Source organism: Schistocerca cancellata, chromosome 1, assembly GCF_023864275.1.
Source record: "Schistocerca cancellata isolate TAMUIC-IGC-003103 chromosome 1, iqSchCanc2.1, whole genome shotgun sequence".
NCBI lineage: Eukaryota > Metazoa > Arthropoda > Insecta > Orthoptera > Acrididae > Schistocerca > Schistocerca cancellata.
Genome location: NC_064626.1, coordinates 220,289,053 through 220,361,141, shown reverse-complemented (window position 1 = coordinate 220,361,141; position 72,089 = coordinate 220,289,053).

The following is a 72,089-nucleotide window of genomic DNA, read 5'->3' as shown; positions in this document are numbered from 1 at the left end:
CGCTGCAAGAAGGGGGGCAAGTTCCTTCGCGTACTCTGTGTAAAATCGAACTGGTATCCCATCAGGTCCAGCGGCCTTTCCTCTTTTGAGTAATTTTAATTGTTTCTCTATCCCTCTGTCCTCTATTTCAATATCTACCATTTTGTCATCTGTGCAACAATCTAGAGAAGGAACTACAGTGTAGTCTTCCTCTGTGAAACAGCTTTGGAAAAAGACATTTAGTATTTTGGCCTTTAGTCTGTCATCCTCTGTTTCAGTACCATTTTGGTCACAGAGTATCTGGACATTTTGTTTTTATCCACCTACCGCTTTGACATAAGACCAAAATTTCTTAGGATTTTCTGCCAAGTCAGTTCATAGAACTTTACTTTCGAATTCATTGAACGCCTCTCATATAGCCCTCCTCACACTACATTTCGCTTCGCGTAATTTTTGTTTGTCTGCAAGGCTTTCACTATGTTTATGTTTGCTGTGAAGTTCCCTTTGCTTCCGCAGCAGTTTTCTAACTCGGTTGTTGTACCACGGTGGCTCTTTTCCATCTCTTATGATCTTGCTTGGCACATATTCATCTAACACATATTGTACGATGGGTTTGAACTTTGTCCACTGATCCTCAACACTATCTGTACTTGAGACAAAACTTTTGTGTTGGGCCATCAGGTACTCTGTAATCTGCTTTTTGTCACTTTTGCTACACAGAAAAATCTTCCTACCTTTTTTTAATATTTCTATTTACGTCTGAAATCATTGATGCGGTAACCGCTTTATGATCGCTGATTCCCTGTTCTGCGTTAACTGTTTCAAATAGTTCGGGTCTGTTTGTCACCAGAAGGTCTAATATTGTTATCGCCAGGAGTCGGTTCTCTGTTTAACTGCTCAAGGTGGTTTTCAGATAAAGCACTTGAGTGTTCTTTCTAATATATTCCAGTTTTATTCAGTTCCCTAAATAGTACCCTCATTCCAAAATGTCAAAATTCTCCTCAGTGGATGCACCATACATTTTCCTGTTCATCTCAATTCTTGTTTGAGAGTTAATTGGAATATTGTTATAGCTTCCCTGGTTCCTTTTCCAGGCAACAGCTTTAAAATTTCTGTGCAATTGGCGACCCCAGTCCTAATAATGGCCTACGTACAGGTATGGTTCATTCTACACATTGGAAAATCCAGGAAGGAATGTAACAATATTATGAAAAATATATTTGCTACTGACCATATAGTGGAGATGCTGAGTCACAGATAGGCACAATAAAAAGACTGTCACAATATAAGCTTTCAGCTGAAATGGCCTTTGTCGAAAACACACACACACACACACACACACACACAACTGCAGTCTCTGGCAGCTGTAGCCACACTGCGAGCAGTAGCAGCAGTGCGTGATGGGAGAGGTAACTGGGTGGGGGTAAGGAGGAGGTTGGTGCAGGTAGGGGGAGGGATAGCAGGGTAGGGGTGGGGGGATGGTGAAGTGCTGCTGGGGAGTATGCAAGGATGATGTGGAGAGAGGGTGGGGCAGCTGGGTGCTGCAGTTGGATGCTGTCAATGGGCAACAGAGGGGGGGGGGGGGGGGCTTAGCAGTAAAGGAGATAAGTAAAAAAGAATGGATGTATTGGTGGAATAGAGAGCTGTGTAGTACAGGAATGGAAACAGGGAAGGGGCTGGATGGGCGAGGATAATGACTAACGAAGGTTGAGGCCAGGATGCTTCCAGGAATGTAGGATATATTGCAGGGAGAGTTCCCACCTGCGCACTTCAGAAAAGCTGGTTTGGTGGGAAGGATCCATATGGCACAGGCTGTGAAGCAGTCATTGAAATGAAGAATGTTGCCTTGGGTGGGGTACTCAGCAACAGGGTGGTCCACTTGTTTATTGACCACAGTTTGTCGGTGGCCATTCATGTAGACAGGCAGCTTGTTGGTTGTCATGCCCGCATAGAATGCAGCTCAGGTGTTCCAGCTTAGTTTGTAGAGCACAAGACTGGTTTCACAGGTAGCCCTGCCTTTGATGAGATAGGTGATGTTTGTGACTGGACTGGAGTAGTTGGTCTCTTTAATTTTCCTGTAGGCTGTATCTATCTTACCCCTAGTGAGATAAGCCTCTACATCCTTACATTTGTCCTCTAGCCATCCCTGCTTAGCCATTTTGCACTTCCTGTCGATCTCATTTTTGAGACGTTTGTATTCCTTTTTGCCTGCTTCATTTACTGCATTTTTATATTTTCCCCTTTGATCAATCAAAATTCAATATTTTTTCTGTTACCCAAGGATTTCTACTAGCCCTCGTCTTTTTACCTATTTGATCCTCTGCTGCCTTCACTACTTCATCCCTCAAAGCTACCCATTCTCCTTCTACTGTATTTCTTTCCCCCATTCTTGTCAATTGTTCCCTTATGTTCTCCCTGAAACTCTGTACAACCGCAGGTACTTTCAGTTTATCCAAGTCCCATCTCCTTAAATTCCCACCTTTTTGCAGTTTCTTCAGTTTTAATCTACAGTTCATAACCAATAGATTGTAGTCAGAGTCCACATCTCCTCCTGGAAATGTCTTATAGTTTAAAACCTGGTTCCTAAATCTCTGTCTTACCATTATATAATCTATCTGAAACCTGTCAGTATCTCCAGGCTTCTTCCATGTATACAATCATCTTTTATGATTCTTGAACCAAGTGTTAGCTATGATTAAGTTGTGCTCTGTACAAAATTCTACCAGGCGGCTTCCTCTTTCGTTTCTTACCCCCAATCCATATTCACCTACTACGTTTCCTTCTCTCCCTTTTCCTACTGACAAATTCCAGTCACTCATGACTATTAAATTTTCATCTCCCTTCACTATCTGAATAATTTCTTTTATTTCTTCATACATTTCTTCAATTTCTTCATCATCTGCAAAGCTAGTAGGCATATAAACTTGTACTACTGTGGTAGGCGTGGGCTTCGTATCTATCTTGGCCATAATAATGCATTCACTATGCTGTTTGTAGTAGCTTACCCGCATTCCTAGTTTCCTATTCATTATTAAACCTACTCCTGCATTACCCCTATTTGATTTTGTGTTTATAACCCTGTAGTCACCTGACCAGAAGTCTTGTTCCTCCTGACACCGAACTTCACTAATTCCCACTATATCTAACATTAACCTATCCATTTCCGTTTTTAAATTTTCTAATCTACCTGCCCGATTAAGGGATCTGACATTCCACGCTCCGATTCGTAGAACTTCAGTTTTCTTTCTCCTGATAACGACATCCTCTTGAGTAGTCCCCGCCCGGAGATCCGAATGGGGGACTATTTTACCTCCGGAATGTTTTACCCAAGAGGATGTCATCATCATTTAACCATACAGTAAAGCTGCATGCCCTCCGGAAAAATTATGACCGTAGTTTCCCCTTGCTTTCAGCTGTTCGCAGTACCAGCACAACAAGGCCATTTTGGTTACTGTTACAAGGCCAGATCAGTCAATCATCCAGACTGTTGCCCCTTCAACTACTGAAAAGGCTGCTGCCCCTCTTCAGGAACCACACGTTTGTCTGGCCTCTCAACAGATACCCCTCCGTTGTGGTTGCACCTACAGTACAGTTATCTGTATTTCTGAGGCACGCAAGCCTCCCCACCAACGGCAAGGTCCATGTTCATGGGGGGACCGCAGGGATAAGGAAGTTAAATGTCAGGGATTGGAGAATAACATAATTTTTGTGTAGAGTCAACATGAAAAGAGGAGGAGTTGCAACATATGTAAAAGTTGAACACAAAGTCAAAAATAAGTAGGTATTGTGTAGATTCTACCCCCATGAAAATTTGGAGTAGGTATTAAAGTCCATGGAGAAGAAAAAAAAACTTTGAGATTTGCCGATGACATTGTAATTCTGTCAGAGACAGAAAAGGACTTGGAAGAGCAGTTGAACGGAATGGACAGTGTCTTGAAAGGAGGATATAAGATGAACATCAACAAAAGCAAAATGAGGATAATGGAATGTAGTCGAATTAAGTCGGGTGATGCTGAGGGAATTAGATTAGGGAATGACACACTTAAAGTAGTAAAGGAGTTTTGCTATAACTGATGATGGTCGAAGTAGAGAGGATATAAAATGTAGACTAGCAGTGGCAAGGAAAGCGTTTCTGAAGAAGAGAAATTTGTTAACATTGAGTACAGATTTAAGTGTCAGGAAGTCGTTTCTGAAAGATTTTGTATGGAGTGTAGCCATGTATGGAAGTGAAACATGGACGATAAATAGTTTGGACAAGAAGGGAATAGAAGCTTTCGAAATGTGGTGCTACAGAAGAATGCTGAAGATTATATGGGTAGATCACATAACTAAAAAGGAGGTATTGAATAGAATTGGGGAGAAGAGGAGTTTGTTGCACAACTTGACAAGAAGAAGGGTCCGGTTGGTAGGACATATTCTGAGGCATCAAGGGATCACAAATTTAGCATTGGAGGGCAGTGTGGAGGGTAAAAATCATAGAGGGAGACCAAGAGATGAATACACTAAGCAGATTCAGAAGGATGTAGGTTGCAGTAAGTACTGGGAGATGAAGAAGCTTGCACAGGATAGAGTAGCATGGAGAGCTGCATCAAACCAGTCTCAGGACTGAAGACAACAACATTGTGTAGATTAGAACCTAGAATCATGTACTTGTGAGCTGTTACTACAGAATATTTGTCTTGTAGTTATAACGGACTATATGTCCCCTCCAGAAAACTTTCAGCAATTTATGAGAAATATAAATTTATTATTATTGAGCTACATGTCAGGCAACAAGAAACAGCAGTTTCTGGAGATTTCAGCATAGATTTCTTAGATGACTCTGACAGAAAAAGTGAATTGGAATCATTATTTGGCTGTTTCAATCTAATTTCAATAGTCAAATTTCCAAATTGTGTGTGCAGCAGTATAGCAGGAACCTGATTATATAAAAAAAAAATTATCAGGCAGTGCTCATACTGAAACAATTAAAGTGTACTTGGTTGTTAATGGACTATCTGACCATGATACACAATAATGAGTAAACAGCGTAGTACTTTACAGTTCTGAGGCATGTTCATACAAAGCAATGAGGCTTATCAAATATACTGCAAAAATAAACAACTATCCTGAAGATTGCATGTAAGTAACATTTACAATAAAAGTGCAAAGACAAAGGAACAGGAAATAATAAAATTTGGGACTAATAAAGTTAATGACAGCAACAAGAAGTTTGTTATGCTGCACTATCATGGCACTATTAGTACAGTGATAGACTGTACTTAAACTACTATTTTCAACTGAAAGTAAACTCTGTCATTTGTTGGCTAATAATATACATAAAACTAATTTTCTTCATGAATCAGGAGTATAAAAATTACAGTACCAATTGCAATGACTGTTATGTGGGACAAACTGGGAGAATGCTTGAGGTGAAATTTTGTGTGCATGTGATGTTAGAAAGGAGGGATACAGTTGAATAACCAAATTTTGTTTGCCCATCTTGTTGACACTGGGAATGCCCCTCTTGATCTGACCTTGCAACTAAAGCTCCTGCATAGAGGTGATACAGGCATATTTTTCGGTTTCCTTGAGGAGATGGAGATATTTTATTATCAGAGATCTCTTCATACCACTTTGCTCAGTGAGCAGCTGGCAATAAGAAGTGCCCAGTTTTAGAAGCTTTTCGAAAACCACCTCATTAATAAAAAGAAAGGGATTTTAAATGTCTACAGAGGGACACACACTACTTCATAAATGTAGTGCTAAGTAACAGCTCATGGCCTACAAAATTCATAATAGCTCATGAACCAAACCATTTTCCCAGTAACCACTGACAGTGTATGGTATTACTGTTAACATCAAACCAGGTTACATATGTTTCTATACATACACAGACATATAAAAAAGGGGGATAAGAGTTTATAAGTAATTTTGTAATTGCATTTTCCATGAAATCATAACAATGGTTTATATTTGTAACCATATACAGTATGTTACTTTCATAATGTAAGCCAATTTGGACAAGATAATTATGTACTCATTGTGTGACATATACTCATAACATGTATCTTGTTTTTTAATATCACAAATGATTTTAGTTTTCATAAAAGAAAATTTAGTAGTACTTTAATTTGAGACACCTGCAAGTGGATTCTTCCTCGTGTTTTAAAATAACTACTGGATGTATTTTAATAGTTAAAGAGTCTGTTGCAATTTTATGTATTTTTATTGTATTTTACCTTTTAAATAATTTTAAAAGTATGTAGAACAACTGTCAGTAATAAAGAGGGCCCTAGTTACAGCTGAAATCACATTCCAAGGTTATCTGCATGGGAATGAAGGCAGCAAGCCCAGTTTAATTGATGTTCGTTACCTGTAATGTCATGTGGTATGGTGTGCTATTATTGTTGTGACTCGCCGATTATTCAAAGTGCCGCCGCGCAATTACGCACGTCCTCTACGTGCGGCGCTGTCTGTCAGCCAGGCAGCAGCTGCGCCACCTAAGCGGCCAGCCAAGCAGCGGCCGCTAGACGGAGACTCAGTGTTTAATCGAATGCCGACTTGTACACAGGTCAACTTACTCAGTGACTTATATGTGTGTTGTGTTGTCCGAAAAATGTGTTAAATTTGAAGATATAAAAATTATATTTTTGATAACTCATCAGGACTTGGATAAAAAGGTATGGTACGTAAATTTACACTGTACAAGTTGATATAGTTGTGATATAGTTTTCATTTATATTTTCATGCCTGAATATCATTATGTTCTTGTATTCATGTAGTAATGGAGATAGCTACACAGTAGCTGAAATTTATCTGCAATAAACAGATTAAAAACTTATGACTAATGCTGTCCTTTCTCTCATCATGGATTTCAGTTTCTTGTCTACTGTGACAAATACACCACCTCCATTTCCCATTAGCTTGTCCTTTATATACACTTAAATTTTCTCCACAAATCTCACTGTTATCAACTTTGGAGTTTAACCAGCTTTCTATACTTGGTAATATGTAAGCTTCACTGCTTTTCTGAAGTGTTTTGAACTCTGACACTTTGCTGCAAGTGCTTCAATAATAACAGCTGTAGGGCAGCTGTAGTCATCTGGAATGAATTGAGAGTTGCCTAATCTAAAAAACCCTTGCGTGCACACCACACACAGTCAGCTACCAGGTAGCTGCCTCTGATGTGTAATGTACACCTGGCCCATTTACTATATGGGGATTAAAACAAAATTTGCCACTAGGTTGAGCATTTCTTGGAAGGGAGGATGTAGCATGTCATCTTGGATGAAGAGTCATTGACAAAAGTAACTTCTAGTGTATGCCAGGGAAATTTGTTGGGACCATTGCTGTTTAGTGTATAGTAATGACCTGGCAGATAGTATTAATATAAAGATTTGAAGTGGAATGATTGCATAGGGTCAGTTGGTCATTCGTACTATACTTGGAAAATGTAATCAGTTTACGAAGGACATTACTTACAAACTACTTGTGCATGCCACCTTATAATATTCTTCAAGTGTGTGGGGCCCATGCCAAATAACACGTAACAGGGTATACAAAGGAGGGCAGCATGAATGGTCACTGCTTTGTTTGACACACAGGAGAGTACCACGAAAACGTTCAGAAACATGAATTGGCAGACTTGTCAAGACACAATTATCATGTAAGTGCCTACAAAAAAAAAATACTTACTGAATTTCAAGGACCAGTTCTCACTGAAGAATCTAGAGATATTCTTTAGCTCCATATATTATGTGTCAGTAGGGACCATAAAGACAAGATCATACTAACTATACAGAAGCATTTTAATAGTCCTTCTTTCCACACTCCAGACTTGATGGATAGGTAGAAACCAAATTTCTATATTTTATTTTATTCTTTGTTTGTTAATCAGATTCCATGCAACAATATGAGCCAAAGCTACTTGGTCGTGGAACAAGCCAATACTTAGTTTACAGAATGCTGATTACAAAATTTATAAATAAAGTATTAAAGATTTAATAAAACACAAAAAATTGAGAATATATGAATAAATATTACATTACAGAGAAAAGTTCTCAGCTATTGCATGGAACTCATGTACAGAATAGAAGGAGTGTGCCACAAGGAAACATTTCAGTTTCAATCTGAATAGTTGCGGTTTGTCACCCAACTATTTCAACTGAGCTGGAAGCCTACTGAAAATGAAATCTGCTGGACAGTGCACACCTGTATGTACAATGTTTAAGGATGTTTCATCCAAGAGTATATCATTTTCCCATCTAGTATTCACTGAATGAATGTTATGGTATCCTCTGAAGAAGTCAACGTTGGCAACAGCAAATCCCATGATGGAAATAAAACACCATACAAAGACAATAGTGTGAAAGTAAGCAAAGTAAATAAGGTTTCATGTTCCAATGTCAGAGACAGTGGAGATCATTTTCGTAGTCAAAATAGCAGCATTCAGTTCCTTCGCAATATCTTGAATGTGACAGCTGCCTCCCAGAAAGCCTTCCATATATCCTCAGACCTAAGAATTTAAAATGGTTGACTTTACTGACTGTTTGACCACCTTTGGACAATGAAATGTCACTTTTACGAGAATTCTGTGTCATAAACTGTATGACTGCATTTTGTTCTGTAAAACCTATGTGTTAATGTTATTGATTAGCTACATGATTTCTATTACATTCTACATACCTCATAATAATACTTGTGTCATTTGCAAACAGAACAAATTTTCTGTCATCTATCAAGCATAGTAGCAGATTGAGTGTGAAGAAGGTGGATGGTATTAGTAGCAGATTGTTGATATACATAATTAAAAGCAATGGACCAGAACGGAACCCTATGGCACTCCCCACTTTACTTGACCTTACTCAGATACAAACCTCTTTCTTGTTCTTTAACACTGGAAGACAAGCTTCTGCCTCCTATTTTCCAGATAGGAAGTGAACAATTGTCAAGCTTTTTCCTTAATCCCATAATCTTCCAATTTATGTAAAAGTATTGAATGGTCCACAGAATCAAATGCTTGTGTTAAACAATAATAATAAAAATAAAGATACTTACTGTTATCAACCTATTGTTTAGTCCTGCTAGTGCCTCCACACACAAGAAGAAATAGCATTTTCTACAGATACTCTCTTGTTTCCTGTAGTTGCATGTGATGTAGTTGTCATGGATACCAGCTTTCCTGAGTTCTACATATTTACCTGTACCATACAGTTTTGATTGAATTTACTGCCTATTCACAAGATGTTATTATTAAATATTTTGGACAACTCTGGTGGTTCACTAACAGTTTCAGCCTCACACAAGAGAAGTGTAGTGTGTTCAACTCCACATTCTGCCCCAATACCTCTTTTACAATTGACAGTATAGTTCTGAATTTGTTCTGAGAGCTTTCTCTTAGTGTGATGAATTGTCTTAGCATGTCTGATAATATTCCTCAGCATTTTGCAATATTGTCTGTAGTGAAAATCAGTTTCCTTCATATTGTGATATGGTCCCACTTCCTCCTGAATGATATTCTAATGTCATTAGTTATCCAAATCGGCTACTTATTAGTACTGCATATCTGGCTGCACATATTTGAAGAAAGTGATGCAGGTTTGAAAAATGTATTATATCTGTCATTCAAGTTGTCTGTATTGTACACTTCTCGCCAAGTTAGTCCTATGATCATCATTGGGTTGTCTGCCTTGCAGCAGGTTTTGCCTGCATAGACGTCCATGCTTCTCTGTCTTCTAGTCCTATGATGCTGGCTTTAAATGTTTAATTTGCAAGTGGGCTCATATCTTTAAGTCCTTTATTTATTTCTTTAGGACATGACTCTGCGTTGATTCCTTTCAGCATTAGTATCTCTGCATCATGGTCTGGCAGGCTCTTTACTAATTTTCTCACATTGTTCCCATCACCGAGAAAAAAATGTGGTACCACAGTATATATCACCTGCTATGTACTTCACAGTGATTTGCCAAGTACATAAGCAGCTGCAGATATCTAAATGTGTTTTTTTTTATTCTCTGACAGCTTTCAGTTGTGAATACTGAACACATCATACATTTTAAGCATGACAAATTTGGTTAATATGTTACACTCTTGTCCTGCATAAATTTGTATCAAATTTGTGACTTTACAGCACATAGAGATATAATATTAATGAATACAAGATACATTTAGGCCTGGTTTCCATAGGCATGAATTACTTATAGGTGCTTGCCCCCACCATACTCTCCTAATTTAACTTACATGTGGAAACACCTTACCTACACAGTGTCATGGCAACTTGCATGTAAGTTATGAAAGTCACTTCCCCTACTACCACCAGTGATCTTCAGTAACCACCACTGTGTAGGTCTGCTCTCATTCATTGGACAGTACACATCTCAAGTCATTTGTTTATGCATATGAATAGTTAGCATCCTGACCAAATAATGGGCTTAGCCTTCAACTAAATAAATAAATCCTTTGTAAAGCAGCAAAATGTTCTTACCCTGTACAACAGGTATCTCATTCTAGCACTTGTCAATTTGTTACAGTCATTTATTTGTAATTAAGCAGGACACCATTATTTGAAGTGATGTATGGATTAAAAAAACGTTCTAATTGAGAGCATGGACTTCCTGAGGTTCATATTATTTATTGGTGCAATCACTGAGTAACGACTGTTCTGCACAGTAGTACAAAGCTGGGTTACAAAATTAAGTACCTACCATACCAGTAAAGATCTTTGACTTAGACTTGGATATGGTGGCAAAAGAAATCTGGAATGCTTTCTTCAGGGAACCACTTAGGTATTTTCATGACACAGTTCCAAGAACGCTGAAATTGGCTTCTAAACCCCACTTCTCTGGAATACAAGTCCTATATCCTGTGACAGTCAAAAAAATAACAAAAACATTGGATTTGGAACAAGCTTATCATGCTGTACCTTGGGAGAGCACATTAGAGTTGATGGTTCACAGCCATTTGGAAGGGAGTTTCTTCACTTTACATATTCATAAGAAATTGGAGAAAAAGAAAAGTTTTTGAGGGAGTATCTTCTCTTCATATATTCATTACGAATAGAGGGAAAAATGTTTGGCAAACTTCAAGGACGCCACAGTTACTCTAAATAAAGCCACTGTTATGACAATTATAACAAATGTTTCAATACTGTGCAATGTATTTAGATGCCATGGTCATAGAGCAAAGATACCACTTAATGAACTTGTACTTTAAATATGTACACAAAATATACCCCTGGGTGGATCAATTGAACTATGATGGGAACAAGAAACACATTTTTATGCTAACAAGATATGTATCAGAGTGTCTGAAAAGATCTGGGAGCAGCACAGCTGTGTGACACTGTTGTAGAACTGAATTTTCAACAGGATGGCTCATGTAGCAACTTATCATGAAAGGAGAAATAAACCACTATGAATAAATCACAATACACTGAATGGCTCCTAGAAAAAGGAGCAGAAATACACAAGGTGAACAATACTGAACATGGCAAAAATGCTGACACAGGCGCGTAACGAACAGTCATTGAACAATAACCAGAACTGTAAGCAGTATCAGACAGGTAAATTCATCAGAAGTAATAAGCACAGAGGTTAGTTTGAATGAATGCATCTCTAATGCAATTTTGGAAAATATGAGCCATCACGTCAGCTGCTGTAACTGTCCACAACTCAGAGTCATGAGATATTATTTCCAATTGGCTGTGCAGACCTAGTTACTGTCTTGCTGTCTAAGTCTGAGGGGGATGCATCAATGAGAACATTGTGTCTTTAGAGACTCTCACAGATTTCACAAGAGATAAGTCAGATCATATTAACTTTCTGTTCCATAAATCCATAGTGAGGAGGTCCTAAAAGGATATAGAACACATAAAAAAGAATACTTAAAACATTTTTTAACAAACAACAAAGAGATATGTTAATGTTTCCTCCATGGATCCTAAATGAGATGGTTGCTTGGATTTAGAACAAGTCAACAAATTTTTATAATCTTTTCATTTAAAAGGTAATACCAAAACTTACCACAAACATATAAATGTATATGGCTGAGGTGCACAAGATAACTCTTAGGCTATTGTAATAACACAGCATTCAAATAGAAAGCAGTTTACATAAATTATTTACATGGATCGCATTACTCTACTGAAGAGGGGCATGAGACTTCCTCCAAAATGACATATCAACTATAATGAATGAGTCCTGTGCAAAGAATTTTCATTAAGATTCTTAAACTTGACTATCAACAGACTGCTGGTTATAAAAATTCCATTAACTATACGAAATTCTTAGCTACTAGGAAAAGCTTTGGATAAACCTGAACATTGTAAAGGAAAAGACTGGGCCATAAACAAAAACTGACACTTAAAAAGTGAAGTATCAAACAACACTAAATGTACAGCACTACTAATCCTGCTTAGTGTATGCAAAGAACCTCCAGCAAGGGTGAACTTTACACAATAATGAACAATGTTTCTATTAGGTTCAAATTGGGTATGCAATTGAAAAATTAAAATGGACATGTTTGATAAGTGTAGAAAGCTTGAATGAGCAAATATATACTCTATGTGTCACAAATGAATGAACTGCAAATATTTGTGCACTTCATGCAACAAAGGCAGAGATCTCTGAGAATGAACTTTGTAACACTGATTTAATGTGAGCAATGACAAATTATCATCATGAAGAAAAACAATCATTTTTGACAATTGCAAAACAATGTTATTTGTTTTGCTCCTATTTAAAAAACATAAAAAGGTTGTTTGTGTTCTTATGTAAGAACCAACTATTTCAGCAAGTAGGGCCTATTTGAAATTCTCATATCCACATCTTACCTTGTCATCATCCCCATTGGCATGCTATTGTTCTGGTGTTGATATATTAAAAACTTCAGTTAATCATTCATACAGATGAACAAATCACGATTGTAGAACATGGCAGTGATAAGTACACCAGAGGCATAATGGAAAACGTCACTAGACAGTTGGACACACTGTTAATTACCTTGATCACAAGAATTAGGGATCAGGCATTACTGTGATATCCGAACAGGTGCTTCAGATACCTGAAGCAGTTTACCCACATGGCACATTTATGGGCACCAGGGTTTCCGCAGCTGCACTGCGAACTTTTTCCTGTGAAAATAACTCGTTAATAGTTTTGAACTGAAAATAATAGCAGTTATTTGTCCATTACTGTGCAGTATTTTTAAAGCCTTGGAAATAATATATCACTGACGTAAAATTGTGTGTACTTTGCAACATTTGAAGAATTCATTCATCGTAATTCTGCTTTATTAAAACACGTCATATGTATTACACACTGGCAAGAGTTTCATGTATATGTTCTATACTGCCCTGGTCTACTACGTATTTTACGTATGTTTCATACACACTGTAGTCTGTAGCTCACACAAAACCCAGGAACATTTTATTTTGCGTAATTTTGCCTTTGGCATATAAAGGAAAATTGCAACAACTACAGCCTAAGAAGTCAGTACACCAACATAATACTTTTCAGACATTAAAAATAGATATAGCTAAACCTACACATAATAAATACGGTGTAGGTATGAATATTTACCATTACATGCACATAATGTATTACTAAATGTATCTAACACAAACAAAAATTGCTAAATGGAAAGGCTTTCTACACGATAGAAACTCAACAGTAATGATCATGGCTTACAGATTATCGTTCCATAATATTGCTGCTCAGTTCATGCAAAATGGAATCAATGGGTTCAGGAGAGCAATACTCACTGCCATACAGGATATCAGTGGCTCCACACAACTAGTGCCCTAGAAGATATTGATTGCTCGGCCGTGCTGGATCATAGAGCCGTATCATACACCTTGAGTCACGAAATGGGTTTGTTGATAGCAAGATAAGTATCCTCAGAGACAATGTGATGACATCAGGTGCACAGACTGTTAACATAGTGGACACTGTCGCGACTTCCATTGATGCTGCAGCAGAGAGCAGTGTGTCGACAGTGGTGTGCACTAGCCCTATGACTAAATTAGACGAGGATGTCCAGCAGTTGTGATATTAAAAAAAAAAATACTTTACAAACAGGCCTTGAAAGCCCAACGGTACCGACCGGCCGCCATGTCATCCTCAAACTTAGGCATCACCCAATGCAGATACATAGGGACATGTGGTCAGCACACTGCTCTCCCACCTGTTATCATTTTTTGTTATACACTGACAGAAAAAAAATCGCTACACCAAGAAGGAATTGTGAGGCAAACGAAAGTTGGTAGGCGTATTTCTATATCTGAAAAATGATGTCTATTCATATTTCGTGCCAGTTGCGTAAGAGTGCTGTTAATAGTGCCTCTATGGTGATACGAATCAGGTTTGCTTTAAATACGTGCATTAACTATCGTGAGTACTAGTTACCTTTGCGATTGGACACAGTGAGTTGAGTTAAGTTAAGAATGCTTATAAGTTGACACAGACGCCATTATCAGCTACCCAACTAAGTTTAAACGAGATCGTCTAAATAGGGCTACGAGAAGCTGGACGTTCCTTCTGTGATATTGCAGAAAGGCTTCGTAGGAATGTAGCCACTGTATATGATTGCTGGCGGCAGTGGTCACGAGAATGTAAGGTTGCAAGATGAAAGGGCTCCGGACAGGCGTGTAACATTTTGGAGACAGAAGACCATGTGTTTGGCACATAGCTCTGTGTCTCTCGTGTTAACTGATGAAAGCTGGAGCGAAAAACTAATCTAATCTAATCTAAACCTCATTGCCAGTGATGGGCGTATGTTGGTTAGACGAAAGTCAGTTGAGGAAGGAAGATTCTGTTTGATATCCTGTCGACATCGAGGTCATTATAGATGGAGCACAGGCTCAGGATGGTGTTAAGGATGGGGAAGGAAACTGGTTGTGTTCCTTCAAAGGAACCATGCTGGCATTTGCCTGGAGCGATTTGGGGAAATCTAAATCTGGATGGTCGGACGAGGATGGCACCCTCATAGTCCTGAATTTGAATGCGGTATGGCCAGTTGAGGGCGTGCCTGACTGCAATTAGCTGCCACCTACGCCGCGTCTCCCTCGCACAGTGCCGAAGTCCCGCTTTTACTGTAGCTGGTATGTCACGCAGCAACTCAAGTACCGCTGTTGGCGATTTGCGGAACTACTCGGTTTCAGCATGCTTCCCACAGAGGAAGCAGTTGCGGTTACTAACTGTTGTCAGTGCGAAGAAACGCAGCATAGGAGAAGAAAGAATTTGTTCCAGCCAAAAAGTAGTTTTCTATTCGTTTAAGTGGTTTCCATTGCCTTCGAGAAACAACTCGGGCACATGTTGAGAAATATTCCAACTTCTATTGCACGTCACTGATGTCATTTGAGCCGGCCGAAGTGGCCGTGCGGTTAAAGGCGCTGCAGTCTGGAACCGCAAGACCGCTACGGTCGCAGGTTCGAATCCTGCCTCGGGCATGGATGTTTGTGATGTCCTTAGGTTAGTTAGGTTTAACTAGTTCTAAGTTCTAGGGGGCTAATGACCTCAGCAGTTGAGTCCCATAGTGCTCAGAGCCATTTGAACAATTTGATGTCATTTGACGAGCCCTGTATAGTAGTGAAATGGTTGTTTCAATGTGTGAATGTCAAGATCAGGGAATATATAACTGTGGAGGAGAGGGTATCTGAGTATCTGAGGAGAGTGCAAAATAAACTTCTTTGTAGCAAAATCAAGAAAAATGTTGTTTGAAGCGTAATAAGTTACTTCTTACAAACCCATATATTTCGAATAACATACAAGACCTAATATCGAAAAAGTCTTTTTACCACGTTTCATTAGCTATCGAGAGATTATATCAGTTAACAGTGTGGGAAGAGCAATATTCTGAAGTGCTCGGAATTGACTAATTATCCGATGTATTTTCGATTTTTGGGTAATGGCCACTATCAATGGAGTCATAAGTTGACGAAATGTACAGAAACTAGGCTTTCCACGTCCCCCAACACGCTTTATGTACCCTCCACTGCTAGTGTTACCACATGCTGTCTGTGAATGGTTATTGCACATCGACCTCGAACATATTCGGTGGTCATATTAATGTGATTGGACCGCGTATTATCTATCTCCACTCTCGAGAAATTTATTATATAGAGCGCACTCACTTCTTCCGAACCACCACTGGCTTCAGAAGTGAATTACTCATAGCATCCATCATATTTCATAAACGCTTCGAGATGTCGCAACGAATTTTTGGCAAATGGCAGCACGCAACGAGGGGATTATTTTGTCATTAATTTAATTTGCGAAACTCTCTTAACTATAGCGATATAGAAATAACTTAATTTCTTTCCAGTGGCATAATATAAATTATTTAAGGGCCATGCAGAACTGCTGAAAGGAGAATTTGTGTGGGTTTTCAGAAACATAAGTGAAGAATTCAAACATTTACTTTTATACCGACAATGAACTTTTTCTCATAAGCTATTAACGTCTTGTCCTCATTGCTTGTTTAATAATGCTTTCGGTTCAGTATTCCGCCGCTGTTGCAACTGCCTTGCCATTTTAGTGATGTTTCAATTGTAAAGCTCTGCTGCGTTTTGGCAAAGGAAGGTCAATTTAACATGGCAACAAGAGAAATGTAGGCGAGACTTCCGCGCAGATCAGAAACCATTGCTCTCGCTAGCTGTAGTGTGACAAAACTATATTACATTAAACTATGTTACATTAACAGAACCAGACTCGTTAACAGGGATTAAATTTAGGGAGCGAAAGGTATTAACAATTTGTACACAAACCATAATGCAATTATAACAGTCGGTGGACATGGGAAACAGTTGTTAGAAGGGAGTGAGACAGGGCTGCCCCTGTCCTCGATGTGTTATTCAGTCTGTCCAGTGAGCAGGCAGTAAAAGAAACCAATGGCAAATTAGGAGAGGGAATTAAGGTTCATGGAGAAAAAACAAAAACTTTGACGTTCGCCAATCAAATTTTAATTCTGACAGACACAGCAAAGGACTTAGAAGAGCAGTTCAATGGAATGGACAGTGTCTTGGAAAGAGGTTTCAAGATGAAGAACAACAACGTGTAACCAATGGCACCCCATACCATCACGCCGGGTGATGCGCCAGTATGGCGATGACGAATACACGCTTCCAATGTGCGTTCACCGCGATGTCGCCAAACACGCATGCGACCATCATGATGCTGTGAACAGAACCTGGATTCATCCGAAAAAATGACGCTTTGCCATTCGTGCACCCAGGTTCGTCGTTGAGTACATCATCACAGGCGCTCCTGTCAGTCATGCAGCGTCAAGGGTAACCACAGCCATGGTCTCCGAACTGATAGTCCAAGTTGCTGCAAACGTCGTCGAACTGTTCGTGCAGATGGTTGTTGTCTTGCAAACGTCCATCTGTTGACTCAGGGATCGAGACTTGGCTGCAGGATCCATTACAGCCATGCGGATAAGATGCCTGTCTTCTCGACTGCTAGTGATACGAGGCCGTTGGGATCCAGCATGGCGTTCCGTATTACCGTCCTGAACCCACCGATTCCATATTCTGCTAACAGTCATTGGATCTCGACCAATGCGAGCAGCAATGTACCGATACGATAAACCGCAATCGCGATATGCTACAATCAGACCTTTATCAAAGTCGGAAACGTGATGGTACGCATTTCTCCTCCTTACACGAGGCATCACAACAACGTTTCACCAGTCAACGCCGGTCGACTGCTGTTCGTGTATGAGAAATCGGTTGGAAACTTTTCTCATGTCAGCACGTTGTAGGTGTCACCACCAGCGCCAACCTTGTGTGAATGCTCCAAAAAGCTAATAATTTGCATATGACAGCATCTTTTTCCTGTCGGTTAAATTTCGCGTCTGTATCACGTCATCTTCGTGGTGTAGCAATTGTAATGGCCAGTAGTGTATTTTCTGAAGGTATTTGTCTCCAGTGTAGACTTGTACGGAAGTGAAACATGGATGATAAGCAGCTGGGGCAAGAAGAGAATAGAAGCTTTTGAAATTTGGTGGCACAGAAGAAAGTTGAAGATTAGGTGGGTATATCGAGTAATTAGTGAGGAGATACTTCGTCGAACTGGGGAAAACAACAAATGTATGGCACAGCTTGACTAAAAAAAGGAATCAGTTGATTGAACACATCCTGAAGATGTATAAGGCTCGTTTCACACTGGGACACTTGTGACGGTCACCGGTGACGGTCACTGATAGAGATACCTTCGATTGAATTGGAGCATTCACACCGGGGCACTGCACTGAGTGACCGGGTCACGGTGACCCAGCAGTGACTCACCCTCGCCACATGTGACGGACACCGACACTGTGTTCGCTGCGGTCACCGCCGGACATGCATTAGCTTATATTGGAGTGTTCACATTGGGACACCGATCACAGACACAGCAGTGCAGAGTTGCCAACAGACAGGCAGCCGTTGCTGAGCCCAGTGGCTCTCCACACAGTGCAGCCATTAGTTTAGAGTTCATCAACACAGGAGATTTTATAAGTGAAGTGGAAAGTCGTCCCGTTATTTGGGATATGAAAAGCGATGACTACAGTAACAAAGTCATGAAAATGAAAGCGTGGCAAGAAATTATTACGAAGTTTGTGCCTGATTTCGATGAAAAGAGCATAGATGAAAGAACAAAATTGGTAAGTTCTATATTCTTTTTTCACTTTAATACCGTATTTTTCGGACCACAAGAATAGCGAAATATATTTTTTACCCCTGTACGAGGCTAGGAGGTTAATAACCTACAAGGAGGATGCTAGTAGTTCATCAAATGAAGTTTTTGACATTCGAAAATACTGAAAAAACTTCTTCTCAGATTGTCTCAGATCGGCATAAAGGGTGTAATACAATCCTTTCTCCAGCCGATCACGTAGCAGTGGATGTATGTGTAATGAACGTTTTGTCTTCATTCTCCTCCTCCTCCTCCTCATTACAAGTACTAACAACAGTTCCTTCTCGCTCGAGTCCATTTCACCAACTAATCAGTTGGCAATAGCTGCAGTGTGGGACACAAGTGACCCAGGAGTGTTCGCCACAGTCACCGGTGACCGTCACAAGTGTCCCAGTGTGAAACGAGCCTAATACAAAAGACGATGTGGCGCCACTCCTATCCAGCACAGTTGTTGAGTGTATCACTACCAACACACCTCTCTCTGTTGCCGTGTTAAGGGAAGCAGCAACAATGAACGCCATGCTCACAGCCCGTGGTGTTCTAGGTGTCGTCATGCTTTCCATGTTACTATGTCTTGTTGCGATTACTTTGACGAAAAATATTGCAATATCAAGGTGTTGTGCAACACAAACGAAAGTTGCCAGGTGTGTTTCTTCATCTGAAAGATGATGTCTATTCAAATTTCGCGCTAGTTGCATAAGAGGGCCGCTAGTAGCTCCACTATGAGGATGCAAATCAGGTCTGCTTTAAATACACGTTGTAATGGTCGTGAGCGTTAGTTACCTTTGAGATTGGACGTGTTGAGTTGATGTTAGTCAAGAATGCGACAAAGACGCCATTAGTAAAACCTCGCTGAGTGTGAACGAGGTGTTGTAATAGGGCTACGAGAAGCTGGATGTTGCTTCAGCAATATTGCAGTAAGATTTGGCAGCAGTGTAGCCTCTGTTCATAATTGCTAGCAGTGGTGGTCACGAGAATGTATGGTCGCAAGAGGACCAGGCTCCGGACGCTATGATAAGCACTATCGAGAGGGAAGACCGTCGTGTTCGGCATATGGCCCTGGTACATCATACTGCATCTGTAGCAGCAATTTGAGCAACAGTTGGCAACACAGTGACACAACGAGCTCTTAAAAAGTGCTTGCTTCAAGCACCCTGACTGCAAATTTGCACGTGAATCTGCTGATTCGACCTGTTGTGTTGCTGTTCATGAACAGCATTCCAGGAGGAGTTTTCCAACAACAGGATAACGCTGTTGTAACCCAACATGCTCGACAGAGTGTCGACATGTTGCCTTGGTCTACTCGATTACGGAGATCTATCTCCAATCGAACACATATGGGACCTCATCGGACGACAACTCCAGCATGATTCACAAGCCGCATTAAACTTCCTCGCATTGACCGACCAAGTGATGCAGGCACGGAACTCATCTCGCAAACTGACATTTGGCACCTGTTCAACATAGTGCATGCACGTTTGCATACAACTTCTGGCGGTTATGACGGTTATTAATAGATTGTAAATGTACTTGTATCTCACATTCGCAATGGGTTATCACGCGCTTGCGACGTTAATCTCTTAAATGTGTTACCCGAACAAATACATTCCCGTAATTTCATTACCCTACATTAATCATTTTTTGCTGTTGCGATCTTTTTCCCGTTAGTGTATTTTAACAGCTATTGCACCCCACTAAATTCTGGATGCAGGGTTCACGTCAGTTACGCTAAAAATATGGTTAAAGTAATTTTTCATTCTCTCAGTATTAGGTAATGCGGAGTGAAACTGTCACTTGTGCGAAATTCAATTTATATAATCTATTTAACACTTCTATAAAATGGTGGACAGTTTTGCAAAATATTGGGTTACTTTAGCCCGGGCCAAGCAACCCCACAACGAAGACGATGTGGTGCTAGAATCTGATGATGATTCTGAATGTTTCCCTAATGTGCAAGATGATGTCCAGTACAATAAAATGTTGAAAGAAAAATTAACAGTCCGGCAATATGCAATAGTTTTATACGACACAGAAGAATATTCCGAAATTTGGACTGATGTGAATAATGAGGGTGCTGAAGTGAAATGTATGGGTAAGACAAAGTCCTACTGCAAATGGCTAGAACAAGAAAATAGACTATTTTATCCTTTGGAGGATTTGATAAGAATAATCAGTTCAACATGACTAACAAAACATGGCTGTTTTCAAGTATCAGAGCTTCAGCAATTTGTGTAATAAAGCTCATATCCATATGCTATAATCTCATTGCTTACAGTTACCACAGTGTAAAATGCAACTTGTAAATTAATTGGTCATTTGATGAAATATATTGAATAGTCTTGTATATTTACTGTATCACTTTCCAAATGAATTTCAATATTCCCTGTCCTTGCATTCAAAATTTAGCTTTTTATTTGTTTCTCGTGTTCCTGAATGTCTACGCTACGTATATTCATCCAGTTTGCTTTGTCCCAACTTTATATTACCACATTTTCATGAAGAATTGACTGGGCGGAGGGGGGGGGGGGGGGGGGGTCAAAGAAGCCGAGTCCAGGTAACATAAGCCCACATTTATTATGGTACCACAGCAACAGATGTGATGTATTTTATTTAATTATCTTTTTTAATTGATGGTAGAGGTCTGACAACACTACAAAAGTGTATTTCAAAATTTCTTTCTGTCCTTTGTTTTCCTGTCACATACAAAAAGACAGGCAAAAACTGGGCCAAAGTAACGCCAGTTTACGAAAACGCACTATATAATCTTTTCACAGATACAGAATATAGATACCTAGTTTGTGCAGTTGCGTTGAAATGCTAACAGTTTGCTTGTCCAAGCATGTAGAGGCCAATTTTGAAGTTGGTTGCAAGACGCCTCTACGGTGTTGCAATTTTAATCTCCATGAGTGTACCGGCCTGGGTGGCCGAGCGGTTCTAGGCGCTACAGTCTGGAACCGCGCGACCGCTACGGTCGCAGGTTCGAATCCTGCCTCGGGCATGGATGTGTGTGCTGTCCTTAGGTTGGTTAGGCTTAAGTAGTTCTAAGTTCTAGGAGACTGATGACCTCAGAAGTCAAGTCCCATAGTGCTCAGAGCCATTTCCATGAGTGTACATTGAAATAATACACCGAGGTGACAAACGTCATTGGATAGTAATATACACATACAGAGAGGGCGATAATATTGTGTACACGAGATATAAAAGGGTAGTGCATTGGTGGAGCTGTCATTTGTACTCAGGTGATTCATGTGAAAAGGTTTCCACAGTGATTATGGACGCATGACAGGAATGAATAGCCTTTGAAAGCGCAATGATAGTTGGAGATACACGCGTTGGACATTCCATTTCGGAAATCATTAGGAAATTCAATATTCCGAGATCCACAGAGTCAAGAGTGTGCCGCGAATACCAAATTCCAGGCATTATCTTTCACCACGGGCAACGCAGTGGCCGACGGCCTTTACATAACGACCGAAAGCAGCGGCGTTTGCTTAGAGTTGTCAGTGCTGACAGACAAGCAATACTGCAATAACCGCAGAAATCAATGAGAGACGTACACGTACGTATTTGTCAGGCAGTGTGGTGTTAATGGGCTATGGCAGTAGACGACGGACGCGGGTGCCTTTGCTAACTGCGCAATATCGCCTGCAGTGCCTCTCCTGGGCTTGTGACCCTATCGGTTGGACCCTAAACGACTGGTAAACTGTGGTCTGGTCAGATGAGTCACGATTTCAATTGGTAAGAACTGATGTTAGGGTTCGAATGTAGTGCAAACAGCACGAAGCAATGGATCCACATTGTCAACAAGACACTTTGCAAGCTGATGGTGGCTCATAACGGTGTGGGCTGTGTTTACATGGGAATGAACAGGTCCTGGTTCTATTCGGCTACTTGGAAACCATTTGCAGTCATTCATGGATTTCACGTTCCCAAACAAAAATGGAATTTTTATAGATGTCAATGCGCTATGTCACCGGACCACAATTGTTTGCGATTGGTTTGAAGAACATTCCGGACAACTGGAATGAATGATTTGGACGCCCAGATCGCCCAACATGAATTCCATCGAATAGTTATGAGACATAATCGAGAGGTCAGTTCGTGCACAAAATCTTGCATTGCCAACACCTTCTTAATTAGGACGGTTACAAAGACAGTAGGGCTCCATATTTCTGCAGGAGACTTCTAACGACTTGACTCGATGACACATGGAGCTGCTTCATTACGCTGGGCGAAAGGAGGTTCGACATGATATTAAGAGGTATCCCATGCCTTTTGGTACCTCAGTATAATTCATTACAGAAAACTATCTGTTCGTTAGACAGCCCACTCATGATGGTAATGTAATTGATCACTTAGGGTGTGCAGTTACTAACAAAACATTAACTACAATTACTAACAAAAAAATTGTAGCAAAAATCCTGCAGTTTTCGTTACTACGAGGTGCATTCAAGTTCTAAGGCCTCCGATTTTTTTTTCTCCAGACTGGAAAGAAACATGCGCATTGTTTTAAAATAAGGCCGCGTTCATTGTCAATACGTCCCAGAGATGGCAGCACCGTACGGCAGATGGAATTTTACCGCCAGCGGCCAGAATGAGAACTGTTTTAAATACTTAAAATGGCGACGTTTTCCTTACTTGAACAGCGTGCAATCATTCGTTTTCTGAATTTGCGTTGTGTGAAACCAATTGAAATTCATCAACAGTTGGAGACATGTGGTGATGGAGTTATGGATATGTCGAAAGTGCGTTCGTGGGTGCGACAGTTTAATGAAGGCAGAACATCGTGTGACAACAAACCGAAACAACCTCAGCCTCGCACAAGCCGGGCTGATGACATGATCGAGAAAGTGGAGAGAATTGTTTTGGGGCATCGCCGAATGACTGTTGAACAGATCGCCTCCAGAGTTGGCATTTCTGTGGGTTCTGTGCACACAATCCTGCATGACGACCTGAAAATGCGAAAAGTGTCATCCAGGTGGGTGCCACGAATGCTGACGGACGACCATATGGCTGCCCGTGTGGCATGTTGCCAAGCAATGTTGACGCGCAACGACAGCATGAATGGGACTTTCTTTTCGTCGGTTGTGACAATGGATGAGACGTGGATGCCATTTTCCAATCCAGAAACAAAGCGCCAGTCAGGTTAATGGAAGCACACAGATTCACCGCCACCAAAAAAATTTCGGGTAACCGCCAGTGCTGAAAAAATGATGGTGTCCATGTTCTGGGACAGCGAGGGCGTAATCCTTACCCATTGCGTTCCAAAGGGCACTACGGTAACAGGTGCGTCCTACAAAAATGCTTTGAAGAACAAATTCCTTCCTGCACTGCAACAAAAACGTCCGGGAAGGGCTGCGCGTGTGCTGTTTCACCAAGACAACGCACCCGCACATCGAGCTAACGTTACGCAAGTTTCTTCGTGATAACAACTTTGAAGTGATTCCTCATGCTCCCTACTCACCTGACCTGGCTCCTGGTGACTTTTGGCTTTTTCCAACAATGAAAAACACTCTCCGTGGCCGCACATTCACCAGCCGTGCTGCTATTGCCTCAGCGATTTTCCAGTGGTCAAAACAGACTCCTAAAGAAGCCTGGCGTCAGCGTTGTGAAAAATGTGTACGTCTGCAGGGCGATTACGTCGAGAAGTAACGCCAGTTTCATCGATTTCGGGTGAGTAGTTAATTAGAAAAAAAATCGGAGGCCTTAGAATCTGAATGCACCTCGTACATCAAATTTATTTCTGGAGAAGTGTTTTCCTCGTGCAAAAAAAAAAAAAAAAAAAATAGGCTTCAAATGACTCTGAGCACTATGGGACTTAACTTCTGAGGTCATCAGTCCCCTAGAGCTTGGAACTACTTAAACCTAACTAACCTAAGGACACCACACACATCCATGCCCGAGGCAGGATTCCAACCTGCGACCGTTAGCGGTCGCGCGGTTCCAGACTGTAGCGCCTAGAACCGCTCGGCCACCACGGCCGGCCCGCTCGGCTACAGCTGCTGGCGATTTTCCTCGTGGAAAGAAAGCATAAAATTTAATTTTTTGAGTGGAGCAGCTGTCTGACTGTATGGAGCAGTTTTTTCACCGAATGCAGCAGGTAACTCCTGCTCAACAGGTGACCAACAAAACGACAGCGGAACAAAGCTAGCGCTCGGAGTAAAAGTGGGCCAACGACTCTGGAATTTCGCACTTTCCCTCAACAAAACCTTGGTGCAGAGCGAATGATGGCTGCTGGCGTGGTTTCCAGGCGAAACCGAAAGAAGCTGTACAGTTCACCAGCGCTGAGGTTCAACGGCCGCATATGGAACTGACTCGACTCGACACTTGAAAATTATGTCATCTCTACAGTCGTGGAAAATCAGTACTGATCCGTAAATTTTCCTATCCTGTTACTAGAGTTCAAATTATGGATAGGAAAAATCGATACCGGTATTTTACTTCTGAATAACCGGTATTTTTCGGTATTTGTTTGGTCTCGGTTATAACAGATATTTTGCTTTTTTTACTGATAACCGGGTATAAACGTATTCGAAATAACTAAAGACAAACAACGCTACAAATTTTACACAAAAGCTTATTATTTGTCTGCCTCTATGAAATAATATAAGAGAAAGGAAGTTATGGCAAGAGTAACAAATTAAAAACTTAACAGCCCAGCGGTTCTAGGCGCTTCAGTCCGGATACGCGCTGCTGCTACGGTCGCAGGTTCGAATCCTGCCTCGGGCATGGATGTCTGTAATTCCCTTAGGTTAGTTAGGTTTAAGTAGTTCTAAGTCTCGGGGACCGATGACCTCAGATGTTAAGTCCCATAGTGCTCAGAACCATTTGAACCATTTAAAAACAGAACAGTTTATTAATAGTTTATAATATAAATAGAAATTAGATGATCTGCTGCTTGTATCTACATATTATGCCTTTATATGCTTGCCCCATGTGGGGTTGCTAGTCCCCCATCGGGCGCCTCCCCAGGTGGCGGATAGGGGAAAGCCTCCCAGATATGGGTGGCACCGGGGAAATGAAATACCCGGGGTGGACCAAAACTAGCAGCGTGGTAGCGTCTGTACTCTAGTGGAGCGGCCTACCAAAGGCGTCTGTACCCCATGTCAGGGGCGGCCTGGAAATTGTATCGCCAATCCGTTCTGAAGCAAGCGTGGCGATTATGCTTCTCACCTTCGAGTTATGTTGTGTGACATTAATGTTAAATTTTCCGGAGTAATAGCCCCACAGTCGGATCTCCGGGTGGGAGCAACTTTGATGTCCCAAACACCAAGTGGTGCTGAGAAGAAGATACAGACTCTTCACGTCTGTACATATAACTGTCGCTCTCTAATAGGCAACGACAGACTAGAAGAGATCGAGAAAGAGCTTACAAAAATCAGCTGGTTTAAGCGAAGTACGCCGAAAAGGGGAAGACTGTCTCCGTTTGCACTCTGGCAACTTGTTTCACTTTTGTGACGACCCAGAAGGAAAATTCAATGAAGTTGGATTTTTAATCAACAAGAATGTTGCTGATAGAGTATCTGTCTTAGAAGGAACTTCCAGCAGGACAGCTCGAATGCTCCTAAAGGTGTCGAATAGGTATAAAATACAGATTGTTCAGGTGTGCGCTCCCACGCCAAGTCACCCTGACGAAGAAATTGAATCCTTTTATGAAAGTCTGGATAGCACCTGTAAAAAAGGTAGCGATTGTCACTTCCAGATGGTCATTGGCGATTTCAATGCAAAAGTTGGCACCAAGAAACAAGGCGACACAGTGGTGGGCAACTATGGGATTGACGACCGAAACGACAGAGGTGAGAGATTAGTCCAGTTCGCTGAGTACACCAGTATGTCCATCATGAATACGTTCTTTAAGAAGCACCCTGACCGAGAATGGACTTGGAGGAGCCCAAATTTCAGTGTCAAAAATGAGATAGACTTTATTCTGTCAAACATTCCGCAGATTGTAAAAGACGTATCAGTGCCAAATCAGTTCAACACTGGCAGTGATCACCGTCTTGTGAGAGCAAGGGTCGAACTCAATATAAGAAATGAAAGGAATAAACTTATGAAAGGGATGAGAAGGGTAATGAACCTCAAAAACCTGGAAGAACATTCCTCGAAATTCCAAGAAGCCCTCCAAAGCAAGTTCCACGTAACTAAAGATGGTGATTTGACAGAAATGATTGTTTCAAGTGCACAAGAAGTCGGTGGCCTATGCCAAAAAAAAAAAAAAAAACAACCAAAGAAATTCAGTTCCAAAACTGAAACCCTTTTACAACAGAGGAGAGAAATGAAAATCCAAACCGATCGTGACATGGTAGCGTATTCCGAACTATGTAAGGCAATGCGAAGAGAAATGAAAACTGACGTACAGAAATTCACTGAAGTCACCTTGCGAGAAAGCTTGGAGAACAAGACAAGTTTAAAGTCAGCCAAACGCAAACTCACAATCGGTAAAAAGCAGATTATCGCACTCGATGGAAATGACAGTCGAATCACTGAAAAGGAGGAGGTTTTGAAGTTCATCAGAGACTTTTATAGCAATTTGTATAGCAATCCAAGGGAAAATTTGAGTGTATCTAAATTAAATGATGTACCTAGTTTTCCAGGTATACTCCCATCGGAAGTCAAGTGTGCTCTAGATAGCATGAAGAAGGGAACAGTGCCGGGTGATGATGAGCTCAGTGTTGACATCCTCAAACTGGCAGGAGAGGTAACAATAAATCACTTGGCAAAAGTATTTACTTCCTGCCTGCACTACGTTTCAATCCCACTATCGTGGAACAAGGCTAAGATTATTTTGATACACAAGAAAGGAAGTATTCACAATATTAAAAACTACCGTCCTATCAGCTTGCTCTCAATTTTGTACAAAATTTTCACAAAGATCTTGTTAAACCGAATTAGTTCCACCCTAGACTCAGCCCAACCTATAGAACAAGCAGGATTCCGAAGCAATTTTAGCACTATTGACCACATTCTGACCGTTAGTGAAGTGATAAGCAGAGCGAATGAATACCAACTGCCTCTCCGCATTGCCTCTGTTGACTCTGAAAAGGCATTTGACTCCGTTAGCCATGTTGCTGTCCTCCAAGCTTTGAGTGAGCAAGGAGTGGGAGCAGCATACATTGAAGTGCTCAGGAAAATCTACGAGAATTCTTCAGCTTATGTTAACATCGGCGAATCAACTCAAGAATTCCGCATCATGAGAGGTGTCAAGCAAGGCGATCCCATCTCCCCAAAACTGTTCTCTACTGTATTGGAAATGGCTATGTCAAAGCTGAGCTGGGAAGGTAAGGGAATTAGAATTAATGGAAGAAGGCTTACCAACTTGAGATTTGCTGATGATATTGCCTTACTGGCCAAAGACTTCGCAGAGCTCCAAAACTTAGTTACAGATCTTGCATCGGAATGTCAGCTGGTTGGCTTGAACATGAACCTTTCCAAAACAAAAGTAATGCCCAACAAATGGGTCCCAGCTGGAGATGTGAAAGTCAAGGACAGTCTACTAGAAGAGGTCAGTAAATATGTCTACCTTGGCCAGATTATAAATATGAAGGGAGACATAAGGCCAGAAATCTATTGACGCATCAAGCTTGGATGGCAAGCATTTGGCAAGCATTTGGGAAGAATTCAAAAGTATTCAGATCAAAAATGCCAGTAAATCTGAAGAAAGCAGTATTTGATCAATGCTTTCTTCCTGTGATGACGTATGGCTGCGAGACATGGACACTGAACTCATTCACAAAAGGGAAACTTAGGACAGCACAGAGAGCCATGGAGAGATCAATGCTGGGCTATACAAGAAAGGACAGGAAAAGGGCAGATGACATCCGGTCTGTGACGAAGGTTAATGATATCTTAGAGAGAGTAGGTTCCTTGAAATGGCAGTGGGCTGGCCACGTCGCAAGAAGAAAAGGCAACAGATGGACGAAGCTAGTACTGGAGTGGAGTCCGAGAGAGCACCGGAGGCCTAGAGGGAGACCACCAGACAGATGGGACAAAGGCATCAAGAAGATCGCTGGTAACACCTGGCAGAGAACTGCCCAAGACCGTCCCACTTGGAGAAGACTGCTGAAAGCCTACCTGAATCCACGACTCGAAGAGGCCACATCATTTAATGATTGAATTGGCTGATGATGATGATGATGATGATGATATGCTTGCGTTCCTTTGAAACGTAAGACATAACACAAAAAATAGATTTATCCAACCTCAGTTTTCTTTTTTAGCACTGACTGTTCGTATGCCCAAGTTGTGATATGATCCCTGATTACAGCGTGATTTTTAACCGACATTTAAAAAATTAGAATCACTTAGCGAATATTGGTGAATTTTTTGTAGAATTCACATCCTCATTACGTTTCACGAAAAGCAGTGAACGCTGGACGGACTAAAAATACTTTCATTTATACCTATTTTATTTGATGTATTGATTCTATGAATCTTGAAACACATAATGTAAAAGTCTGGGGGATTAGTACAGTGTTTCAAACTTCGCGCAACGTCTATGTTTATTGCTGAAAATAGTAGCAATAAAAAACCGAAAATTACTTATTTCAGAAACCGGTTGCTTTGAGAGATTTTAACAGTCAGCTTAAACTGGATACGAAAAAAAGAAAAAGAAAACGCGTAACCGGAAACCGGTTGTTTCAACGATAACCGCCATCCCTTGTTCAGACGCTCTCAGGGGATTCAATTTCTGCTGAACTATAATACGTGATCAACCCTCATTCATGCCATGTCTCAAATTTTCTGTAAGTGAATCATTTGTTTAGGCATAGTAAAATGAGTTTACTTTCATAACTTTTCTTATGTCTTGACCACACTTTTTTATTTCCAAAAACACCTTATGCGTTTCGACATTCAGTTAATTTAAAAGGCAGTGTTATGGTTGGTTAGTTGATTTGAGGAAAGGACCAAACGGATTAAGGAAGGATGGGAAGGAGGTCGACCGTGCCCTTTCGAAGGAACCATCCCGGCATTTCCCTAAAGCGATTTATGGAAATCGCGGAAAACATAAAACAGGGTGGCCGGACGCGGGTTTGAACAGTCGTCCTCCGGAATGCGAGTCCAGTGTGCTAACCGCTGTGCCACCTCGTAGGGTGCAGTGTTATGTCAATCGTAGAAAATTGTTCCTTAGATACAGTCCATCACGTCAACATTCTCAATCATGAGACAAGTGAAAATGACGGAATGTCGAAACGCGTAAGTTGTTTCAGGAAACAAAACAAAAAATATGGTCTCGACATAAGAAAAGTTATTAAAGTGCATCCATATGGCCGCTTTGTCTCACAGCAGTTTCATGCCAACTGCAAAATGGGTTTATGGACCTCAGTTTTTCAGTTGCCTGACTGTCACCCAATATCTCCTTAGAGTTTCATTTGAAAATAATCATTAAACAAAGTTAAACACTTCGACGCCAGTTTTAGATTTACAGTCTGCTTATTTCAGCAGTTTTGGTTTTACTCATTTAATTCCACAACCGAAAATAGGGCTGAACTTTATTTCTTTCCACAAAACTTAACTGAGTGGAGACAAACTAAAAACTTATTTAACTGAAACGTCCTAGCGAATTAAAACTGTTCGACCGAGCGGGACTCGAACTCGGAAACTTCGGCGGCAAGTACTCTGCTAACTGAGCTACCCGAGTACGACTAAGGACCATGTCTGCACAGCTTTCCTTCCATCAGTACCTCATCTCCTACCTCATAAACTTGACAGAAGTTCTCCTGCATATGGTTCAAATGGCTCTGAGCACTATGGGACTTAACATCTGAGGTCATCAGTCCCTTAGAACTTAGAACTACTTAAACCTAACTAACCTAAGGACATCACACACATCCATGCCCGAGGCAGGATTCGAACCTGCGACCGTAGCGGTCGCGCGGTTCCAGACTGAAGCGCCTAGAACCGCTCGGCCACCAACGGCCGGCTCTCCTGCATACCTGCCAGAACTAGCAAACCTAGAAGAAAGCATATTGCGGAGACATGCCTTAGCCACAGCCTGTGTGATGTGTTTCCGGCATGAATTTTCTCTCTGTAGCAGAGTTTGCGCTAATTTGGAACTTCCTGGCTGATTAAAACTGTGAAAACTTACAAGGACAGCACAAGTGCCATAACCCGATTTCGCAGAAAATTTGCTCAAAGGAAGAGGAGCCAAAATAAGTGAACACGTGTCTCGTAATACGCGTAGACGCTCGACCGTTTCCGAGAAAACGATCGTCAAAGATTTCGATGTAATCCAGGCGCCTTTCGGTGCACTATACATCAGCGCACCTGGTGGCGTAGTCGCTAGTTTTTCTCACTTTTGCACTCCATGTTGTAAACTCGATTACTATTTTGATTTACTTTTTTTATCTACCCGTGTCAATGAACGTTATTACAAGAACGTTTCTCATCAAGTTAGGGGATACAAAGGCGTTTTATTAATTGTAAATATACAAATGGACTTCACAACAAATATCATGCATTTATTATACGTTCCCAAACACACTGACGGGAAAAAATCGCAGTTCCAAAAAAATTATTTATGTAACTTCAGTAACACATCTGTCTAGGTAACATATTTAAGTGATTAAAACTGCAAGAACACAGGTTAATGTAGGCGCGAGATGCATAGGTCATTGCGAATGTGAAATCCTGGTACGTTAATAACCCGCGTTACCGCCCTAATGTTGGATGCAAACGTGCGTGCAATCTGTTGTAGAGATGCCGGATGTCAGTTTGTGAGATGGAGTTCCTCGCCCGTTGTACTTGGTCGGCCAATACCGGGACGGTTAATGCTTGGCTGTGGATGACGCTGAAGTTGTCGTCCGCTTATGTCCCATATGTGCTCCATTCGAGACAGATCTGGCGATCGAGTAGGCCAACGCAACATGTCGACACTCTGTAGAGCACGCTGGCTTACAACAGCGGTATGTGGCCGAGCGTTATCCTGTTGGAAAACACCCCCTCGAATGTTGTTGATGAATGGCAGCACAACAGGTCGAATCAGCAGATTGACGTACAAATTCGCTGTCAGTGTGCGTGGGACAAGCACGAGAAAGCTCCTGCTGTCGTACGAAATCGCACCCCAGCCCATATATCCAGGCGTAGGTCCAGAGTGTCTAGCACGCCAACAGGTTGGTTGCAGTCCCTGAACTGGCCTTCTTCCAACCAACACACCGCCATGACTGGCACCGAGGCGGAACGGTCTTCCATCAGAAAATACAACAAACCTCCACCACGCCCTCCAATGAGCTCTCGTTTGATGCCACTGAAGTCGCAAATGGTGGTGGTTTGGGGTCAGTGGAATGCACGCTACATGGCATCTACACTCCTGGAAATGGAAAAACGAACACATTGACACCGGTGTGTCAGACCCACCATACTTGCTCCGGACACTGCGAGAGAGCTGTACAAGCAATGATCACACGCACGGCACAGCGGACACACCAGGAACCGCGGTGTTGGCCGTCGAATGGCGCTAGCTGCGCAGCATTTGTGCACCGCCGCCGTCAGTGTCAGCCAGTTTGCCGTGGCATACGGAGCTCCATCGCAGTCTTTAACACTGGTAGCATGCCGCGACAGCGTGGACGTGAACCGTATGTGCAGTTGACGGACTTTGAGCGAGGGCGTATAGTGGGCATGCGGGAGGCCGGGTGGACGTACCGCCGAATTGCTCAACACGTGGGGCGTGAGGTCTCCACAGTACATCGATGTTGTCGCCAGTGGTCGGCGGAAGGTGCACGTGCCCGTCGACCTGGGACCGGACCGCAGCGACGCACGGATGCACGCCAAGACCGTAGGATCCTTCGCAGTGCCGTAGGGGACCGCACCGCCACTTCCCAGCAAATTAGGGACACTGTTGTTCCTGGGGTATCGGCGAGGACCATTCGCAACCGTCTCCATGAAGCTGGGCTACGGTCCCGCACACCGTTAGGCCGTCTTCCGCTCACGCCCCAACATCGTGCAGCCCGCCTCCAGTGGTGTCGCGACAAGTGTGAATGGAGGGACGAATGGAGACGTGTTGTCTTCAGCGATGAGAGTCGCTTCTGCCTTGGTGCCAATGATGGTCGTATGCGTGTCTGGCGCCGTGCAGGTGAGCGCCACAATCAGGACTGCATACGACCGAGGCACACAGGGCCAACACCCGGCATCATGGTGTGGGGAGCGATCTCCTACACTGGCCGTACACCACTGGTGATCGTCGAGGGGACACTGAATAGTGCACGGTACATCCAAACCGTCATCGAACCCATCGTTCTACCATTCCTAGACCGGCAAGGGAACTTGCTGTTCCAACAGGACAATGCACGTCCGCATGTATCCCGTGCCACCCAACGTGCTCTAGAAGGTGTAAGTCAACTAACCTGGCCAGCAAGATCTCCGGATCTGTTCCCCATTGAGCATGTTTGGGACTGGATGAAGCGTCGTCTCACGCGGTCTGCACGTCCAGCACGAACGCTGGTCCAACTGAGGCGCCAGGTGGAAATGGCATGGCAAGCCGTTCCACAGGACTACATCCAGCATCTCTACGATCGTCTCCATGGGAGAATAGCAGCCTGCATTGCTGCGAAAGGTGGATATACACTGTACTAGTGCCGACATTGTGCATGCTCTGTTGCCTGTGTCTATGTGCCTGTGGTTCTGTCAGTGTGATCATGTGATGTATCTGACCCCAGGAATGTGTCAATAAAGTTTCCCCTTCCTGGGACAATGAATTCACCGTGTTCTTATTTCAATTTCCAGGAGTGTAGCTGGGAGCTGTTCTTGAAGTAACCGATTTGTAAAACTTCGTTGTGTCACTGTGGAAGCAACTGTTGCTCAGATTGCTGCTGCAGATGGAGTACGATGCGACAGAGCCATACGCTGAAAAGGATGGTATTCCCTCTCGGTAGTGCCACCTGGCCGAACGGAGCCCGTTCTTTTCGTGACTGTACATTCTTGTGAGCACCGTTGCGATTAATCATGTATAGCGGCTACATTCCTGCCAAATGCTACTGCATTAGCGAAGAAGGAATATCCAACTGCTCGTAGCTCTGTTACACGGCCTCGTTCAAATTCAGTGAAGTGTTGAAGTCTTTGTCGTCATAAAGGCGTTCTTGGCTAATAACAACTCGCCACGTCCATTCTCAAAGATAACAAACGCTCACGATCGATAATGCGTGTACTTAAAGCAAAGCTAATTACCATCCTCATACTGGCACTACAAGCGCCACTCTTATAGGACTGGCGCGGAATCTGAATAGACATCATCTTTCAGATGCCGAAACACGTCTACCAGCTTTCGTTTATGTCGTATCTACTCCTTCTTGGAGTTGAGATCTTTTTCCGTCACTGCAATATATGTGTGTGTATGGTATAGTCATATATCACAAGGGGGTAAAATAGATACTGCCTACAGGAAAATTAAAGAGACCTTTGCAGAAAAGAGAACCACTTGTATGAATATCAAGAGCTCAGATGGAAACCCAGTTCTAAGCAAAGAAGGGAAAGCAGGAAGGTGGAAGGAGTAAATGTTGTTGTTGTTGTGGTCTTCTGTCCTGAGACTGGTTTGATGCAGCTCTCCATGCTACTCTATCCTGTGCAAGCTTCTTCATCTCCCAGTACTTACTGCAACCTACTTCCTTCTGAATCTGCTGAGTGTATTCTTCTCTTGGTCTCTCTCTACGATTTTTACCCTCCACGCTGCCCTCCAATGCTAAATTTGTGATCCCTTGATGCCTCAGAACATGACCTACCAACGGGTCACTTCTTCTTGTCAAGTTGTGCCCCAAACTCCTCTTCTCCCCTATTCTATTTAATACCTCCTCTTTAGTTACGTAGTCTACCCATCTAATCTTCAGCATTCTTCTGTAGCACCACATTTCGGAAGTTTCTATTCTCTTTTTGTCCAAACTATTTATCGTCCTTGTTTCACTTCCATAAATGGCTACACTCCATACAAATACTTTCGGAATAGACTTCCTGACACTTAAATCTATACTCGATGTAAACAAATTTCTCTTCTTCAGAAACGCTTTCCTTGCCATTGACAGTCTACATTTTATATCCTCTCTACTTCGACCATCATCAGTTATATTGCTCCCCAAATAGCAAAACTCCTTTACTACTGTAAGTGTCTGATTTCCTAATCTAATTCCCTCAGCATCACTCGACTTAATTCGACTACATTCCATTATCCTCGTTTTGCTTTTGTTAATGTTCATCTTATATCCTCCCTTCAAGACACTGTCCATTCCGTTCAACTGCTCTTCCAAGTCCTTTACTGTCTCTGACAGAATTACAATGTCATCGGCGAACCTCAATGTTTTTATTTCACCTCCATGGATTTTAATACCTACTCCGAATTTTTCTTTCGTTTCCTTTACTGCTTGCTCAATATACAGATTGAATAACATCGGGGATATGCTACAACCCTGTCTCACTCCTTTCCCAACCACTGCTTCCCTTTCATGCCCCTCAACTCTTATAACTGCCATCTGGTTTCTGTACAAATTGTAAATAGCCTTTCGCTCCCTGTATTTGACTCCTGCCACCTTTAGAATTTGAAAGAGAGTATTCCAGTCAACATTGTCAAAAGCTTTCTCTAAGTCTACAAATGCTAGAAACGTAGGTTTGCCTTTCCTTAATCTTTCTTCTAACATAAGGCGTAAGGTTAGTATTGCCTCACGTGTTCGAAAATTTCTCCGGAATCCAAACTGATCTTACCCGAGGACGACTTCTACTAGTTTTTCCATTCGTCTGTAAAGAATACGCGTTAGTATTTTGCAGCTGTGACTTATGAAACTGATAGTTCGGTAATTTTCACATCTGTCAACTCCTGCTTTCTTTGGGATTGGAATTATTATATTCTTCTTGAAGTCTGAGGGTATTTCGCCTGTCTCATAAATCCTTGCTCACCAGATGGTTGAGTTTTGTCATGACTGGCTCTCCCAAGGCCGTCAGTAGTTCTAATAGAATGTTTGTCCGCAGCTCGTGGTCGTGTGGTAGCGTTCTCGCTTCCCGCGCCCGGGTTCGATTCCCGGCGGGATCAGGGATTTTCTCTGCCTCGTGATGACTGGGTGTCGTGTGATGTCCTTAGGTTAGTTAGGTTTAAGTAGTTCTAAGTTCTAGGGGACTGATGACCATAGATGTTCAGTCCCCATAGTGCTCAGAGCCATTTGAGCCATTTAATTCCCACTATATCTAACTTTAACCTATCCATTTCCCTTTCTAAATTTTCTAATCTACCTGCCCGATTAAGGGATCTGACATTCCACGCTCCGTTCAGTAGAACACCAGTTTTCTTTCTCCTGATAACGACGTCCTCGCCGGCCGGTGTGGCCGTGCGGTTCTAGGCGCTTCAGTCTGGAACCGCGTGACCGCTACGGTCACAGGTTCGAATCCTGCCTCGGGCATGGATGTGTGCGATGTCCTAAGGTTAGTTAGGTTTAAGTAGTTCTAAGTTCTAGGGGACTGATGACAACAGATGTTAAGTCCCATAGTGCTCAGAGCCATTTGAACCATTTGAACGACGTCCTCCTGAGTAGTCCCCGCCCGGAGATCCGAATGGGGGGACTATTTTACCTCCGGAATATTTTACCCAAGAGGAAGCCATCATCATTTAATCATACAGTAAAGCTGCATGCCCTCGGGAAAAATTACGGCTGTAGTTTCCCCTTGCTTTCAGCCGTTCGCAGTACCAGCACAGCACGGCCGTTTTGGTTAGTGTTACAAGGCCAGGTCAGTCAATCATCCAGATTGTTGCCCCTGCAGCTACTGAGAAGGCTGCTGCCCCTCTTCAGGATCCACGCGTTTGTCTGGCCTCTCAACAGATACCCCTCCGTTGTGGTTGCACCTGCGGTACCGCCATCTATATCGCTGAGGCACGCAAGCCTCCCCACCAACGGCAAGATCCATGGTGCATGAGGGGGGGGGGAGGGGAAGAAGTATATAGAGGGTCTATAAAGGGTGATGTACTTGAGGACAATATTATGGAAATGGAAGTTTGACAGAGCACTAAAACACGTAAGTCAAAACAAGGCCCCAAGAGTAGACAACATTCCATTAGAACTATTGATAGCCTTCGGAGAGCCAGTCCTGACAAAAATCTACCATCTGGTGAGCAAGATGTATCAGATAGGCGAAATGCCCTCGGACTTCAAGAAGAATATAGTAATTCCAATCCCAAAGAAAGCAGGTGTTGACAAATGTGAAAATTACCGAAGTATCAGTTTCATAAGTCACAGCTGCAAAACACTAACGCGACTTCTTTACAGACGAATGGAAAAACTGGTAGAAGCCAACCTCGGGGAAGATCAGTTTGGATTCCGTAGAAATGTTGGAACAACACATGAGGCAATACTGACACTACGACTTATCTTAGAAGAGAGATTAAGGAAATTAATTAAGGAAATTAAACCTACGTTTCTAGCATTTGTAGACTTAGAGAAAGCTTTTGACAATGTTGACTGGAATACTCTCTTTCAAACTCTGAAGGTGGCAGGAGTCAGATACAGGGAGCGAAGGGCTATTTACAATTTGTACAGAAACCAGATGGCAGTTATAAGAGCCGAGGGGCATGAGAGGGAAGTAGTGGTTGGGAATGGAGTAAGACAGGGTTGTATCCTATCCCCGATGTTATTCAATCTGTATATTGAGCAGGCAGTAAAAGAAACAAAAGAAAAATTTGGAGTAGGAATTAAAATCCGTGGAGAGGAAATAAACACTTTGAGGTTAGCCGGCGACATCGTAATTCTCTCAGAGACAGCAAAGGACCTGGAAGAGCAGTTGAACGGAATGGACAGTGTCTTGAAAGGGGGATATCAGATGAACATCAACAAAAGCAAAACGAGGATAATAGAATGTAGTCGAAGTAAATCGGGTGATACTGAGGGTATTAGATGGAAATCAGACACGGTAATAGATGAGTTTTGCTATTTGGGGAGCAAAATAACTGATGATTGTCGAAGTAGAGAGGATATAAAATGTAGACTGTCAATGGCAAGGAAAGCGTTTCTGAAGAAGAGAAATTTGTTAATATCGAGTATAGATTTAAGTGTCAAGAAGTCTATTCTGAAAGTTTTTGTATGGAATGTAGCCATGTATGGAAGTGAAACGTGGACGATAAATAGTTTAGACAAGAAGAGAATAGAAGCTTTCGAAATGTGGTGCTACAGAAGAATGCTGAAGATTAGATGGGTAGATCACATAACTAATGAGGAGGTATTGAACAGAATTGGAGAGAAGAGAAATTTGTGGCACAACTTGACTAGAAGAAAGAATCGGTTGGTAGGACATGTTTTGAGGCATCAAGGGATCACCAATTTAGTACTGGAGGGCAGCGTGGAGGGTAAAAATCGTAGAGGGAGACCAAGAGATGAATACACTAAGCTGATTCAGAAGGATGTAGGTTGCAGTAGGTACTGGGAGATGAAGAAGCTTGCACAATCTAGAGTAGCATGGAGAGCTGCATCAAACCAGTCTCTGGACTGAAGGCCACAACAACAACAAGATGGTATTTTCAGGAATTACACACTTTTTAAATTCTCAAATTCTTATATTTCGTTCTTATATAAATTTTTAATTCTTTTATTTTACTGTTAAGTTTATTCTTCAAGAAGATTTGGTACATTGCCTCGGATGATAGCGGACGTAGAAACATTCGAAACTGGGCAAACACATTCACCCACCGGGATTACATACAACGCTGGTCCAGCAAAGGTGTCCTTTCCAACTGGGCATACCTTATAGTGTAACAGTTTAAAGGACAACGAACGCTGTGCCCAGCGGATGGAAGCAGTAAATCAGTCACAACAGTTTATGTGAAAAAACCTTAAGTGACCAGAGATTGTGGAGAAAAATTCAAAGACTCAGATGAACTAATTGTGAAGAGGAACTTACGCTTTATTCAGAGAAACTCTTGATTCAGCAGCATGACGATAGCTAAAATAAGAAAGAGGAAAGCCGCAAAATAAAAAGAGCATGGATTTCCCCTCTGCAATGACTGATAGTCAGCCGGAAACCATGCCTGCAGTGATGAAAGACTTGTAGGAAATGTCGCTGTGGGCTCATGACTGCGGGCTCGATTCAACTCACCACCAGTAATGGAGGACAGATCTTTGACAGAAAAACTATCAAACAGCAGTCTGCTGAAAGACCCAAAAGGAACACCAAAGCAGCACACCAGGAAGCAGCTCATAATGACATGACAGCTGCAAGAAGATTTTCTCAAATCATTACGTGTACATCGTTACCTCACTCGGATCATTGTTCATATTTCTTCTGCATATTAGTGGTGACTGCACGTAATCTAGACTCTGAATACTTCGTGTCGCTTAAAGCTGGGTCAAGACTTTCAAGTGGACGCCACTTCGGCAACTTGCGGGCCTCTAAGCTTTACCAGTCATACCGCGGTAAAGGGTCCTACAGTTTATGGCGGAATCGGAACCACGGGTCGTTCCTCGTGTCTCCTCTCATCTCTGAGGGATGAAGACTAATGAGAGACTGGAAATCTCCATGGTCCGTCCCAGATTCGATCCTGCTTCCTCTCAGTTTCCAGGCACGTGCTGTGCCATTAGACCATCTTCTTTTCTTTTCATTTTTTTGTCCTGTTTTTTAATGGGGACTCCACTCTCGTCTACAGCCCTTCTTTGCCCACACCAAATGTGGCTTCATCGGCCGGACTTCAGCACCATTGTCACTATGTTTGCATCGGTCCATAGTGAAATAATAATATAGAAACCCTCTAAGTTGAAGGTTTTAGCCCCCGCTGTTGAAACTACAAAAGAAGAAAGCGCCGTCGTTCTGCCGACTTCAGAAAGAAATGGAACTCCTTAGTCGAATTGATAAACTAAAACGTATGCACGTACTGCTTTGGAGAAAATAAAATGCATTTCTTCACACGTGAAGAGAAAATGAAGTCCTTTTCTGGAAAATACGGAAGAAATTAATCGTATTTGCATTGAAATAATTTATTTCTTCTAATTAAATAAAATCAACTTTCCGTAGTTGATAATCATGAAAGATTCAGCTTCCAAATGAATAAAACTCAGTTTCCCTTTTTGTCGCGATAGTTATGAAGAGACCAGGCTTCGCACGAGTAGTATTAAGTATCTAATTGCGACCAGACGACATGATTGGCGTTGCGTACTTTGTTTGGGGGCCACGAATAAAATTCAGAGAACAGCGTTCAGTAACTGAAATACTATCACTTTCATATAAATTTAGGCGATGTAAGCAATGTATGCCATGAAAGCTGTCTGGAAGCATGACTTGGGTGTTCTGTATAGAATTGACGTTTGAAGTGACATCTCATGGCAATGATGGAAACACAACCCATGTAAATATTGCACATTTTGAGTGATTAGCATGTAAGGGAAGCTGACTGTGGTGCACAACTAAAAGGAAAAATAGGGAAAAACACACACGATCTACATGATTAGCTCGTGTTACAGCACTCCTCTTGTGAAGCTTACTACGCCCTGTGATACATTACTGAGAGTCATTGCCGCAGTTCTTTGTCGTGGGTTCTTTATGGCAGACTTCTCCACTGTGCCACGTAAAGAATCGTGTCCACATCCAGATTTGATTCAAGGAAAGTAGAAAGTTGAAAGTTGAATCATCTGATGCTCTGCTGACTGAACATATATATGTAAACGAAGCAAAATTTCTGAAGTTGCTGAAGTAGTTTTTTTTCGGAAAACATTTTATTTGTAGCAGAAAAAAATTAAACATTTCATAGTTTGGGTTCGCATGTTTTTTCGCTGTGCAGTTATTCCCAAACGATTGCAAGGGAGCTATTGTCCGCCTCCGGTAGCTGAGTGGTCAGCGCGACATACTGTCAATCCAAAGGGCCCGGGTTCGATTCCCGGCTGGGTCGGAGATTTTCTCCGCTCAGGGACTGGGTGTTGTGTTGTCCTAATCATCATCATTTCATCCCCATCGACGCGCAAGTCGCCGAAGTGGCGTCAAATCGAAAGACTTGCGCCAGGCGAACGGTCTACCCGACGGGAGACCCTCGTCACACGACATTTCAAGGGAGCTATTGGTTTAAAATATTTGATTATTTCAACCGTACGTCTGACTTCACAGCCTGATGAAGAGGTGACTGTCTTTTCGTTATTGGTCATATCATTATGAGTCTTGAAAGTTGAATAACTCACCATCCGTTATTCGAAGAATTTGCAGTAAATAACAGTGCGAATCGTGAGTGGTAACGCAAGAGAAGCAGAAATTGGCAGTCTGAAATTGTCATCATATTGCGAAATGACTCTCTCAACCAACGGTATAAGTATTTCGAAATTTCGCGTAGTCATCTGCGAGAAATTTCTGAACCCCATACAAGAAGGTCGTGCTCATGTCTTTATGATCTTTAAATGGCCTAACTCTCGGTATCGCGAGCGGAGAATCGTTGGCCACGTTCCCGTAAAAATTTGAAAGTGTCCAGACACATAGTATCTTTTCACCACAATACGCAGAGCCGCGCGGGGTAGCCGCCCTGTCTCAGGTGCCTTGCTACCGTTCGCGTGGTTCCCCCAGTCGGAGATTCGAGTCTCCCTCGGGCATGGATGCGTGTGTTGTCCTTAGCGTAAGTTAGATTAAGTAGTGTGTAAGCCTATGGACCGATGACCTCAGCAGTTTGGTCCCATAGGAAACAAACAACCACCACTACACAGGCAGTCGTGTTTGCTTCTGTGTTTGACTCAAGGAAAACGGAAAGTTGAATATTGAGTCATCTTCTGCACTGCTGCAAAAATTTCTTTGTGTAAACGAAGTAAAGCTGCATCCCATACCGCGTTTTACTCTATGCATAGGTAATTAAAAACGGCAGGTTTTGGACTCACATGTTTTTTCGTTTGCAGTTGTTCTAGAACGATTGCAATTCTCTGCATGTCCCTAACCAGTGATCCAACGGGCAAATGCGACCTGCAGTGTAAGGTGGAAACCGAGCAACGTTAATAAGTGAAGCAAACGGGATTCGATCCCAGCCCAAACACTCTACCACGAGACCATCACAGAAGAAACAAATCTGGCTACGATTTCTGTTGTCTCAATCCTATACTCTTCTCTTGAGTTGTGGCGGCTGTTCGCAAGATGGCAGTCCAGGACGCCTACGACCAGGGGCAAACCACCTCCGCCCCTCATCACTTAGCTCTCAGGCTGAGAATAAAGTATAGTGTAGTCAGGTGTTTCCATCTGAAGAAAAATGATTTATAAGTCGGCATTACGTACGTTTTTAACATGGCCGGAAATGGAACTTTTTTATGGCTACTTACAAGTTGCCATTCGTCTTGATAAATATTAAAAATATTCCATATCTCCAGGTCTAGCACCCTCTCCCCCATCCCGCCCTACAAAGTATCGTATGGGTGCCCTTGGTGGCAGTTTCATGGTTTCACACCTTACCTTTCATTCATCATAATTCAGACAATTTGTAAGACATTTTTAAAAACTGAACACAAAAATCTTTCTCGTGAATCAGTGTATCTATCAGTAAAACGCGGACCAAAATCCCTACAGCAGTTGCTGAGATTAGCGTGCACATACTGACGACGCGAGGAAGCGAGTTGAATTTATATATAGACAGACGTAACCATGTAGTTAATGAGACTAAATTGAAGTTTCTCTTATCAGCTAAAATATTCCATCTGTAGTGTACAATAACAGAACACAGAAACACCAGACCATCGAATAACACGTGTGTGAGGTTTTGTTTCCCTCTGAATAATTACTTTCGGTTTTTTCCTTGATTGGCTTCTTCTATTTTTCACTGAGCACCAGGCCCGACAGGATACAGATACGTTCAATATAGTTGTAAATGTTAAGTGGCAGGCCATTAACGCTGCCCATGTCGTTAAATAGGAAAAGCGACTTTGTTTACACGTTTCAGGCAGGGCCCATCGTCATTTTTTGTCTGTAACAAGTGGATTCTTGTCATCTAGCGACGTGGAGCCATGGTTTGGTCCTGGGGGACCATGGACGGGGGGAGAGAGGGGGGGGGGGGGAGGGGCGGGGAGAGGTCACTTTTTGTTGGCCTCCCCCCCCATCCACCCCCCACCCCCCCCCCCCGCTGTACTTGCCATCACACATACTTTTAACACGCCCTGCGAATTTAATAACAACAGCAATAAAATAATTAAAATCATTTTGATGTGATAATAATTCGATTACGTCAGTACCTAGTTCGTCGCTTTCGTATAACATCCAAGAAATTGCATTTTAGAGAATCATAACGTGTGAAAAGCATTCGTCCGAAAATCTGAGAACAACATGGTAATAAACTCTCACAACTTTGACAACGTCATAACTTGCACGATATAAAATCGAAGCAAGCCCTCAGCATTATCAGTATTTCACTTTGCACAACGACTGAAAACACAGATCTGAAGACTACAGCTTATGCCAACGTGTTATTTACTGTTTTCCTGTACTAAAACTTCCTGTGTTTTGTCGGCACTGTTTGTGGATTTTTGAAACACGTCTTACTTGGCGTTATTGCAGGTATGGTCAGACTGGGATTGAGAATCTTCACCTGGCTGGAAAGTTGCCGGCCACGTCGTAAGACCACACATGTCGTCAGAACCCTGTACAAGCAATTCAAAAGTATCCTGTATAAACTTAGCTTGGGATTTATATATAGAACCCCTTTGTCACTTTCGAGGCACATAGTTTTCATGCTGAGATAAAAAAAAAAGCCAGGGAGAGAAAATTTATCTACAACTTGTACAGAAATCAGACTGCCATTGAAGAACGTGGAATCGAAGCAGGAGGGAAAAATTTAAAAGGCAATTAAAGTTCAAGCAGAAGAAATAAGAACTGTAAGGTTACTCGATGACGTTGTAACTCTGTCAGATAGCAAAGGACTTGGGAGAGCAGTTGAACGTAATATAAATTTTCTTCAAGAGAGGTTATAAGATGAACCTCAACAAAAGAAAAATAATGGTAATGGAATATAATCGAATTAAATTGGGCGATGCTTAGGAAGTAGGTATGAAAAAAGACCCTGCAAGTAGTGAATGAGTTCTGTTATTTGGGCAACAAAGTAAATGATTGTAGCTGAGGTAGGAAGGATATAAAATGCTTACTGGTAATAGTAAGAAAAACATTTTGAACAAGAGGAATATGCTGAGCCTGGACATACATTTAAGTGTTAGGAAGGCCGGCCGTTGTGACCGAGCGGTTCTAGGCGCTTCAGTCCGGAACCGCGCGGCTGCTATGGTCGCAGGTTCGAATCCTGCCTCGGGCATGGACGTGTGTGGTGTCCTTCGGTTATTTAGGTTTAAGTAGTTCTAAGTCTAGGGGACTGATGACCTCAAATGTTAAGTCCCATAGTGCTTAGAGCTGTTTGAACCGAATGTTAGGGAGTCTTTTCTGGAGGTATTTGTGTGCAGTGTAGCTTTATTTGGAAGTGAAACGTGGACATTAAAATGGTACAAACAATTAGGGAATAGAATGTTTCGAAATGTGTTGTTACAGAAGTGATGTCTTAGCCAGCAGCGTGCCATACCATCACGCCAGATGTTGAGCACGTAAGGGCTGATCGGTTAACTAACGGTAATTCACTGAAGCGAATTAGGGAAGAGAAGAAATGTATGGCACAAATTGGCTAAAAGAAAGGATCGGTTGATAAAAGACATGCTGAAGCATGAAGGAATAATCTTTTAGGTAATCGAGTTCTACTGTGTGTGTATAAGGAGAGGGGGGAGATTAAAAATTGCAGGGTGTGGCCGAGCGGTTCTAGGCGCTTCAGTCTGGAACCGAGCAACCGCTACGGTCGCAGGTTCTTCGAATCCTGCCTCGGGCATGGATGTGTGTGATGTCCTTAGGTTAGTTAGGTTTAAGTAGTTCTAGGGGACTGATGACCTCAGATGTTAAGTCCGATGCTCAGAACCATTTGAACCATTTTTTTAAAAATTGCAAAGGGAGCAAAAAGCTTGACTACATCAAACACGTTGAACAGATGGGAGCTGTAGTAGTTATACAGAGGTGAAGAAGTTTTCACAGGATAGACTAGCTTGAAGAGATGCATCTAATCAGTTTTGAGACCAAATACCACAACAACAACATGGGGTAACAGCTAACGAAAGTTGCTTTTTGTTTAGCCTTTGGCCATTTGAACACGGCTGCATGCGATACATACAAAAGACGTCCAAAATTCCTATTTCTTTTTTTTTTTCACTCTTCTTACGACTTTGTTGAACCAGAGAGAACGAAAACGGCTAGTCCGGATCGAAGCACACATGGTCGCAGCTGAAACGAACTGATCGTATGGGATTGTTGGCCAGGAGGCCCCATGCGGGGAAGTTCGCCTGCCGTATTGGAAGTTCATTTTAGTTGACGCCCCTTTGGCGACTTACGAGTCAATGATGATGAAAGACAAACAACACCCAGTCATTACGAGGCAGAGAAAATCCCTGACCCCACCGGGAATCGAACCCGGGACCCCGTACGCGGGAACCGAGAACGCTACCGCTAGACCACGAGCTGCGGTCAATGCAGCAAGTAACGAGGCGCAGGTACAGAACAATGTGACACCACCACAATGTGACAACACCGCGTGCCGACCCTACTCAGAAGGGAAGGCCTCGGCGATCTCGTTCACAGGCGGATACGATGTTCTGACACAGACAAATATGTTACTCTGTGGTTCTGACCTACCTGCGATTGGACGCTCTTGAGTCCTATTCACAGTGGAGTTACGGGGCTCCGGAACGCCCTATACTTGCAATGTTAAAATAACGCTTATAAATTACATCTTTCCTCACAAAGTATTTGAAGTAGGAAGTTGAACTTTTTACAGATTATTTATTGGTTCAAATGGTTCAAATGGCTCTGAGCACGATGGGACTCAACATCTTAGGTCATAAGTCCCCTAGAACTTAGAACTACTTAAACCTAACTAACCTAAGGACATCACACACACCCATGCCCGAGGCAGGATTCGAACCTGCGACCAAAGCATATTTATTGGAATATGGGCTACAACTTAACACAGGGATTTTACAAAATTTTAGTTCAGTTATTAAAGATGATTTTTTTCAATTGTAATGAAAATTCACAACATTTTTTTTGCAATTTTTTATTTATATATTCAAAAACATACAGTTTTTTTGGAAAAAGGCTATGTTAAACTATGCAGAAGGTACTGTGTAACATTTACTGAAAGTTTGAAACAAATATGTTTGGAAGATCCTTAGAAAACATGTAATTAGTATGAGAAAATAAAAGTTTTGGGAATCGAGAGACAAAGATTGGATAAACTTTTTAGTGCATTCCAGGTCCATAGGTTGTATTATCTTCATCCTCTGCAAACTCCTCCTCCAGCTTCCTCTTGTTCCTCCTCCTGTTTACTCTTGCTTGTATTTCTAGACTCTTTACAGCCCTGTCTGCAGCCCGAAGGCGTTCCTTGTCTAAAGCAAGCATCGCTCGTACCATGTTAGAATGTTATTATTTACAGTAATAACACATACCTTTGGCTTTCCAACATTTCTCCTATTCTTAAAAGCCTTCAGAGGATTTCTAATAACTTTACTTTTACTCATTATTATACTTCAACAAAACAGAGACTCAAGAAACAGAATTAATTACGAATATTTTCGAGATAACGACAGAGTAAATAAACATGAAACAATCGACAATCACACCAGCGATATATATTGAACCATCATAGGTTAGCCACAACACATATTTTATCTCACATCACTAAAATGTACCTGATGAACACGGACGTTAATAATAACACCATTTGACAGCAGTTTAACAGCGCCACAGTGGGCCACGCCCATGTAGAACACATTTCAAAAAAAATTTAAAAATAGTTGTAGTGTTCGGAATTGAATAAATTATATATCTATTAAAAGGTAATAGTCTGCAGATTCAGAAAACGCTAAAAAGTAAAAATTGAACTTTTCATGATTTTGAGCCTTTCCGGAGCCCCTTAATGGAGATGTTCGGACAGTGGCGTTTGTAAACTTGCTCTACCGCGCATGCACAGGGTGAACAGTGCGAAACCGGCACACTGATACAAAGCGTCTTACTTTCCTCGTAGATGGTCGCTCAAGGTAAATGCTAGTTGTCAACGTGGAACTTACTTTATATGAAGAAAAGAAGTGACAGGCAATACGATAAATTTATTTCCCCTGAACTCATGTAATTTCATTCACATCCACAAGGCAACTTCAAGGCAATAAATCATATGTGATTTATCACAATTCCTGTTTCACGTCTGTATTTCAGTCGGCGTAAGTTGCAGTGCGCTGGGCGCGACGCCTTCGCAGAGCTACGCCAACCGAGCGTGTGCGGACATTTGCCATGCCTGACATTTGCCACGGCGGACATTTGCCACGATTTTACCTGTTCCGAAGGGTTGGGTCCCTTGTCTCCTCCTCCTCCTCACCCGCATTTAGTAACTCCACTTTAGTGGCACTGTCATCAGTAACATTACCGTCGCTGTCGCGCAGTAAAGGTACTTACTGAGCCTTTCCGCTGGTTTACTTAACATAGGACCAGAATCTCTTTGGATTTTCCGTCACATTTCTACAGAGAGTTTCCTTGTGGAAACTATTAAATGCATCTCACATTGAAATCCGCACCAAATTTCGAGCCTCAGTAAAACTTCGCCAATCTTGGAGATTTTGCGTACGTCTAAATTACACATGCCCTTTTCGGTGCTCCTGCAGCAGCTTTCTGTCGTGTTTGGTGTACCACGGGGGATCAGTTCCGTCTCTTATTAATTTATTTGATATGAATCTCTCGAGTGCTGTCGATACTATTTCTTTGAACGTAAGCCACATATGGTGTTCACTTACGTAATGTGGAAGGATTGGAGACTGTCTTTTAGAAAGACGTCAAACGAATTTTTAGCTGCTTTTATAAATAGATATATTTCGCGTTTAGTTTTGGTGAATTTCTTTGTTACGGAATTGAGCCTCGCTACGACTGTAATTCCTGTATCCGTCGTGATGCTCAGGATTCAAAAATGGTTCAAATGGCTCTGAGCACTATGGGACTCAACAGCTGAGGTCATATGTCCCCTAGAACATAGAACTACTTAAACCTAACTAACCTAAGGACATCACACACATCCATGCCCGAGGCAGGATTCGAACCTGCGACCATAGCAGTCGCGCGGTTCCTTATTGTCTTTTGGGCATGCAGTTGTAGTAATTAAAGTAGGCACAAATGCAATGATCAAAAAGAAATGATTAGCGTACATTCGCATTCTCTTTACAACGTTCCTTTCTTGTTGCTCTCCTGCCGGTGGACTGTTTCTATCGCGATCAGTAAGCGTGAAAGGAAGCTACCGTACAGACAGAGGGATCTATATTTATACTTGACAGAACTAATTACATACTGACATAATCGTCGGTAATGCTTTCGTTTCCCAAAGTTATAAATATTTCGATTTCGGAAAAGAAGCTCTGTATTTCGCCAAGATGTCGAAGAAGAAGGTCCCTTACATACTGGTTGTATCGAGTAAGATGTGGGGACGGCGGTTTGAAAGCGGACAGAAGTACGAGGAAGGGCGTTCCTTACCTGAGGGATCGCTACTCAAGCTACCTGGCGAAGGGGCAAGTGCGGCAAATGTCTGGCATTCATGGAAACGGAGGATGATCAGTTCACCGGACTTGGATACGATGTGACGTCATTATGAGGTATTCACGCTACATCGAAAACGATAGACACCGTATATAGACTATTCGACTTTTGTGAACTTTCGAGAGGTTGTGACAGGGTAGCGCTGTGCTCTGCGCCATTCGTTTGTGAACAGTAGACTCCAAAGCTGAACTGAGTATATGATGACCTAACACATTGGTTCTCCAAGTAAGAGACCTTTACTGTTGCCATCTTCTGCAAGCTGCATCCAGCAAAAGTAACGAGACTTCTGCATAGTTTAAGGTATCCGCTCATGTTGTGATGCAATTCGTATTTTGCATAATCTTGTCTTAGCAAATTATACTGCTGACATAAACCACATTGACATGCCAGATACATGCTAAAACTATGACATTAATAAACAGTTTATCATACCACCGTGGAATGCTTTGACACTGCATTCAATCATTTCATACGTCAATCAGTACTAGACACTAACCTTTGGTTAAGATTACATTGAGAAATCCACTTCCCCTCGTATTTCATCTCCGGTCGACGATTTTTCTTCAACAATGCCTCATATTTTTCTTTTTAAGTTCGAAATTCAATCATTCTACACACCAGTCATTACTGGACACTAAGGTACCTGTCTCTGCGGTCCGAGTGTAAAATTACTTGGAATTATGGTTGATAAAAGACTATCTTGGTATGGACATATAAATTACTTAGCTAACAAACGTGCACGAGTTCTCTTTCAGCTATATAAATTAAGAAAAAGAGTCAGCAAGAGTATGCTGCTACAATCTAATATGTACTGACAAGACCAACTGTATGAAACCATACTAAAATGTTGATAGTAAATAAATATTATTTTCGGCGTAAGCATTCAATACAACAATCACACAATCTAATCTGGTCGGGACATAAGAAGACTTCACTTTTTTACGAAACGTGTTGTCCGTGGTGTTTTAAAGGCCACGGTCAGGAATATTTCTACAAATATCCAGCTCTTTTACTTTTATTTTGGCGAAATACATATACGCTGCCACACTGAGCTGTTTTCAGAATCGCATGTGTCAAAACAAACCACTAGCAGACGACAGTTTAGTATCTCGAACGTTCGTAAAAGTCGATAGGTGTGTTAATCGACTAAAGCGTATATAGGTCATAATGACGTCACGTTGGGTGAACTTAGCATCCTCCCATGGAGACCCTCAAGTGTTGTCACAGTTTTGTAGATGGCTACTACTAACGTTAGCGCTTCGTAGTTGAAAGCTGGCAACTGCGCTAAGAACTATTAGGTAGCTAATTCAAATTGTAAACGGTTACGAAAACACACTTGACCTCTTAGCCACAAATAATCCTGTGCATCACGACGGAGGGATTAGTGAACACACAGTCGAGCGAGGCTCAGTTCCGTAACAAAGAAATTCACCAAAACTAAACGCGAAATACATCTATTTATAAAAACAGCTAAAAATTCGCTTGACGTCTTTCTAAGAGACAGTCTCCAATACTTCCAAACTATGTGTGAAGACCATATGTGGCGTCAGTTCAAAGAAATAGTATCAACAGCACTCGGGAGATTCATACCAAATAAATTAATAAGAGACAGAACTGATCCCCCATGGTACACAAAACACGACAGAAAGCTGCTGCAGGAGCACCGAAAAAGGCACGTATAATTTAGACGAACGCAAAATCTCCTAGACTGGCGAAGTTTTACTGAGGCTCGAAATTTGGTGCGGATTTCAATGCGAGATGCTTTTAATAGTTCCCACAACGAAAGTCTCTCTAGAAATGTGGCGGAAAATCCAAAGAGATTCTGGTCCTAAGTTAAGTAAACCAGCGGAAAGGCTCAGTAAGTACCTTCACTGCGCGACAGCGCTGAGGAGGAGGGGGAGACAAGGGACCGAACCCTTCGAAGCAGGTAAAATCGTGGCAAATGCCCGGTGTGGTAAATGTCCGGCGTGGCAAATGTCCGCACACCGTTTAAACCGAGATTTAAGGCAATAATCATTTGAAATTTTTAATTTATGCTATATAACATTTACTTTTAAAATTATTTAAGTGTTGTTTAAATGCTTCTAGTTTATTTTATTGCACTAAAGAAAGCCTGCAGCATTTTACTATTCATCACACAAAGCACATAATTTTGTGTGGTTCTTTTAAATAGTACACATAAATGCACTGTTGGGGTACTGAATTTTACATTCTGGAAAATTATACAATCTCTGTAGAAAATAAACTTCCAAATGAAACTAAATTCCAGGCTTTAAATTTGCGCATAAAAATTCCACCCGACAGGTACAAAAAGATAGTCTGTCAAATTGACATTCATTGCTGGGAACTACATTTTTCTTATCACCACTCAGAACACATTCGATTATAACAGACACTTTAAGTATTTCATTGTAAAAACAGACAGATCCCCATCACAACTTTCCTGAAGTTCTCCCTCTGAATTATACTCTTGTTCGATAGCAGAACTGTGATCACTGGCTAATGTAACATCGTCGCCTTTTTTTCTTATTTGTTGATCTATATCACTGACACCTTCCTCTATAGACCAACTAACAATTTCATCAAACTCGGGAAAGTTAAAACTGACACATTCGTGCGAACACATTTTGAGCTATACGGCACCGTACTGAAGAAAACTGGTACGTAGTTTACGAGGCGTGGTCTAAGGAGAGTCCAATACCCATCAATAACATGTGTCAACAACACAGGCGATAGCACAACCGACATCAAAACATCGTAAGGGAGTATAGAAGCATTCCACCACAACTGGCCTTTGAGAGCGAGTTCGAAAATTTTCGCGCTGTCGGAGAGACCACACCCCGTGAGTTAAGGGATATCTAAGAGCCCGGATTTAGCAGGACAAGGCCGCCATTTTAGTACAGTACATCTGACGTCGAGCAGGTATTTTTATTTTTCGATAAAAGTCCGGCGATCTCTTGTTTTCTCTATTCTGAGGGTGACTTGCAACAATTTTGCTTAAAAAAGCTGGATTGGGTATTCAAATCTCCACAGTCAAGTGTTGAAGCGGTAGTTATGTTTTGATAATCCGTGGCTGTTTATAACGTCCCAGTTTCGCAATTGAAGTGTAGATCTTTGCTTTGTGGCTTTGACGGCTGGAACATACTTATTTTGCATTTCCAGAGGCGTAACCATCTTATTTATTTAATTATTAACATGTTTGCATTTTTCTGGTGAAAAGTTGTGAGCGAAAAAATGAAGTGTAAATTATCTGACAAATTAAACAGAAAAACCTTGTTTTAAGAATTACCGAACCTGAGTGGAGCAAAATGTCTAATTTATGATACATCGATGTTCTTATTTCCACCCTTTGTTGTTGTTGTGGTCTTCAGTCCTGAGACTGATTTGATGCAGCTCTCCATGCTACCCTATCCTGTGCAAGCTTCTTCATTTCCCAGTACTTACTGCAACCTACATCCTTCTGAATCTGCTTAGTGTATTCTTCTCTTGGTCTCCCTCTACGATTTTTACCCTCCACCCTGCCCTCCAATGCTAAATTTGTGATCCCTTGATGCTTCAGAATATGCCCTACCAACCGGTTCCTTCTTCTTGTCAAGTTGTGCCACAAACTCGTCTTCTCCCCTATTCTTTTCAATACCTCCTCATTAGTTACGTGATCTACCCATCTAATCTTCAGCATTCTTCTGTAGCGCCACATTTCGAAAGCTTCTATTCTCTTCTTGTCCAAACTATTTATCGTCCATGCTTCACTTCCTGACACTTAAATCTATACTCGATGTTAACAAATTTCTCTTCTTCAAAAATGCTTTCCTTGCCATTGCCAGTCTACATTTTATATCCTCTCTACTTCGACCATCATCAGTTATCTTGCTCCCCAAATAGCAAAACTCCTTTACTATTTTAAGTGTCTCATTTCCTAATCTAATTCCCTCAGCATCATCCGACTTAATTCGACTACATTCCACCCTTATGTGGTTCAAAAAGTGGCTCTGCCCTATCACTAGTGGGCCATACATGAACAGATTTCCGCGACATGCCAGAACCGCGGATCAGTTCCGTGGATATCACGTTTTCCACTCCCAGCCCGTCGGATACAGCTCTCCGACCTGTCCGGAGGCTGGGTCCAGTCGTGTGTGGGGACAAATGGGCAGCTTTTCGTGATTTATCAGCGGACCCAGGACTGCCGTGCATGCGTTACAGGGCAGAGGCCACGGCCTTCTAACTGCAGGAGTCGCGATTGTGTCTCATTGTAAGTACGAATACAGTGCGACGTTTTATAGGTATTTCGTTTTATTGTAGTACATTTTCGCATTTTGAAAGTAGTTTATGTATTAGAGAGAAACTACGAACGATGCTAGGAAGAAAATTGTAGCAGTCGCTGGCAGTTTGAGCCTTTGTAAGGCATAGTAGTTTGTAATGCCCGTTAAATAATGGACATAACACAGTCATGCATAATAGCCTACATGAACAGCACTTTATTGGCGCTCACTTTTGTGTTGCCGTATACAACCCATCCCCCTCTTTTACTCTTCTTTCTAGGAAGCTACACCTTTCTGAGATCATTTCAGAAACTATTGAAGGTATTTTAAATCCGTTTTTGCAACTACAACAAAATTTGTATATTTGTCATCAAATAAAACATCATCAGCGGTCTGTAATGAAACATTTTTACAATCTAGTTAGGTTTCTGCACCTAAAAACAGTTCGTTACAAAAGATGTTTATGTTACTTAAGAAAAAATGGTTCAGATGGCTCTGAGCACTATGGGACTTAACTTCTGAGGTCATCAGTCCCCTAGAACTTAGAACTACTTAAACCTAACTAACCTAAGGACATCACACACATCCATGCCCGAGGCAGGATTCGAAGCTGCGACCGTAGCGGTCGCGCGGTTCCAGACTGTAGGGCCTAGAACCGCTCGGCCACTCCGGCCGGCAATGTTACTTAAGATATATTATATGAATGCACAGTGTGCATGGGTGCTTAATTATAATAAAGATATAAGAATGCAATGCAAATACTTTTTAATTTTCTGTCGCTGTATGTCCGATTACGCTGTTTCGTAAACGGCTGGCCCTGACTAGTATTAGTACGCAATCTGACTGCATAGAACAACAACAAAGATTGAAATGAAAATTTCAGTTAATACAATTAATTAATTAAGTCCCCAGCAACTATAAAATCTACGAAGCCAACAAAGCACAAGTGTAGCTGTTCTGTGTGTGGTAGTGTGACTCAACGCACATCTGGCACGGTTCTTCTTCAACAAGACAAGAAATTTTAAATACCATTTATACTGAGGTGATAAAAGAAAATTAGAAATACTATAATTGTGCAAGAAAACCAAAATTACACTCTAATACAAGAACACACGCCAGATGCTTTGTTGACTGAACCTGTAATGACACATTATTCAGGTCACTGAAAGAATAAAAGAATTAAAGAAAATACCTCCATATATATTGACGAAATGCACTCTGACCATTACAATATCTCCATTAGAACAACATCTGCTATCTCTCCCATCAAACCACTGCATAAAACATGGAACAACACTCTCCACTACCACATCTCACTCTGACTTCACGACATGCAGTGTCCACCACAACTTCTCGGTAAGAACTGCTTGCCGCTACGTCTCAATAATCACTGCCAGTGGAGGCGGCGGAACAATACTCTCTGGCGCGATTTCTGGCGCTGTGGCTCAGTGTAGCCACCTTTCATATGCCCTTCCTCCACGGGCTAGAATTTGATGGTATTTTTGCCAGCATTGGTGGTGAAAATACCACCAAATTCGTCAAAAAAATACAGACAAAAATAAAAGATAATATTAATACGTAAGTATCATATAACTAGATAAAATTTTGGCTTTGCACTGACCTTACAATAGCCTAATATATAAAATACAGTAAGGAATACAAATTCTTTCGTACATATGACTTTACATAATAGTTTACACAAATATCATGTGGTTAAACAATTCAATCGATAGCGTCAGCAATGACGAATATGAGCAGGTAAGAGTCTTATAACTTTTCACAAACAGTAATACACAAAAAATCAGTTTATACAAATATTCACATAAAATGTTTTCATAACAAGTGGTTGACAGTTCCAGCAGCAGCACCCAGCAATGTTGAGTAGATGCAGACACCATCAGGTGACATCATTTCAGTAGAAGCAGTCCATCAGTGGCACCCAGCATTGTGGAACAGGTGCAGACTCCAACAGGTGACATCGTTTCAGTAGAAGCAGTTCATCAGTGGCACCCAGCAATGTTGAGTAGGTGCAGACAGCTAGAAGTAACATCATTTCAGTAGAAGCAGTTCCATCTGTGGTACCCAGCAATGTTGAAGACGTACAGACAGCAAGAAGTAACATCATTTCAGTAGAAGCAGTTCCATTTGTGGTACCCAGCAATGTTGAAGAGGTACAGACAGCAAGAAGTAACATCATTTCAGTAGAAGCAGTTCCATCTGTGGTACCCAGCAATGTTGAAGAGGTACAGACAGCAAGAAGTAACATCATTTCAGTAGAAGCAGTTCCATTTGTGGTACCCAGCAATGTTGAAGAGGTACACACAGCAACAAGTCACATTTCTCAGTAGAAGCAGTTCATCAATGGCACACAGCAATGTTGAGTAGGTGCAGACACCGACAAATGACATCATTTCCATAGAAGTAGCTCCATCTGTGGCACCCAGCATTGTGGAGTAGGTGCAGACTCCAACAGGTGACATCATTTCAGTAGAAGCAGTCCATCAGTGGCACCCAGCAATGTTGAGTAGGTGCAGACAGCAGTCCATAATATTCACTATCACTGATCACACAGTTCATCAGCAGAAATTAAACATGTCCTCGTGGCACCAATCATGTAGAAAAAGTACAAGTAACAGTCCATAATATTTACTATCACTAATCAGACAGTACAAGCATGAACAATAGTTTGAATGCACATACAAATGCTTTTACAATGCTCTTACACTAAACATACAAATCATAACAAACACACAAATGATATCAGATAATTGTCATATTACTATTACAAATACACAAACATCAATAAACCTATAATATTTATGGGTGTCAGTGCAAGCCACTACAAACAAATAAAATAATATTTAGGAGATAGGTGGGTAGGATTAGGAAAGGAAAACACACAAAACACACTCACTCATCTTTCATCCACATTAAGTACTACTGTGTAATTGAATAGTGTTAACTGTGTGAATCCACTTCTGTCAAAATTTCATGTTCATCATGTGTATCAAGTAGTAGTGACAGCAATGTATAACAGTCAATAATAGTTAAGTCAACGTCATAGTCATCATGTCAAGACCAATGTTTGCCAAGCCAGATCAAAATGTACGGTTGCTGAACAACTGTCAGTGTGCCAAGATATGCAACTTCCTCTCTTCAAAAAAAAGTACATACTGCTTAGTGATTTAACAAAGTGTGTGTAGACAATCTTCCTTCCATTTTAGTGTTCTAGTCTGCTATCTTCATCCTCCTTGTTCCATATAGACCAACAACAACAAAAAAAATATGCACCTCACTTATTTTACCTCTTATACACCATAACTCCAATCAACTTCATATAATCTCAATACCTCCATAATACCTCTTCAATACGTCGATACATATAAACCTTATTGCCAGTATCATTTCACTTCCATAACAACTCTTTCCTCTAGTCAGTCTCCTCGATCGAGTACAGATAAAATCCTAATGCAAACCTCCTCATCCCATACAATCCGAAGACACACTGTCAACACACAACCTCTGTGTAATCCATTTGACCAAAATCTTCTACTCATTATGAATTATAAACAAAGAATGCATACATGACCTCTAACAGACTTAGTTCGAATAACTCTCAGTAATTAAGTACGATTACGGAGTGTGAATGATCCTAATATTTCACAGTGTGTACACCACTTCAAGAATTATGGCAAACAGAAGCAAACATGTGGAGTATTTCTTGTGTCAAGTGTCACTTCCTATTTCAATTGCTCACGAAAAATGCAGTGTAATAACTGTGTTGGTATGTCATGTCGTTAGCTTCCTTCCTATTGGCATACATTTATACAGCTTTCATAAAACCTCCAGCTCATGTGACTTCTATGATGTTTCTTGTACTAAAGTCGCTCGTCGAATTACTGCAGTTCATTTTCTTATGTTAAAATATAAAGCACTGAGCGTAAGCAAAACAAGCAACAGCGAGTAAATATACCAGTAGTGAACAGAATGTCAACAAGTGGATGCAGCACAATTTCTATAACGAGGCTTCGCCAAGCGAACAATCCGTAACCCATACCACATCGTAACCCACACTCCATGTCCGTACACTGTACATCAGCATTGCTATATACCAAATTAAAGTATAGTTATGACAACAAGCAGAAATGTGTAAATGTGCAATCCATACGCATAGCAGTAAACATATATCTTACGTTCTAAACAGGTCATTAGCATCGTATCTTAATAAGTAAACATGAAGGCGCAAGCAGATAAATCACAAAGTATAACTTACATACCTAACCACATCAGCACAATTAATCAGGTGACAATTATAATTTAAATAAATAGGCACAGCAGGCACATAATTAAAAATATGACATCAGTGAAAAAGCAGTGCAGCCAAGCGATGCATAATATACACAAGTAACAATCCAGTTCGTTAATAATCATTGTCAAAATCAGTTAACGTACGCAAGCACGTCGCTTCACAAGTAATTTCATTGAACATGTAATTAGCACAAAGTATGAATCACGTAATCGCGAGCAGCAAATTACGTCTACAGTACGTACCTAAGTGGAAATATGTTACCTGAAAAATAAACTCAATTAATAATTACCTTTTTAGTTTATTACTTTCTTCTTCGAAATGACATTTTTCCTGAAATTTTCTCGATAGCAAGTCGTCTTAACGTCGGACACGCACAGAATTTACCTGAAGTTCTTAAATATTTTATAGAACCGTATCCTGAAAAATACTGAATGTTAATAACATAATTCATCAAGTTATTATAGCTTTATACTGATTTTATTTGGAGAAAGACTGTGTATTTGTTTACGGCTGTCAGTGCATTCGCACTGAGCGCTCGATCAGCTGTAGGCGCGTGACGTAGGAAGTGATTGTTTGCGGTCAACGACTGCCTTGTGCGGCGCGCAGACTTGACTGTTGCTTTGAGTATATGCCGCCGCCAAAACACAGCGCGTTATCCTTGTACTCTCCGTGAGTTTACATACAACTGTTAGTTTCTCAAAAGTATGTCATTCTACAAAAATTTTTCAAAAGTATATCATTCCACAAAAATTTTAACGTTAGATATATGATGTATTCCCTTAGAGCGTCGTGATTTAAGAGTTTCTACTTCGACAGTGTTATCATGAATAATTTTGCGAATTCTATATGGACCGTTATAAAGCAGAAAAAATTTCCGACACAAGCCTTTTCCTTTGTGAGACAAACGATGAGCCTTAATTAACACCTTCTGACCAACTGACAAGATTTTTAAACGACCAGGACGCTTAGCTGATTTCTCTCTTCTAGCAGCCGCAGATGCAATATTTTGTAGAGCCAGGTTGACAACTTCAGAATGCCGCAGTTTCCGTGTAGGCGGAAAAGGAACGATTTCAGAAATGCGATTTGTCGGTGCTTTGTTTTTTAATATCAGTATAGGTGGTAAAGAAATTGAGTCGTTAGGAAGTTCATTCAGAATGTTTTGAAAAATATGAAGATACTGATCCCAAGTTCTGTGATTCTGATGACAATAAAGACGACACAATTTATTGATTTCCTTCATCCATCTCTCTGAAGCGTTAGATTGAGGGTGAAAAAGTGAAATGAAAATTGGTTTAATTTTACGACGCCGTAGAGTACGAAGCCAAATTTTAGAACGAAACTGTGATCCATTATCTGATATAACCTTATCAACATGACCCACTTCTTTAAGAAAATGGTTAATGAAAGCATTAGATACTGAACGAGCTGTTGCTTTGCGTAACGGTGTAAAACACACATATTTTGATGTCAACTCCACTGCTACGAAAATGTACGCAAAACCATTAGTAGATCGAACCACTGGACCGAACAAATCAACTGCAGCCATGTCCTTTAATTTTGCTGGAATGATAGGAAACAACGGTGCTCTGTGAGAAACTGTCGGCGGCTTAGCCTTTTGACATAATTTGCATTTGGCAAGAACAAATCGAATACGTTTTTCCATATTATTGAAGTAGCAATTTTCTCGTAATTTATGAAAGCATTTTCTGGGACCAAAGTGTGCATAACTGAAATGCGTATACCAAATCAGCTTATTAACCCACTCATCAGGAATACAAACTAACCAGACAGAGTTGTCGACCGATTTTCGTTTAAAAAGAATGTCATTGCGAACTAAATAATGCTGTCTAATCGCTACGCTTTCCTTTCTCTTCCACTTCTCCTTAATGTCCTTCCAGATTGGATCCTTATTTTGCTCCTTAGCAATGTCCTGGAGCGAAGACGAAATAAAGTTCTCAAACGCAACACCTTGAATATACATCAAACAATAATTGTTTTCCTTGCAGTCCTCTTCAGCACTTTGTTTCAAACCTATAGGTGCACGTGATAAAGCATCGGCAACAATATTTGAAGAACCCTGTATGTAAACAATACTAAAATCAAATTCCTGTAGGTACAACGCCCATCGTGACAATCTGCCATGAGTTAATTTTGTCGACATAAGAAACTCCAGAGCTCGATGATCGGTGTAAATCTTAGTATGTCTGCCCAACAAAAATGTGCGAAATTTTGTAAAAGCCCAAACAACAGCCAAAGCTACAAGTTCCGTAATCGAATAATTCTTTTCTGATTTAGAGAGAACACGACTTCCAAATGCAATAGTCTTTTGTACTACAACGCCGTCTTCTTCTATCTCTTGAAATAAATGTGCACCTAGTCCTTTGTATGATGAGTCCGTCGCCAAACAAAAATCTTTAGATAAATCCGGGTGTGAAAGAAGTGGAGCAGCAACTAAAGCATCACGGAGTTGTTCAAATTCTGACTGAGCTTCCTCATCCCAACACCAATTAGATTTCTTTCCAGATAGTTCACATAAACGAGGTGTGGCCAAATCGTCCAATCTAACAAAGCGTCTAAGAAAATTACAGACACCAAGAAAACTACGAACATCACGTTTTGTGGTAGGAACAGCATAATTACGAATAGCATCTAATTTTTCTGGTTCAGGAAGAATACCTTCTGTAGAAATAATGTGACCGAGAAATTTCACCTGAGAACGACCAAATTCAGATTTTTCTAAGTTCACCGTAATGCCAACTCTTGCAAAAATACGTAATAATGAATCCAAAATTTTGTTGTGCTCACTCCAAGAACGTTTAGCAATAAGAATATCGTCAACATATGAAGTAATATTGTCACGAAGATAAACAGGTAAAATTTCATTTAAGCTACGAATGAATGCTGCCGAAGATACAGTAAGTCCAAACGGTAATTTACGAAATCACTTTTGGGTAAAATAGTCATATCCGGTTATTTTTTTGCACGCTCTCTAGATAGATTGATAGTTGAAGAGTTGTTTCGATAGATGCAAAGAATAGTAAAAGAGTAGGCAGCGGTACAGAAAACTAAAAGAGAAATAGCACCACTACAGCTCGGGGCCCTATGCTCGCTATGGCACATATTCACTTAGAGTAGTGAATCCCCTGAGGACTTTAATAGCTGCACATAAATTTCAGTTTGTGACTTAGTGGCAAATTTAGCGGAAGTGCGTACATAAATTGATCTAACCATGCACATGGATGTATGTCATTCTTAGAATTGCGGAAGATCTTAAATTTCCGAACAGTCAAAAAGTGTTTATAGTCAAAGTTTTCGCCTCGTGGCGACAAAGACCTACCGCGTCTGTCCCAGTCCCAATGCCTATTATTGTCAAGTTCGCGCGCCTGGCGCTCTCTTGTTGCATCCCGTAAATGAAACAAACTATTTTCTTCAAATCCTTCTGGTATCTGTGATTCTAAATTTCTTTTGCCGTCTTTTCCTACGATTTCGCCTTCAATTTGTTTGACTTGCTTTTTTAATGCCTCAAATTCCCTTTTCACACGTTCATTAAATTTTCCCTGATTTTCAACATGTTTATTTATGCTCTGGTACTCTTCGGTTCCTGAAAATGGCAATGCAGCTGTGGCATCTGAATCTCTGTCCCCATTTAAACTAAGATTTGTCAATTTATCTGAAATCTCCTCCACTCTTTCCGATAAGTCACCAATTTGTTCTTTCTGTTTATTTACGTCTTCCGTAAGTGTCGCGACTCGCGTTTCAGTATTAACGCATTTAGTAGTTAACTGTTCATACTGTTGTGTTAGGTTATTTAATCTGTCATTTGGTACGGATTCCTCGATTCTCTCAAATATTTCTTCCTTATCTTTTGCACGTTGTAAATTTAACTCTGAAAATTTCTGTACTATCACGCGATCTCTTTCTTCCTGTTCTCTATCCTGTTCCCTTTGTCTAATCTCTACTGCACTTAATCTATTATTGTGAGAATTCAAAATCAGTTGTACTTCTTCTCTGATTTCTTTCTTTAATTCATCTTTCATATTTTTGAAACATGTCCCTATTCGTGAGTCTAACCGTGTTTCCATTGTTCCCATCTGTGTTTTTAATTCAGATCTAAAATGTGTTTCCATTGTTCCCATATAATTTTTTAATTCAGATCCCAAAGTTCCCATCTCAGTTTTAATTGTTCCTATCTCTGTTTTTAATTCAGATCGAAACTGCTCCATTGTTCCCCTATCTGTTTTTAATTCAGATCGTAAATTTAATACTGCACTCATCAACTGCTCCAGATTAACTTGTTCGAAATTCTTTTCGCCCCTAACATTTCCCGTAAAACTAACTTCCTTCGTCATAGCAGTAAAGTTATCTGAGTTCGATACTATTCCAGAATCTTCTGTCGTTAATCTCGGATTCTGTGAATTTTCTGATTGAGAAAAATTTTGAAATGGTTCCGGACTATTTTCCCGACTTATTACATTGTTTTCCACTTCATTATCCATCATACTGTTTTCCTCTGTTGGCGAGTTCGCCATGTTAACAATTTCGTCATTCTCACTATTCATCATTTTTGCCTTTTTCATCGATCGCGTAATCATTTACAAAACATACAAAACTCGTCACTATATGAAAATTACACACAATGACTCTTTATCTTCAACAATACCATTCACACGAAATATTTCCCTCAAACACGATTAATCGAACAATTGAAATAATTGCACCAAATCGTCAAACGCGTATACAAGGCAATAAAAATTTAATTTTGAAAAATATCATTAGAAGAATGCCAATTACCAAATCTACACATGCAAAATAGACTACAATTACTAAACTACAAATTACTACAACAATACTACTGTCTACTATTTTTACAATCAGAAGAATTCCAAGGGACGATCCTGGCAGGGTCGCCACGTGCATGGGTGCTTAATTATAATAAAGATATAAGAATGCAATGCAAATACTTTTTAATTTTCTGTCGCTGTATGTCCGATTACACTGTTTTGTAAACGGCTGGCCCTGACTAGTTTTTGTACGCAATCTGACTGCATGTAACAACCACAAAGATTGAAATGAAAATTTCAGTTAATACAATTAATTAATTAAGTCCCCAGCAACTATAAAATCTACGAAGCCGACAAAGCACAAGTGTAGCTGTTCTGTGTGTGGTAGTGTGACTCAACGCACATCTGGCACGGTTCTTCTTCAACAAGACAAGAAATTTTAAATACCATTTATACTGAGGTGATAAAAGAAAATTAGAAATACTATAATTGTGCAAGAAAACCAAAATTACACTCTAATACAAGAACACACGCCAGATGCTTTGTTGACTGAACCTGTAATGACACATTATTCAGGTCACTGAAAGAATAAAAGAATTAAAGAAAATACCTCCATATATATTGACGAAATGCACTCTGACCATTACAATATCTCCATTAGAACAACATCTGCTATCTCTCCCATCAAACCACTGCATAAAACATGGAACAACACTCTCCACTACCACATCTCACTCTGACTTCACGACATGCAGTGTCCACCACAACTTCTCGGTAAGAACTGCTTGCCGCTACGTCTCAATAATCACTGCCAGTGGAGGCGGCGGAACAATACTCTCTGGCGCGATTTCTGGCGCTGTGGCTCAGTGTAGCCACCTTTCATATGCCCTTCCTCCACGGGCTAGAATTTGATGGTATTTTTGCCAGCATTGGTGGTGAAAATACCACCAAATTCGTCAAAAAAATACAGACAAAAATAAAAGATAATATTAATACGTAAGTATCATATAACTAGATAAAATTTTGGCTTTGCACTGACCTTACAATAGCCTAATATATAAAATACAGTAAGGAATACAAATTCTTTCGTACATATGACTTTACATAATAGTTTACACAAATATCATGTGGTTAAACAATTCAATCGATAGCGTCAGCAATGACGAATATGAGCAGGTAAGAGTCTTATAACTTTTCACAAACAGTAATACACAAAAAATCAGTTTATACAAATATTCACATAAAATGTTTTCATAACAAGTGGTTGACAGTTCCAGCAGCAGCACCCAGCAATGTTGAGTAGATGCAGACACCATCAGGTGACATCATTTCAGTAGAAGCAGTCCATCAGTGGCACCCAGCATTGTGGAACAGGTGCAGACTCCAACAGGTGACATCGTTTCAGTAGAAGCAGTTCATCAGTGGCACCCAGCAATGTTGAGTAGGTGCAGACAGCAAGAAGTAACATCATTTCAGTAGAAGCAGTTCCATCTGTGGTACCCAGCAATGTTGAAGACGTACAGACAGCAAGAAGTAACATCATTTCAGTAGAAGCAGTTCCATTTGTGGTACCCAGACATATCCGAAAAGATTGACACCACTCGGAATCCGCAGCTGTGACCACATTATACGAGGGCCGTTCAGAAAGTAACCTCCGGTTGATTTAAAAAAATACACCAAGTTAAATAAAAATATTTTAATATATACATCTTACAACTACATCTTTGCACTATTTTTCTACATAGTCTCCATAGCGATTGAGGCACTTATCGTATCTCTTCACAAGCTTTGAAATTCCTTCTGCATAAAAATCACCCGCTTGTGCCTGGAGCCAGCCTGTGACCGCATCTTTGAGCTCTTCGTCGTCATCAAACCGCTGTGACCCGAGCCATTTCTTCAAATGCATGAAGAGGTGATAATCACTTGGCGCCAGGTCTGAGCTGTAAGGTGGATGGTTGATAACGTCCCACTTGAAGGACTCAAGAAGGGCCGTTTTTCTGCGAGCAGAGTGAGGACGGGCGTTATCGTGCAAAAAAACGATACCGGAAGTCAGCATACCACGGCGTTTGTTCTGTATAGCCCGTCGTAACTTTTTTATTGTTTCACAGTACACGTCTTGATTAATGGCCGTACCACGTTCCATGAATTCAACCAACAACACCCCTTTGGCATCCCAAAACACCGTTGCCATCAGTTTTCTGGCAGAAAAATCTTGCGAGGCTTTTCTTGGTTTGGTAGGCGAATTTGAATGTGCCCACATCTTTGATTGTTCTTTTGTCTCAGGGTTCACGTACTCGTACTTAATCCAGGTTTCGTCACCGGTCACGATTCTGTTTAACAATGGTTCTCCTTCGTCCTCAAAAAAAAAAATGGTTCAAATGGCTCTGAGCACTATGGGACTTAACATCTATGGTCATCAGTCCCCTAGAACTTAGAACTACTTAAACCTAACTAACCTAAGGACAGCACACAACACCCAGCCATCACGAGGCAGAGAAAATCCCTGACCCCGCCGGGAATCGAACCCGGGAACCCGGGCGTGGGAAGCGAGAACGCTACCGCACGACCACGAGATGCGGGCCCTTCGTCCTCATAACGTGACAGAAAGTCTAATGCAGAGGCCATTCTTTGAGTTTTGTGGTGGTCGGTAAGAATTTTGGGCACCCATCGTGCACAGAACTTACGGTAACCCAATCTTGCTGTCACTATCTCGTACAAGAGAGTCTTAGAAATCTGTGGAAAACCAGTAGACAACTCCGACATTGAGAAACGTCGATTTTCACGAACTTTTGCATCAACTGTCTGAACGAGTTCGTCAGTCACCAATAATGGTCTACCACTCCTCTCTTCATCATGAACGTTTTCTCGTCCACTTTTAAATAAACGTACCCATTCACGGACAACTCCTTCACTCATAACTCTTGGTCCGTACACGGCCCAAAGCTCACGATGCTGCTGCAGAATAGCCTCTGGCTGTAAAAAACCTTATGACAGCACGCACTTCACATTTGGCGGGGAACCCGCGATCTCCTGCTTACATGGCAGACGCTCTATCCATCTGCGCCACCGAGGGCACAGAGGATAGCCTCCCGCGAGACCCACATTCTCACCTCGTATGTCCACACAATACATTCGTTACTCGTTACTCGTGGAAGACATTCTTACCAAGTCTCGTAAGAGTTCGGGGAATATGTGTGCATCCGCACAGAAGAAGAAGGTCATGGCCGGTGTTGCCAGAACTATATACTTACATTAGTATGGTGTCTGTTCTTTCGGACATCTTTTAGATACACCCTGTGTATCATACATCTTATATACTTATATGGATATGGTGTCTGTTCTTTCGGACATGTCCGAAAGAACAGACACCATATGCATATAAGTATATAAGATGTATGATCTCAGAAAATGGCGTTAACGGAGTCTGCTTGGATGTTTTTCAGGTATTTCCTCTTCTGGCAGTAATAACCCTTTAGTCCACAGAGTACTGTCTAGAAACGTTTCATTTTTTTGCATTCTTGTTTGTGTGATGTTCAAGTGACAATTTACTCAAAAAAGGTATTTCATAGTACAGTTGTATACGTTTTTCGAAGTGGTCATTGGTCCCCTCCTTTTCACTATACGAGGATTTGAGCTTAAATAGTGGCAACTATTTATTCACAACCGATACAAAGGAGTTACATGTTTGCACCTGTTACTGTCCTTCAAAGTAGTCACCAGCGTTGTGTAGAACCAGTTGCCAGCGATGTGGAAGGCGTAGTATACCGTTAGCAGTGCTTGTTCTGTTGAAGGTGCGAATGGAGCGGCCTACTGCCTGTCGAATCTCTGGAACAGTTCTGAAGCTAATGCCACGAAGTGGTTCCTTCGTCTTCGGAATCAAATCAAAGTCACAAGGACTTAAGTCCGGGGAGTATGGTGGATGGTACAGTACTCACCAGTCCCATCGACCGAACAGAGCAGCCACAGCGCTGTATGCGCCCGCGCATTGTCGTGCAAAATGATGGGTGGGTTGGGCAGAAAGTGTCGCTGCTTCTTTCGCAAAGCTGGTCACAGGTGATGCTCCAAAAACGAACAGTGATACTGTGCACAGACGGTCTACCGTGGAGGAACGTAATGCGCTGGGATAAGACCATCACAGTCATACGCGAGAGTCACCATAACTGCCACCATACTGGGGCTCTGACGCACTTTCGACTTTCGCGGCGACCCATAATGACGCCATTCGTTGGATTGGCGTTTCAGTTTTGGCTCGTAGGATGTGGCCCATGTCTCGTCCAGTGTTACGATACGGCGTAAGACAGCCTCTCCAGCGCTCCAAGTGCGTCTGAGCAGCGTCGTAACGCAACCATTTCTGCGGGACCCATCGTTCTGCAATTTTTAGATGCCCGGGCGATGCGAAGCACAGTCGTATGCGCTAATCCGGTTTCGTGGGCGAGCTCAGGAATCGTATGGCGTCGATCACTGTCCTCTAACGCGGCAACAGCATGCACTTCTTCTTCAGAGACGCTAGGACGACCTGCCCGATGCATGTCTGCCACAGTTTGCCGACCTTCGTTGAAGGCTTTTACCCAACTTGCAACTGTTCTTGCAACGCCTCTTGAAGACCTTGATGACACTGTCGTACTGTACGACCTCTGGCACATTCACACTTGATCCAACACCGTTATTCCTGTTTCGAAAACATAGTGGTGGCTCTGAGCACTATGGGACTCAACATCTTAGGTCATAAGTCCCCTAGAACTTAGAACTACTTAAACCTAACTAACCTAAGGACATCACACACAGCCATGCCCGAGGCAGGATTCGAACCTGCGACCGTAGCAGTCCCGCGGTTCCGGACTGCAGCGCCAGAACCGCTAGACCACCGCGGCCGACGAAAAACATAGTGACCGTTGCGTTCGATCGCTCGCTCACAAGTGACTGGTTCTCTCGATTGTGCGCACGCCGGTGACGTGGGACGAGCGAGTCCATTTGCTCGGAGGTAAGGTAAGTATGTCAACAACGTGTGCTATCAGCGACAATAGTAGATTCCATTGCATATTGTCTCCGCAGCAGTGTTGCCACTATTTAAGTTCCAACCTACGTACTTGTAACATCTAGAACTTGCTGTAACATGAAAACCACTCATCAGTGGCGAATTTCGAGTATCACCTACATTTCTGTAGTTGCCATTTAAAATCTGCTTCTTTTGTCAGAACAAGGCGGGATTTGCACACTTTTATGTTGCTGACATCCTAATGAAGTTGCAAATGTGACAGAATCCTGAAACAATGGTTCATTAAGTAAGGCACTGAGGACAAATCTGGTCAAACTCTTGTGAGAAAGTACATTCTCGGTACAAATATAACCATGTAATTTCTCCACTTATCTTGTTGCAAAGCCACACTAATTCTCATTTCACCAGCTACCTAACCTTGACTCTTAAAAAGATTACATCATTCCAGTGCACTTACTCGTCTGTCGCGTTAGATAAGGAAGTGCCATATGGTTCAAATGGTTCAAATGGCTCTGAGCACTATGGGACTCAACTGCTGTGGCCATAAGTCCCCTAGAACTTAGAGCTACTTAAACCTAACCAACCTAAGGACATCACACACATCCATGCCCGAGGCAGGATTCGAACCTGCGACCGTAGCGGTCGTGCGGTTCCAGACTGTAGCGCCTTTAACCGCTCGGCCACTCCGTGCCATATGGCAAAATTCTCTTTGTGTGCTTTCATTGGCAAAAACAATCTCCTTTCGATTTTTGAAAACGTTTCTGGAATGCCGGCCGTTTGGCCGTGCGGTTCTAGGCGCTTCAGTCTGGAACCGCGTGACCGCTACGGTCGCAGGTTCGAATCCTGCCTCGGGCATGGATATGTGTGATGTCCTTGGGTTAGTTAGGTTTAAGTAGTTCTAAGTTCTAGGGGACTGATGACCACAGATGTTAAGTCCCATAGTGCTCAGAGCCATTTGAACCATTTCTTTCTGGAATGTGAGGAGAGTTGAGTATTTCATTCTACCTTTATTTCTGGCGCGGACGATCGCAAATGAGTGTGATCCACAACATTAATTTTCTCGAGATCAGTGACTAGCAGAGACCTCCTACCAAGTCTAAAAAAAAACTGTATATGTTAGTTAAATTTCACAAGCAACAACATGTGATCTAATGTGCACCAAACGCAAATTCATGGCGACTCCTACATTTCATTGCAAACTTCTCGAATTTTATGCAGTGTGTTAATTTATGCGAAATACCGCAACAACTATGATGATAAGCGAAACGATAAGCGTCTCATCATGAAGATGACATATAAAGCTATAACTGCCGTAAGAGCCTTTTTTTTACCGAATAGTTTCTTTAAAATTGTGAGACAGACTGCAGGGTAGCTGACGTGGGCAAGCCGTTCTGCCCGAGTAGTGCGTACCCAGCGGCTCGCCGAAAACTCACGGACTCGGCCGAGCGACGCCCGTCGCGGAAATCAGCCCGTGTGTGCACCTGCTGAGAAGCCGGATCAGCAGTTCCCACTTCCCAGAACTGCTGGCAAAGGTCTTACGGTCGAGCTCCCGTTAATGCATAGGCTGGGACAGCAGCTATTCAAGAATTCGCCTGACATATCCGTGGCCCGTCGCGGAAATCTGCTCGTGTATGGTCAATATGTGACACAATTACTTTTTTTTATGAAAATTAAAATGTCTGGCATTGTCTTCTAAAACTATGCAGTTTTTAAAACTCTACACAGGGTGTATCTAAAAGAAACATCGGATTTTTAAAAAAATCATAATTATTATGTTATTTGAAACATGTGCTAGAACAACGTACTGTTGGAAAGAGTTTCACATGGGGCACTGTCTCACTGGCTTCTGGAAGTGCACTAATTTTTAAATCAAAGCGTTACTGACTGAACCATGGATCGGTTGCACTGGATCAAATGATTCAGCATTACATTACTGGCTTCCAAGGTCACCGGACCTGACTGTATGTGATTATTTCTTGTGGAGGTTTATACAAGACTCTTTTCTTATGTGCCTCCATTACCAAAAATGAACTGAAACATCGCATAACAGCAGCTGTGGAAGCTGTAACTCAAGGCATGTTCGCTGCAGTGTGGTAACAATTTGAATACCGCATTGATATATGCCGTGCATCTCAAATGGGGCATATTGAACACCTATAAAAAGGTATGAAAAGAACTTTTTGAGTTTCCAGTTCATGAAAAAACAAAATTCATTGTATACGTTTATTAGTTTCAGAAATTTAGACGTCCCAATTCGCATGATTCTTTGTCGTACACCCGGCACTACATTTTGAAATTTCTGCATAGCAACCCTAGTCGCAACTGCATATTGCCACAATCTGCAGACCCTTTGGTCAAGGTTGCTGTCACTAGGTGATACTGCATATTCAACTGTCAGTGACTATCTCAGACTTTTCAGTAGTGGAAATGTCTGGAACAACCTTCACTTAGCCCTGGGAATCCAAATCTACATCCACGTCTGCGATTCACATTTAAGTGTCTGGCAGAGAGTGCAGAAAACCACTTTTAGATCAGTTTACTCTCGAACAGCACGTGGCGAAGGTGTGCATCTAAAACTATTCATTACTCCCTATGTAGACGGGAGTCAGCAATATGTTTTGGCATTCGAAGAAAAAAGCTTTTGATTGAATTTCGTGAAAAGATTTCCCTCCCCCCCCCCCCCCCCCTGCCCACTACGCCATCATATCCGTGACATTATCTCTACTATTTCGTCAATGTCTTTCCTCGATACTATACAGGCAGGATCCGTTAGTCGGGCTTGGCGGTTTAGAGATAGAGTACGAGCCTGGAGATTGTAACATCACGGGATCGAAACCCAGTCAGATACTTGAATTTTCCTATCTGCTTTTAACCTAGCCTTTACCTCTCAACGATGTGATCTGTTGACCTTCTGAGTGTTCTAGCAATAAAACGCAGTCTTCGTTTCGTGTTTCCCACATTTCCTATGCGAAGGCTATGATCAGACTTATTCGTAGCCGCAATCCCTAGGTACGACGGTAGGCTGCAAAGTAATCACACATGCTTCGATACTTCTCGAACACGAACGAAATGACCTTGAGAAACGCGCCAGATGGCACGTGGAACTTAACTTCCCCCTGTATAAGGATTTGCTGTGTGAATGCGTTGGGTTCATGCAGTGTATTTTGAGCAGCGGAAATATGGAGATGAGTCCCAACGCTATGTCAACTCCAGTTAAACAGCGTGCTATTATTGGAATTTTAACTGGTGAAAAAGTTATTCATCGTCCTTTAAAGGATGTTTATGGTGACGATACTGTTGATAGGTACCTGTAAATCGAACGGTAATAAATTTTGCAGTTGTAAACCTGGCAAAGCTATAATCGTTGATGAAACACACAGAGGAGTTCAAATCATTCCCACTGACGATAAACATCGCTTGATTCAAAATCACCGGCGAATTACTCGATTGTGTATCACAAACCATATTGGAATATCCCAGGAACGTATCGGCTCCATTATTGAACTATAATAATACTGCAACCAGATAACGCTCGTCCAAACACCTCTCGCGCAACTGAAGAGGCCCTGCGAAATCTTAAGATTGAACCAATTCCACACTCTCTTTACTCCCCGGGTATTGTGCCTAGCGATTTTTATTTTTTCCTCTACTCAAAAGAGACCTTAAGGGTAATCACTACACCTCGAACGATGAGGTGCAGTCTACTGTCAAGTACTGGATTCGAGAAAAGTAGGAAGAATTTTCCGCTGACGGAATGAAAAAACTTTGAGGGAAATGTGTTAATCTTACCGGTAACTATGTTGACACATAAATATATTATTTTGAAGCTTAAGAATTGTTCTTTAATGCGCTTTTTGCCTGATCTTCCTATTTGCTTTTGTTCGTATTCTACAAGCATGTGCGTGTTACTTTTCCAGGTACCCTCGTATTTAGTTGAATCAACTATCTTTCAGTCTCCGTTATTTATCTTGTAACTAAAATTTAACGGAAGTACTCATGTGGAGGGCCTCACAATTATTATTGTTTAGGACCCACTTTCACGTTTCACACCATGTAGGTATCTCATCTAAATCATTTTTTACCTGTTTATATGTTCTGATGACTTTACTTGACCTTGACGACAGACGACGGTATCATCTGCGAATAATTCGAGGCGGCTCCTCATATTGTCTCCCACGTTATTTAATATATAGATTAAGAAGAGCAGAGAGGTTCAAACATTTCCTTGAGAAACCCTACCTGTAACTTCGGTATCTCTAGATGGCTTTCCGTCAGTTACTACTAACAAGGGAACATCCCCATCGCACCCCCCCCTCAGATTTAGTTATAAGTTGGCACAGTGGATAGGCCTTGAAAAACTGAACACAGATCAATCGAGAAAACAGGAAGAAGTTGTGTGGAACTATGAAACAGTAAACAAAATATACAAACTGAGTAGTCCATGCGCAAGATAGGCAATATTAAGGACATTGTGAGATCAGGGGCGCCGTGGTCCCGTGGTTAGCATGAGCAGCTGCGGAACGAGAGGTCTTTAGTTCAGATCTTCCCTCGACTGAAAATTTTACTTTCTTTATTTTCGCAAAGTTATGATCTGTCCGTTCGTTCATTGACGTCTCTGTTCACTGTAATAAGTTTAGTGTCTGTGTTTTGCGACCGCACCGCAAAACCGTGCGATTAGTTGACGAAAGGACGTGCCTCTCCAATGGGAACCGAAAACATTTGATCGCAAGGTCATAGGTCAACCGATTCCTCCACAGGAAAACACGTCTGATATATTCTATACGACACTGGTGACAGCATGTGCGTCACATGACAGGAATATGTTGTCGACCCACCTAACTAGTACACTTGGCGAATGAGTAAAAAGATTCTTCTGCCTTGCCCGATTTAGGTTGTCTTGTGGATGTGATAATCACTCCCAAAAAAGTGATGAAAACATAAGAGTTTGTCACATAAACTGAAAATAAAAAGTTAAACTTTATACTCAAGGGAAGACTTGAACCGAGGACCTCTCGGTCTGCGGCTGGTCACGCTAACCACGAGACCACGGCGCTCCTGAGCTCACATTGTCCTTAATATTGCTTATCTTGCACATGGACTACTCAGTTTGTACATTTTGCTTATTTTTTCATAGTTCCACACAACTTCTTCCTGTTTTCTCGATCGATCTGTGTTCAGTTTTTCAAAGCCTATACACTGTGCCAACTTCTGAGGGGGGTGCGATGGGGAGGTTCCCTTGTAAGTGTGATCTTTCTGACACGAAATTACGAATCCAGTCACACAGCTGAGACGATATTCCATAGGCGATGTGCAGCTGCTTGTGAGAAGCGATGTGGAAACGCTTCTGAGAACAGAAACCGCTTGGTAAAACAAGCAGCTAACTGACACGCGAGCCGGCGGAGTGGGAGAAAATAACGAGTAGCACGAGGCAGCTGCAAAGATTCGCCAAGGCAGGTGCACGTGCAGCAGGGTGTTTATTCAGTTCGAATACCACCGAGAAGCGGGTAGGCAGCTGTTTCGCCCGGCCATCTGCTAGTGCAAAGCGAGAAAAGGAAGGTGAAC